Genomic DNA, 71,280 nt, shown 5'->3' on the forward strand with positions numbered 1-71,280 from the left:
CTACGTTTGTCTCTTTAGGGTAAATACCCAGTAGTGCAATTGCTGGGTCATAGGGTAACTCTCTTTTTGAGGAACCTCTGTTCTCCAGAGTGGTTGCACCAGCTTGCATTTCTACCAACAATGTAGGAGGGTTCCCCTTTCTCTGCATCCTCGCCAGCATCTGTCATTTCCTGACTTGTTAATTTTAGCCATTCTGACTGGTGTGAGGTGGTATCTCATTGTGGTTTTGATTTGTATTTCCCTGATGCCAAGTGACTTGGAGCACTTTTTCATGTGTCTGTTGGCCATCTGGATGTCTTCTTTGCAGAAATGTCTGTTCAAGGACAATGAATCCTTCAGGAATCTATTGCTACATGACAAACTACTCCAAAACGTAGTGGCTTAAAATGTATTATCTGTCACAGCTCTGTGGGTTGATTGGGCTTTGCTGGGTGTCAGTTCCCACTGGGGGTCTTCCTTGCAGTTGTAGTCAGATGGCAGTTGGGATTGGAGTCATTTGAAGTCTCAAATGGGCTGGGTACTCAATGTAGTTTCTTCTTTTATGTATCTGGTGCATGAGTTGAGCTGGCTAGAATAGTTGGAGTTTGGTCATCAATGCTCTCTCTTTATGTGACTTCTCCAATATGTCTAGGTTGGGTCTCCTCATAGCATGGAGGGATTAGGATAGTTGGACTTCTTATATGGAAGCTGGCTTTCTCCTATAAGTGGGAAGGAGGAAACTGCTCATCTTGTTTAAGACTAGACTTGGATCTAGTCTAGAGTCACGTCTGTAATAACCTGTTGATCAAAGCTGTTATAGACCAGCCTAGAATCTAAGATGTGGAGGATTAGGCTCCATCAGTCAAAAGGAGAATGGCTGGCTTATTCAAAGAGGAAAGGGATTGATGGTGGCCATTTTGTAGAGTAGCTAAGGGTTTGAGACATAAAAAGCTTAGTGAGTTAGTGGATCAGAAAGACAGCCAGTACTGCTAAAGTGTAGAGAGGAGTCACTCAAAATGAGGCAGGAATGAGAGGAAGAGCAGGATTCTTATAGCTAAACTATGTTGAAGAATTTAGATTAAAAAAAAAAGATTTTATCTGTCTATCTATCTATCTATCTATCTGAGAGAGAGCAGGGGAGACAGTGAGCAGGGACAAGGAGCAGAGGGAGAGGGAGAAGCAGGCTCCACACTGAGCAGGGAGTCTGACATGGGGGTTGACCCCAGAACATTGAATCATGACCTGTCCTGAAGGCCGACACTTAACCAACTGAACCACCCAGGCACCCCAGAATTTAGATTTTTTTAAAAAAGCTTCACAATAGTCTTAATATCCTGCTTTCTAAGGGATGATGATTTTAAGGAGTTTCTTTTTTTTTCCCCTCTTTCCAATCCATCTCTATTCTTTACCATTAGGTTTTCCAAAAGCCAACTACTGGGTCATATCCTCCACAGATCCCAAACTTTCAGGGAGTCCTTAGTACCTCTTGAAACAGGCACTAGTTTTCCAACCTGGCTTTTAGGGTCCTCTGCCAAGTTGGGCACTTACACGTTTTTCTCACATTTTTGCCCATCCTGTCATATGGGACCCCTTCTTTCTTCTGAGAGGTGAATTTTGTCTCCTTGCCTCCAAGCCTGGTCGCATCAGTCACTCTGCCCATGATACCCTCCCATGACCCCATCTCCATCTCCTACCTTTCCTTTAAAAATAACCCCCAATATCACTTCCACAAACTGAGTGGGACCTCTTGCCCGTGGAAACCTCCTAGTTCTTGCTGTTTGGAAGGTGTAGTTCCAACTGTATGTGTCTAGCCCTCATTTTCATGAGTGCATCCCCATTGACTGCAGGTCTCTGTCTATATGACTTCCTTGCTTCTTCTGCCCCGTAGCCCTGTGCCTTGAGCATAGCAGTGATCCAGCTGATGCCTGCTGAACAAACAGTGGTTTCTCTGGGACACCAACCTCCTATTGTCTCTTCCTTTCCCATAGCAAATTTCAGCATTCATCTCCCGGCAACCTCTGGTCCATGGCCCCAAGGTTCCTGGCAGGCCTTTCCCGCAGGACCCTGGAACTGCTGTTTCCCAGACAGCCCAGCCTGCACTGATCAATGCTGGCTCCCAAGGAGATGGAGAACTTCTGATTCTGCAGCCCCCCTGGCTCCTCTCTTCCAGCTGCCTTGCACTTGTTTTCCTTGGCAGGAGGAAACCTTCAGTCACCACTTCATCTTCCATTTATAGGCATATGTGCATCTTTGTAGTTCTTTTCACAAAATGACAGTGTTCTCTGCTTAAAAAGAAAGAGAGAAAAAGAGTTAAGGGTTGTGAAAAGCAAAGAGGCCATCTGATATAAAGCCTACAGGGCTTTCTGCAATATTTCTGTCCATATTGGAGAACAGAGGACACTCTTGTGCCTCTACTGCTCTCTTGTCTATCTCAGCCTGTACCATTAGTTCCTCGGATATTGTTGGCAGGATATCATGGGTGAAAGGAAGACCAGGGCATGGGCAGTGGATATGGCAAAAACTAGTCAATGGAACAAGAAAATGGGCATGGCTTCCTGGCTTGAGTTTATGTCTACAGGTCCTTGAGTCCTTCTGACACCAAAGTGCCACCTGGCCAAGAGTCAAGCTCTGTGGGTTCCCAGTTTGTCAATCAGACAGTCTAAACCTGAATGTGAAAAGAAGAAATGATAACAAAAACATTTATATAGTGCTTCTTCTAGGCCAGCCACTGATTTAGGCAGTTTTAAAGTAGTAACTCCGGTAAACCTCTCAACAAACCTATAAAGTAGTGCTACTATTATTTCCATTTTACAGATGAGGGAACCAAGACAGAGAGAAGTAAAGACACCTAACCTAAAGTTCTATCAATGATGAGTGGCACAGCTGGGATATGATCCAGGAAGGCTGGTTCCAGACTGCATCTAACCATTCACAATGCTGCTTTTAGAGCTCATCAAATGAGGATGTTTAAATAACCTAACAGAATTGCTTAGTCCTTATGTACCCAAATACACTGGAAACAAGTGTGTCCAAGGGTTATGGGCAAGAACTTGGACAGGTCTGGATCAGTTCTCAGCACAGGTAATTCAATTTGGTCTAAATAGTGACTTTCGCACAGATTTATGATTCTCATGCTAGTGTTTTGCACCTATTTGGAAGGGTAGATTAGCAAAGGGATTTCTTGATGTATCCAAAAACAACCTGTTTCTTTTGGCTCAAACTCATGGCCTGGAAATTCATTAAATAACCAATTGATTCATTTCTTCTTTCCTTCATTTATTCATCAAACTTTGATATGTCGTGTGTTTAAGACACCATAGGGGCATAAGAAACATGAGTGGAAAAGAGAAATGGAATGAAACAGATGTAGTCTCTACCTTCAAGCTTTGGGTTTGTGTGCACATGTGGACACTTACACTTACATGTGGACACCTAAGAAGCCAACTGTATCTGTCTACAGTCTTTTGGGTCATTTGGTACTCTATAAAGTGCTAAATGTGGCATATTTCTCTGGTTCCCTGGAGTCATAGACTACCTAACTTCAAGACATATTATAAAACTACAATAATCAACAGTTGCATTGGTGAAAGTATAGAAAAATAGATCAATGGAACAAAATAGAGAGCCCAGAAATAGATCCACACAGGTATAGATGACTGATTTTTTACAATGGAGCAAAAGCAGTACTGGAGAGCAAAGTTTTTTTTCCAACAAATTGTGCTGGAACAACTGGAATCCACATGGAAAAAAATGAATCTAGACACAGACCTTACACTTTTCATAAAAATTTACTCAAAATAGATCATAGACCTAAATGTAAAACTCAAAACTATAAAACTCCTGTAAGATAGCATAGGAAAAAACTTACATGATCTTGGGTATGGTGATGACTTTTTAGGTATAACACCAAAGACATGGTCCATTAAAAATAATAATTATTAATAATTATAATAATAATCTGGATTACAATCTGATTTCATTAAAATTAAAAACTTCTACTCTATAAAAAACAATGAAGACAAGACATAGACTTGGAGAAAATATTTGCAAAGGGTACATCTGGTTAAAGACTATTACCCAAAATATGCAAAGAACACTTAAAGCTCAACAATAGGAAAAGAGACAACTTGATTAAAAAATGGGTCAACAACCTTAACAGACACCTTGCCAAAGAAGATACACAGATGGCAAGTAAACATATGAAAAGGTGCTCTACATCACATGTTATCAGGTAAATGCAAAAACAGTGGTGTAATACCACTCCACCCTATTACAATGGCCCAAATCCAGAACACTGACAACACCAAGTGCTGATGAGGACGTGGAGCAACAGGAACTTCCATTCATTGCTGGGGGGAATGCAAAATGCTACAGTCACTTTGGAAGTGACTACAGTCACTTTTGGAAGTTTCTTACAAAACTAAACCTACTTTACCATATGATCCAGCAAACATGCTTCTTGGTATTTTATTTAAAGAAGCTGAAAACTTAGGTTTATAAAAAACTTGCACATTTGTAGCAGCTTTATTTATAATTGCCACATGTTGAATGAAACCAAGATGACCTTCAGTAGGTGAATAGGTAAATAAATTGTGATTCATTCAAACAATGGAATATTATTCAGTGCTAAAAAAAATGAGCTATTAACAGACACCTAGTTGGCTCAGTCAGGTAAGTGTCTGACTCTTGATTTTGGCTCAAGTCATGACTTCAGGGTCATGAGATGGAGCCTTATGTCAGGCTCCACATGAGGGTGGAGGCTGCTTGAGATTCTGTCTCTACCTCTCACTCTGCCCATCACCCTAGTCTCTCTCCCTCTCTTTAGAAAGAAAGAAAGAACGAGAGAGAGAAAGAGAAAAAGAGAGAAAGAGAGAGATAAAGCAAGCAAGCAGGCAAGCAAGCTATTAAGCCATATGAAGATATGGAGGAACCTGAAATGTATGTTACAAAGTCAAAAGAGCCAACCTGAAAAGACTCTACAAATGTTATTCCAACCTGAAATGTATGTTACAAAGTCAAAAGAGCCAACCTGAAAAGACTCTACAAATGTTATTCCAATTATTTCCTTTCTGGAAAAGGCAAGATTATGGAGACAGTAAAGAGATCAGTGGTTTCCAGTGTTTGGGGGATGGGGAAAGAGATTAATAGGCAGAACATAAAATTCAGTGAACATATTCTGTATTTGTCCAAACCCACAGGATGTACAACACCAAGAGAGAATTGTAATATAAGCTGTGGACTTGGGCTGTTACAATGTGTCAATGTAGGTTTATCAAGTGTAACAAATGTACCACCCTGGTGGGGGATATTGGTAAAGGGGGAGAGCATGCAAGTGGAAGCAGAGGGTATATGAGAAATTTCTATATCTTCTTCTTAATTTTGCTGTTAACCTTAAAGTGTTATAAAAAAAAAAAAAAAAAAAAAAACAAAGCCTTGAAACCAACCAACCAACCAACTAATCCACCCACTCTGGGGGTTTGAACTTGAAAAAAAAAAACACTTTTTATCTATAACAGATACTAATTGGTTATCTTCCTAGCATCCATTTTCCCTTCCTCTTTCACTAATCCTCCAATTTTATTTGGGAATTCAAGTGGTTCAGAGGAAGTTATTTCTGCTATTGGCTCAGTGGGAGCTTAGTCAAATAGGCTATCCTACTTGCTGCCAATAATGATCTTTTTTTTTTTTTTTTAAAGATTTATTTATTTTTGAGAGACAGAGAGAATGGAAGGGGAGCAGAGGGAGAGGGAGAGAGAGAGACTCTCAAGCAGACTCCCCACTGAGCATGGAGCTCAATGCAGGGCTTGATCTCACAACCCTGAGATCATGACCTGAGCTGAAATCAAGAGTTGGATGCTTAACTGACTGGGCCACTCCAGCACCCCAGTAATGATTATTTCTGAAGTGACATGTGTCTTCCAGTAGTCAAGTCTGAGTGAGTTTCAGGACTTTTGTTGTGAGTGCTGGGACAAAGATTCTTCTGCATTTCTTCTAGATGTGAATGAGGAAGCTCATGACTTTGGGAGCTCCTGGCAGCCATCTTATGAACAGTAGGGGAGCCAGTGTTAAGATGAAGTTGAGTGAAGTCAGAGAGGTAGAAGGAGAATAGGTTCTAAGTGAAACTACTGAAACCAGTATACCTGTCATCTTTTTAGTTAGATGAGCAAATAAGTTCCCTTTAAAGTTTAAGCTATTTGAGTCAGGTTTTCTTTTACATGAAGTCAAAAAAGACAGCAGGTAGATGCATTGGTTCTTCTGCACACACTGTTCTAAACATGAGCAAACAACTTAACCTCTTTAATTACTTTCATGGATGCACGTGGCGTAAAAAAGAATTAAGGTGTGTTTTTAAAAAGTTAGTTCTTTTTCTGTATCTCATTTCTTCTTCTAGAGAACACAAATGCCACCACTATGGCTGCCAGGACCTGTTGGTTATTATATTGAGCTGCAGGGACAAGCGTTCTCAAAAGAATAGGATGGAAGGCAGTAAAAGTAGAGATTATGTATTTCATTTCACTAGCAGCTTTTCTTTCCATGCTTACTAACTTTAGGAAAGCACACACTCTCTCCCTCATACTTTTTTTTGGAGATTGAGAGCCCTCTAAGGTTTGTGGGGTGGAGTTTAAAGCAGAAGGTGTGAGGAGAAGGGTTGTAGAGTATAGGTAGGAGGTAAGACTTTATTTTTATTCTATTTTTTAAGATGTTATTTATTATTTATTTTACAGAGAGAGAGAGAGAGAAAGAGAGAGAGAGTGAGAGTGCATGAGTGCACAAGCAGGGGGAAGGGCAGGCAGAAGGACTGGAGAAGCTTGATCCTAGGGCTCCACCCAGGACCCTGTGATCATAACCTGAGCTAAAGGCTGACACTTAACTGACTGAGGCACCCAGGCACCCCAAGGAAAGACTTTAATACAAATGCCAGGGATTTCTTCCTGTTTCATAAAAAGATAAACTGAGGCTTACATTTGGATCCTGTTTCTGTAATAATCCAGTAGCATGGCAGAGGTTGAGCTCCAGAGTCTGGACTCCCCAACCAGCCTTCTTCTTCCAGATGACCTCTTTGCCTCCTCTTAAGTTTTGTGCATTGCTTCCCCTGGAACCAAATCAGTTGTTCTAAAGAAAGCACTATGTCAGCATTCTAGGCAGAAGGGCCTGGTCCCCTGAGATGCCATTTTCTTAACTCACTGTGCTGGACTCATTCGGGGTCCAGGTGTTTTTAAAGTCAGGTGACAGGCTTTTAGGGCCTCTGGGAGTTGCCTTATAAGGAACACAGAAGCAGATTATCATAAAAGTTGAAAGGAGACTGAGGGCTGAGGCATGGCAGCCTGCAGCAATTAGTAAGAGTCTAAAAAGTGGGAGCAATTAATAAGTGGTGTGTGGCAGCATTGTACCCTCTTGCTTCAGCTCTTGGAATTCAGTAAAGGTCTTGGCTACTTTATAGGGGCTGGGCTTTTTTGCCCTAGTACAAGCCCTTGCCTTTCACTGCAGAATTGAAAAGAGCAGGGATAATAGAGCCCTTAGGAAGAACTGGGGGCTGGAAGAGGGTTGGGCATGACTGGAGTGTAGAGTGGTTGCGGTGGGGGGCATAGGAAGAGATTTGGGAGATTGTGGCAGGAATAGTCACAGATGTATAAAGTTTGGGAGTTGAAAAGCATTTTTTTTGGATCATCTCTCCTACATTCCTCATTTCATGGGAGAGGAATCTAATTGATTTCCAGAGAGGAAAAAGTACTTGCCCAAGTACTTCCAGAGAGGAAAAAGTACTGAGAGAGTTAAGACAAAAACCCAGGGCTTTTCACTTCCAGACTGAGGGTATTATCTATTGCTGTGTAAGGAATTACCCTAAAACTTAGCAACACAAGACACTTTATTTCATAATTTCTATGGATTTTAATTAGGTCCTCTGGCTCAGAATCTATCATAGGAGTGCAACCATGGTGTTAGGAAAGGCTACAACCTCATTTGAAGTCTTGCTTGGGCAGAATCTCCTTCCAAGCTCACTCAACAAGCTCACTTGTCAGGATTCTGTTTTTCATAGTTTATGAAACCAAGAACTTCAGTTCTCCATTGACTATTGGCCAGAGGCCTCCTTAAGTTCCTTGCCATACATCATTCTCTGCATGAGAGTTGCCTTCCATCAGTCTGAATAAGTAAGAAAGCAAAAGAGGCAAGCAAGACAGTAGCCAAAGTCATTTTCTAACCTAATCTTGGAAGTGACGTATATCCTTATTTTTGCTATATCTCATTCACTGAGACAAATCACTATATGCAGACCAGACTCCTGAATATCAGGAGGCAGAGATCCTCGGGCACCATCTTAGAAGCTGCCTAACATACTGAATACTTTCCACTATTATTTGCTACCTCCTTCACCAATATGGCAGAAAGGGTTGGCAAAGCAGAAATCTAGGAGGTGCGTGTTCCATTCTTCTCTGCTTTTGAGTTGGACAAAGCACCCTTCTCCTCAAGGAAGGGAGAAAAAGAGAAGCAGAAGGGGCACTTTAAGCCCAGGAAGAAGTAACCATAATAATCGTTAATATATACTTATTTTCTCCTAATATAAAATTTTTTATTGTTGGTTAGTTGTTTGGTAGCTATGAAAGAAAAAACACGGACTTGATTTAGGATCTGAAAACCTAGGTCTAATTATGCTCTATAACTCCAGACACAAGTCACTTATCCTAAAGGAAACTTATTGGCTCATCTAATCACTAGGATAACATGACAACTTCATAGAATTAATTGAATGAAATGTAATACCCTCTAAAGTCAACAAGACACTTTCAGATAGAATGACTTAACAAATATGTGTGTGTTAGAAAGTTGAATGTGAACCTACTTTCCTGAGAAAAAGGTCTAAATGTGTATAGTATCCAATACAATAGGGCAGGAAATAGAACTAAATAGCAGAATTATGAGGGAAGAGCAGCCAAAATTCTTATTTTCTGATTATATGGTGATGCATTCATTTGCTAAGACTGGCATAAAATACCACAGACTGTGTATCTTGAATAACAGGAATTTGTTTTCCTACAGTTCCAGAGACTAAGAGTCCAAGATCAAGGTGTTGGCACATTTGGTTTCTTCTGAGTCTTCTCTCCTTGGCTCACCAATGGCCACCCTCTTGCTGCCATTTTCACATGGTTGCCTTCATCCTGTGTGTCCAAATTCCCTTTTCATATAAGGTTACCAATCAGATTGGGTTAGGGCCCACCCTGTACATCTCACAGTAAATTAATCACCTATTAAAAGGCTCTAACTCCAAATACAGCCACGTTCTGAAGTAAGGGGAGGTCCGGCCTTCAACATACGAATTTTGGGAGGAATACAATTCAGCCCGTGATAGGTGGTATACCTAAAAAATTGAGAAAATGAACTAAAAACTTAAGAGAACTAATAAGAGATCAATAAGGTAGCCAGATATGAAATAAATATACAAAAATCTAGAGCTTTATTGCATATCAGGAGTGACCTATTAAAAAGTACAATTAAAAAGAGACTCCATTCATAGTTATTACACATCTTCAGTCCAGGAGTCTTTTCACATAGAGCAGCAAGGAAGGGCATCTTTGTGACTCAGGGTTTCACTTAGTCACCTGGGCATGGAAAGTACATAGCCTACAGCCAGGGTCTCATGCAAGATCTTATAAAAATATTCCAAACTTCTTGTCCTCAAACTTCTAACCCAGAGTGCACTGCTGTTGGGTGAGACATAAATGCTCCACCATCCTTCTGGGTTCCCATTTCTTTTTTAGGTTGGACACATGTCCTCACAAATCTCCCAGTCCAATTAGCTCTGCTTCAACACAGGGAATATTACACAGGGACTATTACACCACCTCCACCCCAGCCAAGAAACTTTTCTCCTGGCAACCACATTTTGAGTGCAGAAGCCAGTCTTTACTTTCCATTTATATTATTAAAACACATTTGAACAATTTACTCAGAACAAAGAGACCCTCTATCCTAAAGAACTGTTGATGTTTCCATCTTGTGCCAGATAGAAATTGCTTCCAGCTTGAAGAAGTTAAAAAAAAAAAGTTAATTAGAGAAGTAATATGTAATAAAATTCAAACAATATAGGTAAATCAAAAGTCTTCTTTGTTCACCACTTAATTTCCTTCTTCTCCCCAGAGATGATCACTGTCAACAGCTTGGTACAAAAATTAAAAATTGTACCAGATTGTGTGTATGTGTGTGTGTCTTTGTAAATATATACATATGTATATGCATATATATGTGTGAACATACACACACACCTCCTATTTTTACATATAAAAAATTCTATCCTCTTAAATTTAAAGGGGATCCTGCTATGGGTACTGTCTCACTCTTTGCTTCTTTTCCTATCTATGTCTTGGAGATCTCTCCATATCAATACAGATATGTATATGTGGATCTCTATACATATGCATATATGTCTACATGCATGGAATGTATCATGATGTATCAGATGTCATGGAATGTATCATGATGTAGAGGTCATTTGCTTTATTTTGCTAGTTCCCTAGAATACTTTAAGAGGCAAGATCCATATCAGACTTTAAAGGAGGCTCACTTTTATTAGTTAAGTCACTCTGCAAAAGAGTCTTAACTTTATTTACTTGTTTGTTTGTTGAGATCCTTAAAGGGTTTTATTTTCTAAGTACATGTTCAAATCTGTCTTTCAAATATTGGTATTAGTTACCTATACTATTAGAAATCAGATGAATCCAACTCAGAAAACAAGAAACAAGGTTCTTGGGCTTTACTCTGATTAAATGCCTTCTTCAGCTCCTAGTACAAAAGTGTTCACACATTATATTTTCAATACTTAATTGCTGAATGAATAAATATATGGATAAAGAAGTTGCTGTGGTTGATATCAAAGAGATTACTGCCTATATTCTCCTCTAGGATTCTGATGGATTTCTGTCTCACATTGAGGTCTTTTATCCATTTTGAGTTTATCTTTGTGTACAGTGTAAGAGAATGGTCGAGTTTCATTCTTCTACATATAGCTGCCCAGTTTTCCAGCACCATTTATTGAAGAGACTGTCTTTTTTCCACTGTATATTTTTCCCTGTTTTGTCAAAGATTATTTGGCCATAGAGTTGAGGGTCCATATCTGGGCTCTCTACTCTGTTCCACTGGTCTATGTGTCTGTTTTTATGCCAGTACCATGCTGTCTTGGTGATCACAGCTTTGTAGTAAAGCTTGAAATCAGGTAATGTGATGCCCTCCATTTTATTTTTGTTTTTCAACATTTCCCTAGCAATTCGGGGTCTCTTCTGATTCCATACAAATTTTAGGATTATTTGCTCCAGCTCTTTGAAGAATACCGGTGGAATTTTGATCGGAATAGCATTAAAAGTATAGATTGCTCTAGGTAGTATAGACATTTTAACAATGTTTATTCTTCCGATCCAAGAGCATGGAATGGTCGTCCATCTTTTTGTGTCTTCTTCAATTTCTTTCATGAGTGTTCTGTAGTTCGTTGAGTATAGATTCTTTACCTCTTTGGTTAGGTTTATTCCCAGGTATCTTATGATTCTTGGTGCTATAGTAAATGGAATTGATTCTCTAATTTCCCTTTCTGTATTTTCATTATTAGTGTATAAGAAAGCCACTGATTTCTGTACATTGACTTTGTATCCTGCCACGTTGCTGAATTGCTGTATGAGTTCTAGTAGTTTGGGGTTGGAGTCTTTTGGGTTTTCTATATAAAGAATCATGTTATCTGCAAAGAGAGAGAGTTTGACTTTTTCATTACCAATTTGGATACCTTTTATTTCTCTTTGTTGTCTGATTGCTGTTGCTAGGACTTCTAATACTATCTTGAACAAGAGTGGTGAGAGTGGGCATCCTTGTTGTGTTCCTGATCTCAACGGTAAGGATGCAAGCTTTTGTCTCCAAAGCAAAGGAAACAAAAACGAAGGTGAACTTTTGGGACTTCATCAAAATCAAAAGCTTCTGCACAGCAAAGGAAACAGTCAAGAAAACAAAGAGGCAACCCACAGAATGGGAGAAGATATTTGCAAATTACAGTACAGACAAAAGGTTGATATCCAGGATCTATAAAGAACCCCTCAAACTCAACACACACAAAACAGACAATCATATTAAAAATTGGGCAGAAGATATGGACAGACACTTCTCCAATGAAGACATACAGATGGCTATCAGACACATGAAAAAATGTTCATCATCACTAGCCATCAGGGAGATTCAAATTAAAACCACATTGAGATATCACCTTACACCAGTTAGAATGGCCAAAATTAACAAGACAGGAAACAACATGTGTTTGAGGGGATGTGGAGAAAGGGGAACCCTTTTACACTGTTGGTGGGAATGCAAGTTGGTGCAGCCTCTTTGGAGAACAGTGTGGAGATTCCTCAAGAAATTAAAAATAGAGCTTCCCTATGACCCTGCAATTGCACTCCTGGGTATTTACCCCAAAGATACAGATGTCGTGAAAAGAAGGGCCATCTGTACCCCAATGTTTATAGCAGCAATGGCCATGGTCACCAAACTGTGGAAAGAACCAAGATGCCCTTAACAGACGAATGGATAAGGAAGATGTGGTCCATATACACTATGGAGTATTATGCCTCCATCAGAAAGGACGAATACCCAACTTTTGTAGCAACACGGATGGGACTGGAAAAGATTATGCTGAGTGAAATAAGTCAAGCAGAGAGAGTCAATTATCATATGGTTTCACTTATTTGTGGAGCATAACAAATAGCATGGAGGACAAGGGGAGATGGAGAAGAGAAGGGAGTTGAGGGAAGTTGGAAGGGGAGGTGAGCCATGAGAGACTATGGACTCTGAAAAACAATCTGAGGGTTTTGAAGGGGCGGGGGGTGGGAGGTTGGGGGAACCAGGTGGTGGTACTAGAGAGGGCACGGATTGCATGGAGCACTGGGTGTGGTGCAAAAACAATGAATACTGTTACGCTGAAAAGAAATTAAGAAAATGAAAAAAAAATTAAAAAAAAAGATTTCTCTAGAATGGATGTCTACGGGTAGAATTTCTGGGTCTAAGAGTTTGGCCATTTGCATTTTTAAGGGATGGACTTTTAACCTTATTTATTTATTTGTTTTTGGTTTCTACTTCTACCTTTCAGAGTTTAAAAAAATCTTAGGGACTGAGTTTATGCCTGGACACTCCAGATGCAGCCCTGTGGCTCCTCTCACAGTGTATGGGTGCCTACATGACTTGGTTGCATTGTTTCATTGGTCACAATAGTCTTCTTCAGACTTGACCTTAGAACCAGGACCTGGCTCCTCACTCTTACTCTAAATTGAAAGCTTTCCTTGACAGGAATTAGCCTCATGATCCTGCTCTCAGTTTTCTGGTTAAATCTCAAAATCTCAGTGTATGATCCGTATCCCGGAGGATGATTTATAGGGACACTGCTTGGTACAACCTAATGCAATCATAATAAAAATGTCAGGCTTATGTTTCACTGTCTGACTGATTCTGCCACCTCTCTTAGTCCTGAGTCTGGAGGATGCTAGGTGGTTGTCTTTCTAGTGGTGCTCTAGGTACAAACCTTCCCAAATTCGGGTCCAAACCTTTCTCCTAGCAGCCACTTGGCTAGTGAAGTCTGGTTGCTTACTCTTAGTTCCACTAGCAGAATCTTCTGCATTCCTGTCTTCCCCAGACCCACACTCTAGAGCAACTCCCTCATGTTTGCTCTCTCTGCTCAGATTAGTATTAGTCTGAGCTTTGAAAGACACCCTTCTTCCACCCCATCTTCTAAGGCAGAATCTCTTTATTTTGCTCTGACAGCCATTGAGTTTTCTAGGTCCCACCAGCTCTCCAGTTCTCAACTCAATCCTCTTCAGATCAAATCTGTTTTCTCAAACTCTAATTTATGGTTATAAGGTGATTGCCTTTGCAATGAGAGCCCTCTTGCCTCTATGAAACATCTAACATGTAATTGAGAAGGAATGTATAGCTGATAGATTCATGGATTTAACAAATACTTTTCATGTGATTCAGGTGAAAGTAGGGGGTACTATGTGCAGTGAGAAAGAAACAGGGGTGCCCAGGTGGCTCAGTCAGTTGAACATTCAACTCTTGATTTCAGCTCAGGTCATGATCTCAGGGTCAGGGAGTCTCCTTGGAATTCTTTCTCTCCCTCTCCCTCTGCCCCTCTCCCTCCTGATGCTCTCACTCTCTCTCTCTCTCAAATAAATAAATAAAATTGAAAAAAAAAAAAAAGAAACAAATTGAAACCATGACCTCCAGCTTCAGGAAACTTCCAGTCAAGAGAATTACCAAAGAATAAAATCATGAATGTGAAAAGGGATATGCACATGTGCTGGGAGTATACAAGTAGATGTGACCCAGCCAGCAATGGGAGAAGGAATGTCCAGGAAGCCTGCCCTAAAAGCACCTGCTGCCTTCAGGTCTTTTCTCTTTTTGTCAGAACAAGGAGGTCCTGGGCTTCCAGACTGTTTCACTGCCCTTTTCCACCCCACCATGTGGCCTTGGCCCTCATGTTCTTATGGAAACATAGGAAGCTATTCTACAGTCCCTTCTAACTGAGATGTTCTTCTTTCACTGTTTCCCTCTTATGAGATGAGGCTGGCAGCATTGGCCTCATCTGTGTCTATCTATTCAACACGATTCTTCAGCAGCCATGACATGCCAGGCACTCTATGAGACTCAGGACACACAGTGACATCATGTGGCCTGCCCTCATGGCAGTGTCCAGGCCTCCACTACCAGTTTGGGGTCATGGAGCCCTCCCCTTTCTTCTTGAGCCACATGGATACATTTAGCATTTAGTTCCCAGCAAAACTGGGAACTCCTTGTGCGTACCCTGAAGGGCCCAGCATAGTAGTCTGCATCTTTCAGGTACTTAATACACTCATGGTGAATCCTTGCCTCTTCAGTGTCAATATCTTGTTCACCTTAGGGACACAGATATTGAAGGGCACGAATGGTACCTGGGACCACTCTTTCAGCCTAAGTACTGTCATAGCATAATGGCCTTTCACTCCATTGACGTTTGTGGAATGCTGGCTGCTGTCCTGGATGGATGTGGAAATGTATACAATTCTGGGTACAGAGTAGACATTCAATAAACTGCCCTTGATTTAGTGGAGACACATTGTCCCTGCCCGAGGGGCCCTGCAATAAGCAACATGGGTGAGATAGAGCTGATGCTTGTCTGTCTTCAGGGAAATTATACTCCATGAGGGCCTTGAGACCCACCAATTCCCAGGAGTTATTTTATTACTGTGTTCAGGGAGGACTGTTAGAAGGGCAAACACAGGGAGCTGGAAGTGGAAAGGTGATAGAGCCCATTCATTTCTAGCTGCTTGATTAGGAAAAAAATTCTGGGGTCTGTGTTTTAAAATAGGGGAAGAATGTTAGAGTGAGAAATGAAAGAGGTCTCCTTCTGGAAGAGAGGCTTCCCTTAGTCTCTGGCTTGATTAACTTGCGGTTTAAACTACAGAAAGTCAAGCAGACCTAGAAGATAAAGTGCCCTCTTGTCTCTAGGAGTCTTGGGGTCTTGCCCATTTGTTTTCTAGCTCTTTGGTAGAGGTGGGGTGCAGTCTGTGCTGTGGGCAGAGAGAAGGAGAACATGGTGCCAAGAAGAATTTCTGAGGGCTCTTGGACATTTTGAGAGTCTGAGTTTTAGTGAAAGAGAAGGCATGCAAAGCAGGACCTCTTTAAGACCAAAGCTTTAAAAAACAATTTTAATTAATGAAACTGTAAGCTGAGAGAAATAGGGAAAAGACATCTCTCTTTTTCCATCTTTGCTCTTTGTCTGCACCTGTCCCAGCTCACAGGGGCGCCTCTGCCAGCCCTTGCAACACCGGGGGCTGGGCATCAGGCCAGCCTTTCTTAGATGAAATCCAGGCTACGAGATCACCCCACCCACCACATTTCCCCCTGCCTGCCCACCCCTCACCCCCCGCCCTGGGCCAGAGGCCCACCCCTCTCTTGGGAGACACAAAGGGCTTCTGTGACTCAAGCTAGAGCTCACAACCCTCCTCTGTCTTTCCAGCAACAGGGTGAGGCTATGGGGTGCATTTCGAGGAGGAGACCCTGGCCTGACTTGCTATGTTGCAAATAGTATAGAAGTTTCCATTCCTCAATCCCCGGGGCCACCGCTCCAGATCTACATGCCTATTTCACGCCCGTATAGACCTTACACAGAAATGTCAGGGGTCCCTGTTTGTCTCCAGCTGAAGTGGAGGGGAGGGTGGTCTGGACGAGGAAGGGTATTTATAGAGACACTGGGGATGGTGCAGGTTGTTTTGTATGTGGATCTTCTGGTGATCCCAGAAGGAGTTGTTCTTAACCCAATTTTACTTAGCAAGCGACAAAATCAGAGAAGTTGCATAACTTGTTCACGATCCTCTGACCGTTCTGTGGTTGTAGAAAGACTTGAGTCTAGAACTGGCTGATGCCAAAGCCTTTGTTTTTTCCTGTTAGTGATCGTTGCTTAGGGTGTGAATTGAACAGCCCGATTTTTACCAGGTCAAGAGATGAGAAATTTCTGTGTCTACTCCTCCCTATCTCCCACCCCCAAGTATCCTAGTCTACTCCCATCAAAATGCCCCTAGGCCTTGGATTGACGGGGTCTCGCGGCAGGGGTCAGAGACTGGGGCTGTGTGGGAGGCCTCATAGAGCAGAGGGCTAGTTCTGTCTCTGTAACTGTCTGGGCCATCGTAAGTGTGTCTTTTCCCACCTGCAGGACTCAGTTCCTCCCCCTGTGAGAGAAAGATGGTTGATTGGACAGATTACTTGATCTTCCTGGGTCTGTTTCTTACCTCTAAAACAGAGGTCAAGGGATACTGCCTGCTTCACAAGGTTGTAGTAAGGCTGAAGCTAATATGTCTAAATTTTTTAAGAGAGCATAAAAGTATTGCTATTATTATTAATAATAATATATTTATTAATATATTATTATGCAAAGCTTTCCAAAATTCTTAATTTAAAACAAACATACAGAAAACAACATACTGAGAATTTAAGCTGAGTGCCCCCACTCTGAATTTTTCCTTTCGAATTTTCACCTTTGTGTGTGTGTGCATGCATGCGTGTGTGAGCGTGTGTGTGTGTGTGTGTGTGTGTGTGTGTGTTTGTTAAAGAGTTGGGAAAGGTGAAGGTAGACAATGTTCATTTCTCTGTAGTGCTTGCTTGGAACAGGCCCTGGCTTAGCAGGGCTCTGATCTAAATAAAAGAGCAAAAAATATGGGGGAATGAGGAATGACAGATGTGAAAATCCAGGGGACCGAGGCTAGCTCTGTCCAATAAAATATAAAGCCAGTCATATTTATGACTTTCAATTTTCTAGGAGCCACGTTTTAGAAGAAAAAAAAAAAAAAAGCAAAACCAATCTGTGAAATCAATCTTAGTTCTCTTTTTAAGTTGAAGATGTCCAAAATATTATTTCAATATGCAATCCATGTAAAAAGTATAGGGATATTTTACATTCTTTTGTTCATGGTAAAATGAACACTGGTGTGTGTTACAGCCAGTGCATCTCTCAGTTTGAATTAGGTACATTTGCAATGCTCAGGATCTACATGTATTCGTGGCTCCTAGACTGTGGACTGCATAGACCCAAGCCTTCAGGAGCTTCTATCTGCTAAATCAGCCAGAACATGTCTTGGTGGGGCACCTGGGTGGCTCAGTGGGTTAAGCCTCTGCTTTCAGCTCAGGTTATGATCTCAGGGTCCTGGGATTGAGTCCGGAATCGGGCTCTCTGCTCAGCGGGAAACCTGTTTACTCCCTCCCCCGCTTCTCTGCTTGCCTCTCTGCCTACTTATGATCTCTCTCTCTCAAATAAATAAAATCTTAAAAAAAAAAAAAAAAGAACATGTCTTGCTGCCTGGATATCTGGGGTGGAAAGACGGAAATCATTCTTCTTAGGAGTCAGGCAAGGGAAGAAGGGCTTCCTTTGTTCCCCCAGTTTGCACCCTGTGTTCTTGACTCTCACAGTGAGCACAGTCTCCCTCCCGACCCTTCCTTGCAATCCATGACCCCCAGGCACGGTTACTTTTGCTGCGGCGCAAATATCCCCCTAGCAGCAGCCCTGTCCATGGCTCTGTGATTCTGTCCTCACTCTCCTATTTGCTGCTAACTCTTTTGACCTTATGAAAATGTTCTATGTGGAGGGAAAAATGAAGTTGAGACTAAAACCCACTCCTGGTTCTGGCCGTAAAAGGGAAATGTAATCTATAGGTTTTAAGCCAATTCTGTGTGTTAAGATGGAATTCCATAGGGGCTGAACAGGCTAGAAGTGATCACAGACGGCAGGATTCTAGAGGTGGCTGTTGTGTGCTCCGATGCTCTTTTCCCCATGTGGCGGGTGCCCTGGGATTGCATTGTAGGGAAGTCATTGCCTGCACTCCGCGGAGGGCATCCCTGCACCCACCTGCCTGGCACATATCTTCCCTTCTTCAGTGACCGCCCTTCGGTTTGCCTTTCAGGACCAAACCTGCCCTGCTGCACAACCCACACTTGACCATCCTTTTCTGTCTCCTGGGCCCCTGACTTTTGCAGGGGAGTGATGTCAGAATGGAAAACAATCACAGTCACTGCAGGGTGAAGCTGTTTAAGTTTCTTCAGCTTGCTGCCTGGCTCCCCTCATGAGGCCCAGTTGTCCACTGGGACCTTCGATTCTCTGAGTAATTCCACATTCTTCCAGGAGATTCCATTTCCCCCTCTGGTTCTGTTACTCTTAACCAAATGCAAATGGATGCCCACTCTGAGCCGCAGGAGGGCTGTGGTCTGGCCTGGGCTCTGCAGCCGAGGAGGGCAAATAAATAGAGAAGGACAAGAAGGGGGATTAATCATTAATCGTCAAACCAGAAATTGTTTTTCTGGCCTCCCGCGGTGGCAAGGGTGGGAGGGGGCTCACTGTTTCCAGAGCTTTTTCTCATCCCCTCTCTCACTTCCTTCTCATGAGATCCCTGGGAAGTGCAATCCCCACATTGCTGGAGCCTGCCCATGGCTCCAAGGTGGCCAGAGAAAGCCCTTCATCCAGACTCTACCACGCTGCCACCGCTTTTTGTCCCTGGGAGAGAAGTCGGGGAGATGGCCACCCCTGGGTGACATTTCTTTAATCGTGTCTTTTAGACTCTTAGGACTTTTTGTTGTTTTAAGAGTTGAAAGGGACTCTCAGAGAGAGCCCCAGAGAGAGGTCCTGACCGCCAGGCAAGTCGGGGTGAGGTGAGCCGGAACCCGCTCTTTGAGCTCGCAGTGGGATGGTCTGAGTCTCCTCGCTGCTTCCAGTGTGGGCCCTGGACCAGATACATGAGTGCCACCTGGGAGCTTCTTAGAAAAGCAGCCTCTCTGCCCCGCCCCCGCCCTGACCTACCAAATGAGTTACAGAATCCTAATCTGCATTTTATCTGATTCCAGGTGTTTCTATGCATGTGAAAGTTTCAGAAGCTTTGTGTATACCTGGTGTGATATTGTCCTTCTGTGTTCCTGAAGGAAACAGTAAGCCAATACATCAAGGTCTGGTTTCTAGTCCTGTGAGGAGCTCTCTCTTCTCGAAAGCTTCCATTTTGAGTCACTTCTGAGGAGGATCCCTGCGAATTGTGAAATTCAATCTCTTTGTCTTTTCAATAAAAGCCACCTGTGTATTAGGCCTGAGGACTTTTATAGTTAATTAATTACAGAGATACTTGCCTGTTGCAAATGGAAATACTTAAATGATCCTAATCAGTGAGTTTATTAATCTATCCTTGGTCCTTTTGACTGACATCCATGCTCAGATTTTATTTTTCACAGCATATTAGGTTAAGAAGTGGATTCATTGATTTGTTTCCCGAGAAACAATGGTTGTTTGTGTGTCCTGATGTGATCCCTCGCTCGTGGACAGCTTGGCCCTTGTTCCCAGGAGTTTACGGTCTGTTTGGAGTTTATGGTTTACAGTTCTGGTTGGAGAGACAAGATTGTGCTCAACTCCTACATTTCATGGGTGAGCCAAACTAGGCACAGAGTTGTGGGAGACTGAGGCGCTCCAGGTCCCAGTGGGAGCCTGGAGCTCTCTGAAGAGCAAGTGGGTTCCCTCAAGGAAGTCTGTTCACAGGTACAGGGCACGGCCTCTGCTGGTGAGGCACCCTGAGGCTAAGGTGCGTCCTGAGTCAGGGTCAGACAGGCACAAGGATACTGAAAAGCACAGTCCGACTTACTCAGGAGTAAGTCCAACTTACTCGGGACTATAAGTCACAGCAGTTTATATTCTAACAAGTCCCTGTGAGGTAGACATTGTGACTGATGTTTTATAGATTTCAGGACGATGAGGCTAACGGAAGTTGAAAAATTCAGTGAAGATCCCATGCCTGGTGGAACCAGGGTCCATGTGCGTTGCCTTCCTCTGTTGCCTGCCCAGAGGTGGGTCGTTCATCCTTCTGCCCGAGTCAGGCTGGGCTGCAGTCCAGCAGCCCAGATAAAAGGGCCCCAGCTTCAGAAGAGGAGGTGTGCCAGGCTTGGCCTGAAGCAGACCTAATCGATCGATCAAGGTCACAAAGCTCTGATGGGACCCAGACGCCGGTCCTTCTTCCCTGGTGAAATGCTGCATGGAGACAACTGTTACCTGTCCCAATTCTGGGACACTGAGCTAAATGGCGAGAATGGCTGGCTGCAGGGCTCAACGGAGGGCGAGCTCTTCCGGTTGGGCTGATGGAAGAGGGAGAATGGCTGAGGGGTGGTCCAGAAGCGAGAAGAGACTCTCTAGAAGGGAAGTAGCCTGCTTTCCTGCTCATTAGCCTGGTGAGGTGACCAAGGCCTTTCTCCCGGGAGTTGGCAATTAAGACCCTGCTCAGTTGGGTTCTTGCCCCAAGGATGTGCCTGGCCAGCGAGGGCTTGGAGTACAGAGCCAGGCTGCTGCTCTCCTCTGGTCTTCAAGACCAGAACCTCTGGGTGACCCTGACAGCCGAGCCCCAGGCAGTGTCTGACTTGCTCTGACTCCCACCCCCCTGCCGACCGGGGCACACAGAGTCCTCTCCCAGCTACCGGGGCACACAGAGTCCTCTCCCAGCTACCGATTTCTGGCCTTCGCCCCTCCAGCACAGCCCTGAGCATTTCTGCAGAGCTTCCTGTTGGCCTGAGGCTGCACAGTCACACAGGTCCCACCCGGGGTCATCTAGCAAGGCCCTGAGCAAGAGGTGGGGGTCAGCTGCATTCTTCCCGCCACTCCTCTGGGACAACTCCCTTTGCACCCTGAGGCTGGTAGAGCTGAGGCCCTGTATCCAAGTTCAGCTCACAAGAAGGTCAAGGTGACCCAGAAGGGCTTATGGCCAAGATCCTTAACATTTTTTTTACTTTCCACAAAGGCCAAGTCAGTGATGACTTCAGGACGTGGCGTTCCAGAAACAACTGAGGACCACAAGTCTCTCTTGGTTGGGGCAATGTAGCAAAAGCCCTTAGAGGGTGAGATCTCTGAGTGTCACGTGGTCAGAAGACCCCTGTGCTGGTTAGCCTCAGTGGGCCTGCCTGGTAGGTGCTGAGTTTGCAAGGAACTGTCAAGAGGGAGACAGAATGAATGTTCCTGGAGGGCAGGGACTAAATCAACACTAGTGTTGGAAAATCTCCAGCATGTGAGCCTGGAAAATGTTCTTGCTGCAAAACAGAGTTTTCCGGGCGGCTGCTAGTCCTTCCACAACCTGACTGAAGTCACCAGGCAAGGGTCTGGCTGCTCTGACTAGCCGGAGGCTGTTCACCAATTAGATTGTTTCAATGCTGAGAGAATTACAAATACAACATGAATTACAAATACAAAATGAAATACAACATTATATTTGGACATTCTGTCTGGGGAGAGCACTGTCTTGCAAATGATGGGCAGATGGGCTTTTGAAGCAGAGGGTCAGGGAGCCCTGAGGACCTTGGTCTGGGTCCTCTCTCCAGTGACTTTGGTCTGTGACAACAAATAAAACCAAAGGGTTTCCTTCCAACTTGTGTTAGCTACCATTCCTGATGTCCCGAGAGGCTGGCCCTTGGGCTCTGTATCACCTGAGATCCCTGCCCGGCTGGCTTCCAGTTGAGTTTGGCCAGGGGAGAGAAATGTTGGGGTTTTTCCACTCTGCTCCCACTCTGGCAGGAGCTGCGGCCTTCCCCAGCCCTTCCATAGAGGTCCATCTGCTTCCCCATGTTCCTTCATCACACACACAATTTGGGCTCTCCTGGGGCTCCTGTGACACTGCTTTGTTTTTTGCTCCTTCAGAGCCACTGCTGCTCAGCTCAAGGCGTCTTGCCTCTGTGAGCAGTGTCTTCAGGAAAGGCTCTCCTTCGAGCCCTCTGCAGGGCCTGCACTCCTGCGGGATCCTGACAGAGGCCAACCTCCTGGTTATAACAAGCATATTCCACACTGTCTGTTATTGCTGTTCTTGCTGGGTCCTGAGTCTTGACTTCTCCCTATGAGAGCAAGAATGTGGAGCAGTGGGCAGGTGCAGGGGTGAGCTCTGTGGGGGTGGGGTAGGGCCACTGGAAGGCTCTGATTCGCTGTGGCAGCTGGGAAGGGTGAGCTCTGTGGGGGTGGGGTGGGGCCACTGGAAGGCTCTGATTCACTGTGGCAGCTGGGAGTGGCAGGGCTGGGAGCTGGACACTGCGCAGGGACAAAAGGTAGGGAAAGGAGCCTGGAGAAGAAAGGAAGGGTATGTGACCCAGCAAGCAGTCTCTCCAGCAGACATTAGCTTCCAGGTCTGCCTGAGTGGGTGGGGATAGAAGGCCTTCGATCTCATGTAGTCCCATTGATGGTGCCTTGTTCCCCTCCTTTTTGAGCACAGTCCTGCCCTGCACTGCCCTTCCTCATGAAAATTGATCTCTCTTCAACATCTGGCACCCAAACGCCAGCTTACTGTGTGCTCAGAACCCAATTAAATCCTATTTCTATTCCGACCAGCAAAAGCTTGACATGTTGCAAGGATCTCTCAGGCTTTCTTTACATGGAGACAAAGGGCACAAGAGACAGTCATTTTGGATCAGGGAAGGCAGGGCTTGGTACACACCCAGAGGTTTAGGAAAGAAAAGACAGGAGGAGGTAAAACTGTGGGAGATGAGGGAATGGAAACTGGAGGGAAATACGAATTAAAAGTGTCTGTGTGCCTAATGGAAAAAGACAGGAAAAAATCTTTATTCTGTGTCCTGCATTTTTCCTGCAGTCTTTGTTCTCTTCGCCATCAACTCTTAGTTGTTGGTGGGGGGTGAAAACTTCATGCCCAACCTCATGCTCCTTTCATAGCCTCTTATAGCCTTTCCTGGTTGCTTCCCCTGTCAGGATCCCAAGTGGGTGGCTTGGTTTAAGTGAGATCTTGTTTCCGTTCCATCCTGAGCTACCCTGGTCCCTCAAGCAAAATACCCCCTGATGGGGTAGCTGCTGAGAAGAGGTGTTGGACCCCTGGCTCCCTGGCCAGAGATACAAACCAGGTAGAGCAAGGTAGAGTGTTGTAGAGTGTGAGGGTTAAACATTCTAAGGATATATCCTTAATTGCAGAGACACCTAAGGTTCATAAGTTTCATTTATGACATCAGATTCTCACCAGCTGGATTGCCCGGCCAGTATCCCTGCTGACACAAGGTAAGAGTCTCCCTAACGATCTTCTAGTCCTGGTCATACATAATCAGATAAATTAGCATGGAGACTTCTGTAACCATCCCTGGGATTGGTCTTTTAGCTTTAGTTTAGCCCGTGGTTCAGGGTTCCCTTGTTATTAACCCCTTAGATTTTATGGCTCCTAACGGCATTTCTTCCAGGTCTCTTCTCTCTGGTCCTTTTCCATAGTGAGGAGGGAGAAGAGGGAGATTGCACATGGAGACCAAGACCGGAGTTTGGTGATGGTGGCCAGCCTGTGCTGGCCACACAAATTACTCGATATTTTCCAAGATCGTGTTAAAGAATTGACAGGTATGAAGCCATTTAACATGATTCTTTCCCAAGTCTGCCCAAGCCCATTTTCCAGCCAAAAGATGAAAAGGAGACATTCGGTTCTCAAAATTTTATTGAGATGTTGAGGAGAAACAGCCAACATATACATTCCTCATTTCGTCACGATTGGCATTTTACCCACACGATAGGCTCTTCTCTGGCTGTCATCCTCTCATTGCTGCCTGGTGCTGTATGAAGTCCACCAGGACAGAGCCCATGGGTGGCATCACAAGTGGGAGCGGTAAGTGCGATTGGCTGTAGGGGAAGGACATGGTTGCAAGAGGGACACAGGTTAGAACATCCCCATTCTCCTCTTCCTGCCCCAGTGAGAACTGAATTGGAAATGAAATTCTCAGGCTGAGATTCTGGGTCCAAGAGAAGCCAACTCCAAGAGGGAGGGCCCCTGGGGTGAGTCCCCTATGTTGCCTGCTTGTCCCTACTCACCATCATCGCCCCGTTTCCTACTCTTCAAGCTTCCTTTCCGGTATTTTCTTTTGCTGCCACCTCTCTTCACTCCCTTGTGAGGAGCTCGGTTCTTGCCCCTCCTCATGCCATGGCTCTTTAATTTGCGGCTGGTCGACATTGTAATTTCTGCCAAAATGAGGGGCTTTGCAGGGCCCGGAGGCCAGGAGTCTGGGTATTTAAGGCCTTAGCCATTGTGACTGTGAAGGGGTGTGGCTTAGCAGATGGGTGGGGCTCCACTGTGATGTCAGTGACCCTTGTTACACTTGGGTCATATATGAGAAATAAGGTGGCCCCCTAATGCAACTCAAGGCTACCTTTTTATGTTAAATGAGGATTTCCAGACAGGCGTTATTGAGCAATTCAATTTCAGTTCTGTGCTAGGCATCTGGGGAGTACAAGATACCATAAGAATAGGTATCTCCTGCCTCTAGGAAATTTAATGTCTTCGTTGAGTGTGGGTATGTGTGTGTGTTTCAATCTCTTATAGCACTGGGAGATCACAAATGTATTTCTGTAAGGATGTGACTCTATGAAACCCAATCCAGTATGAGCAAAATAAAATATTCCTTCTCTTTCCTCTAACTATGACACTATGGGGTGAGTAATTTTCTGGGGCTGTCCTGTGCATCAGAGGATGTTTGAAAGCATCCCTGACTTCTACCAGTAGATGCCAGTAGCTGTGACAACCAAAAATGTTTCCGAACCTTGACTTGGGGGAGGGGTACAATCACCCTCTATTGAGAACTGTTGGCTTTACCATTTAAAAAAATTCGGTCATCAAATATTTACTGATCACCTAATATACGCAATGCACTTAGGTGTTAGAAAAATAGTTATGGATAAAACCAGACATAGACCTGTTTTCCTGGTGGCTTTCAGCCTCATCAGGAGAAAGCCATCAGAAATCTGCACATATCAGTAAATAATCACTTCCCAACAGGGTTCAGGGTAATTACATCTTGACATGGTACAGGATGAGGTTGGAGAGAGAAGCAGAGACCAGACTAAGCTCACGTGCATTGGGAAACCATGGAAAAATGTTTATGAGAGTAATGTGACAAGATTATGTGGAAGGTAGATTGATGGGGATGTAGAGTAAATAGAGGGAGATTTTAGCACTTATAGTAGTGGTTCAGGAGAGAGAAATATTTGATAAAGGCTCAGGCCTGGGCCAGAAATGGTGTTGATCAAGATGTAGAGATGTGGACAGGAGATACAGACTTGGTGATGGATGGACTGGCTTTGGTTGGTGACAGCAGAAGGTGCAGAAGGCGTGGCTTTTTTTGTGTAATACAGCTATCTGGATGCTGGTGCTACTCCCTGGGATAAAGTCTAGGCATGGGGACAGGGATCATAATGCATTTTGGTTTAAAACATTTCAGGTTTGAGCTGCCTTTGAGATTTCCAAATAGAGATATTGTATGATTGCTGGGTTCATGGGTGTGGAGCTCCAAGTAGAAATGTGAGCTGGAGATACCCACCCTCTCCAACTTCCCCAGCAATGGATTCAATAGCTAAGCTTTTCTTCTTCCTCCTTCATACCTTATATTCAGTCCTTTGAAAAACATTTCAGTGGAACTGGGTCATTACTTCCTCTTTCTGTCCCTCTTTCTCTCTCCCCTGCCATCATCCTCATTCAAGAACCAAGCACCTTTCATGCATCACATTTTAGCAAAAGTTGGTTGACTTTTCTAGAGAAGAGAACTAGTTCAAGTTCCACTCTCGGCATTTCTGATGTCTATAGGTAAAAGGACAAGTCATGTTTTGAAACCCAGATTCCTTGAAAAGCCACCATAATGGACATTTTCCATTATCCTCTTTCCAGGTGGGTTCTGTTGGAGACTTTGATGCCCTCAAACAGGGAGGACCTCTAGAAATAGGCTGTGGGTTTGCCTTTCTGTATCTTGGGACTTTCTTGTATACTCCAGTCTTGTTTCTCCTATAAGCAAGATCCATGAAAGCAGAAGTTTGCTGCTTTGTGTTCTTGAGGCCTTGAACAATCCTTCCACAGAGCAGGAGCCCAATAAGGGCCCAATAAGGGTTGAATAAATAACAAATCCTTCAATTTTTCTGACTATCTAAATTCTCCCCATTTTGTCCCACCTCTCCAGGGAAGGCTTCCTTGACTTTTCAAATTCTCATTGTTCTTTGTAATTTGTCCAGTGTTCATGGTCCTTAATAGTGTTCTCAAAGTCAACCAAACCTAAGTGTGTGACACCCTGTTCTATGCCCATATTGCTGTGTAGTAGCATGAGTCTGATCTCAAGAGGAGGCATTGTGTCTTGGTTCTTGTCCTGACTGTGCCGTAAGTATCACTTCTTTGGACTTCAATCTCTTTATTTTGTAAATAAACTTGTTGGGTTAGGTGATCTCTGACATTATCTGACTTTTGTGGTAAGTACCGTGTAGTTAGGGGTTGTATTTTTTATTTCTACTGCATTTTCCATGGGTACTGACACAGTCCACGGTAGGTGGTCAATACGCATTTGTTAATTCTCACTTCTTAGGTATTATGAGGATAGATGGTAAGACACAGAATGACTCTATATACCACATAGGAGTATTTCTAGACAGGGAAGGGTCAAAAAGACACTGTCTCCATCATAGGCCCCCTTGCTCCTGTGCCTGTTGACTAAAGCATTTGCAGAGGAACTAGCCTCATTAGTTGGAAAGACATATTCTGGATGGTCCTGGAGCCTGGATAACATTTCTCTCCCCACTGCCCCGAGTCCATTCCATCCCCAAAGACCCACTCTGTCCAGGGGAAGTTGAGATCACAGGGAATAAGGCAGCCAGAGTTGAGAACTGATGAACAAACAAGAAGAGTTCCCTTTCGCCTAGGGTTAAGGAATGCGGTTTCAGACACCCATGCTGAGAAAGTCCAGCAGCAGAGAGCCCAGTGTGGGGGAAGGCACTTGCAGGTCAGTTGGGGCTAGGGCTATGGGTGTTTGGGTTGGCTTCTGGCTCAGGCCTCCTGGACTGAGGACAAAGTAGGGTTGAGCATTGGGCACTGCTGCCCGTCTCTGTTTCTCTTTCCATTTCTGCCCCAGTGTTGCTTGAGCCAAAGGCAATTTAGATAGAGCACAATGAATTCACTCCTGACCTTTAGTGGACCTGGAGCCAATTTTTTTTTTTTTTTTGAAAACTGTTTGTGAATCCAGTCTGCTGGATGTCTTCTTATCTCTAATTCTGTTCTTTTTCTTTCCTCCTTCTGAGGAGGAAACTGAGGCACAGAGTGTTTACATGAGCTTCTTCAAATAATCCAGCACAGGAATAACAGAGATGCCCCCCCAAACCAATTTCCTCCATGCTTTGGCTTCCCTGGTGGGTCTTAGCTTTATTTCTCTTGATGCAAGGAAATGGGTATTTTCTGATATTGCTAAGGGGACATGGAGAGAGAACTGAAGTCCTTGTCTTTTTAGAAGGGGAGCTATCAGCCCTCTCTGTCTTGGAGCAGAGTGTTATCTTGCTTGAAAACAGGTGGATAAACAGAATAGTAGTCTTTATCTCCCAGAAGGATGACCAAAGTGGTGTTGTGGGGAAGAGTTTGGAAGCCAGCACTCCCAATGGCCCCTCTCTTAGGTTAGGAAGGGGCAGAGGATTTGGGCGTCACTGTTTTAGAAGTCAGATCTCTAGTGGGGTCCCATCTCACCTCTTCAATTCAAACTCACTCTATTAATTTTCCTGGTTAGTCCAATAGATGTCTTCTTCAGGGCTGGATCTCCCCAGCAGGCCAGGAATTGGGGTTTATTAAGAAGGAAAATGGAAAAGTTGCTGACAGTCCTTACACATGTTGATGACTCAGTCTGAATCCCTTTCTGAAACCCAAGTCTCTCCAGATGTTGACCTCAGCTGAGAAGTGGGAACCTTCTACCTTGTTCACATGCATGCTCTGCCTTCTTTGCTCTTGTTCTTGCTGTTGCTGCTGCTGTTTGGGCAGGTGAGGGGGGCTCAGGGGAAGGCTATGGGATGAGAAAGCTGCTGGGAGAGGGGTCTCAACAGGGGCAGCAGTCTCTGAGCTCAGGACTCATCTGACGTCTCCAGTAGGGAATGAAGAGAAACCAGAGCCCAAAGCCAAGGAAGGAGGGACCTCGACTCCATTTGCCTCTTTCCATCCAGTCCGGGAAATAAGGAAGGATCTTGTTTCTGAGGATGTCTGGGTTCTGCCTCAAAATTTGTTGAGATTCTTTCCTCATTTGTCCTCCAGGCTCCTTTCCCATCCTTGTTGACTGCTTTCCTAAACTGTTTTTCCATAAACATTTTCTGTTTTCCAGGAAGAGAGAGTTTGGGCTGCTAAAAGACAGGAGATACATCACAAGACTAGTGGCCCTGCTAGGTTCCTCAGGAGTCACCTCAACACCCTCCTTTTGGAGGTCAAGAGGCTTGTCTAAGGGCTGCACCCTGGCAGTGCAAAAGACATGGCTCGGCCCGGAATTGCTGATTCCTATGCCAGAGACTACCCACTGCTCTTTACTGCCTTCACTCTCCATCTTCTGCCTTCTCTGTGTTACATGTGCTGCTAGGGTCACGGTGAAGGAGTCTAATACTGAAGGAAGACAGAGTACTGGGTGGGGGGCATAGTGAGTTCTTAAACGTAGGGTGGGACTTTGGAGGTCTTCTGTACAAATTTGAAATTCTAACTTGGAGAGAATTCAAAGTTTTATTTTTGTTGTTATTTTTGGACTTACAAGAAGTTATTTGAATATGTCTATTCCTTTTGTAACTATTAACAATAAGACCACATTATGTAATAGTACACAAAGTAAATCCAAATGTTATGCTTCTGAAGCTTCCAAATAAAGTTTCCACATTAACTACTCCCCTGACCCCACTGACCGTATGACCTGTCTATACCATAGTGAAGGAGAAGCTCTTCCTTGCTGGAATGTACTGGGGGTATAGTTCCCTGAAGCCTTAAGGCAAAAACAGGGTTGTGGCCTGAAAATAGAAAGGGGGTATTACCGTATGAAACTATCACACATATTCCATTATTTGGCTTCATGTGGTCTTTAGGAACAAATGTGTTTTATCCATCCACAAACTGGAGTAAAGAACTTTGAGTTGGTAGGGTTGCTAGAAAACAGTTTCATAATAAATAGGTCTGGGGATGAAGGGTAACTTGGCCAAAGTCACAAATTATAGGCAAACTTAGATCTCAAGCCCAGATCTCTCCATCTTCAGGCCAGGTTTCTTGCCAATCTGCCATCAGGCACTATTGTTAAGATTTATGACCTTTCCTCTCTTTCTTCCTTTCTGTGCTTTCTCTCTCTGGTTTTCCCTTCTCCCTTCATGTTCTGGGAGCCACATGCCAGGAACCTTTGCCCTCTTGAAATCATCCCACCCACCAACCACCATCATGTCACTGAGTTTGAGGATGGCTGCCCTGTGAAAGGAAGAGGAGTTGTCATCAAAAATATCCAAGGACCACAGTGACAGACTGTTGCCACAGTCCAGGGTCAATGCCTTTATACTTTCATTGTAAGGCATTGTGACCAATATGTTGGTAGGGTACATTGGCCAGAGGAAATTCTCAGTATTTCTGGATTATTTCTAATACATTTGCCTATTATGACTCTACTGACCAAAGTTAGGTGAAGGGAGAACATCATAATCCAATGATATCTCTTTGGTCCGTTAAGAAGAAGCTCCACTTCCTACTCTTAGTGGTGAGCAATGAGGGTGAAAGAGAGAAGAAATGTTGGTAGAACAATTTTACTTTGCCTTTCAAGGATCTCAAAAATTAAAACTGACAAAGAAAGTTTGTCTGACCGTATTGTTGCCTATTTGGTTTCTGCATTATTCTCTTGAGCAGAATTCTCATATTTTAAAAAGTAGGTTTAGCTGTATTTATACTAAAGAAGGGGGACAAAGTAAATCTTTCATAAATCCTGCAATTCTGTGGTCCAAAACACAAAGATCTAGTGACACTTTGCCCTTCACACACCCTATGCTGGGACAGCAGGTATGACTGCCTAGTGAAATCTTCAAACCAAAGCCTTCGCTTTCAATAATGACCCTCTTCCCCCACCGATGCCCCCTCCCACCAAAAGACGCAGATTTTCTGAGTGTTGCAGTGATCAGATTTTATTGATCAAGAATTCTCAATGATGGGCAGTTTCATTTTTGTTCTGGGAGGAAATGTGGAGGGTAATGCCACAGAGGGGCTCTTGAGTTCTGGTAAGTACTGGTAATCACCACGTGGGAATATTTGTATACCCTATAGAGCATTGTCCTGCAGTAGTTCTGGACAGTTTTTCCATGCTGTAAGGAAGCAAAGACAAAATAGAAGTTATAAAGTTTCCTGGTTAGGGTGAGAGCGTCTCAGAAGGTTCTTCAAATGGGCAGACAAGGCCACCTTGGCATTGTCCAGATTTTTCCTTATGGTTTTGTTATCCTTTTAGCTATGGTTTGGCCTGGCTTACTTGAAACTCCCTGCAATGCCTGTTCCTCATAAGCTATGTCTCCCTGGAATAAGCTACATTATTTGTGGGACCCAGGGCAAGATGATTATACTGGCCTCTTGTTAGAAGATATGCTCTGGATCATGATAACAGAGCATAAACCAAGCCTCAAGTCCCCTAAGTACAGGGCTGTTTCTCTTCTAATGTAAACATCTAGATTGAGACATTGCTATCTAATTCATCTTTATAATCCAGGAGAGCTGGTTAAGATCTTATTCATAATTGGGGCTTGATGAATACTTGTAAATGGCTTGCTTCTCAATGAGGGCATGCCAGGTACCTGAGAATGAATGAAGCCTCTTCAGTAATGCCTTCATCAACACCTCCTCTCTCCCCTCCTCTTACACATTCCTCAAATGCTCCCTTTACTCCTCCTATACTCCCCCAGGACCACATAGTCAAGAACTTACCAGTTGCTTTCCTCTTCCTCCCCCATGTTCTCCTTGGTGGTACATTTTTCTAAGCTCCTGAAGTAAGTCCTCTGAGTCCTAAGGGATGGGCAACATTGCTGTATTGGTCATGGTAGGTTGGCTGACTGGGTGGCTGCCCTCAGTCATGGTAGATGTTATAATCCCAACATGGGTTTTCTGGTTATTTACCAGAAAATGGTTTTCTGAGCCTTGAGATGGGGCAGGGGGAGCATCTGAAACTAGGCCACTGTGGCCTGGGACTTCCCCACTCTGGGATGTCACAAAGTCTGTATGAGATCAGTGACCAAACTACAGGAGAAAGGCTGAGCAGTAGGACCTCAGATGATTTCCTTCAACATTTAGTCAGACTGATTTTTCTGGATCCAAGCCTCTTGACCTACTAAACTTGGATGTATTATTTCATTTCTCTGATCTTAAAAATCTTCTTTTAGTTAAAGCCAGAAGGATAGGGACTCAATGGCAATCCTATTATTTTACTAATGAGGAAACTAAATGCCCAGTTGGAAATTACTTCCTTATAGGCTTCAGGAAATTGCTCAAAGACACATAAATACTAAATGACAGAGGAGGGAATTAAATCTGCATCTACTTAATTTTAGTGCTTTTGTACAGTGTCGTCTCATGTATTGGCTGCCATGGCAGAGGCAGGAAGTTTAATCACCTAGGGGGTCATGTATACTTAATGTTCACCAAGAAGAGAAATATGGACAAAAGGCTTGAATATTAAAACCCAGAGGACACTGGCCCAAGTCAGTGATGGGGATGGAGAAGAAGGGGTAGATTATAAAATGCTGAGGTGCCTGAGGAGAGGAAGGGAAAGAGCTATGAAGGGAAAGTTTGAATCCTAGACTTCTGTCCTGAGTGAATAAGCACCACAACCTCCAGCAGATACTAGAGCAGCACCTACATTTGGACAGAAAATACTGGTTTTGGTTTTACACAGATGGAGATGTTTACTGGACAGACCTAATATCCACTACTATGTGCTCAGTAGACAAATGAGATATAGGCATCTAGGCTGATGAGGTAGAGCTGAGCATTGGCAAAATAGAGTTTTGTATAGTTGAACCTACAGGAGGTGAAGAGGTGGTCTAGGGACAAAATTATGGGATTTGTCATCCATATTTAGGCATTTCAGGGATGGCAGCTGAGGAAGGAGACAGCAAAATAAAACTCAGGAAAGAGTGAGTTTGCAAAGTAACATGAAAGCGCCGGATGTGGGGTGCCCATAGCACTCGCTGGAGTGCCAGGCGCTGTTAGACACTGGAGGAACCTCATCTCATTTTTCAGTCCTACCTTATTTGACTTTATAGAGCATGTGACATTTAGGGTCCTGCAGAGACAGAGTAGGGGGTGTGGTCAAGAGGGTAGTGGGTAGAGGAGAGACAGGAGGTGAGGTAGTGGAGAGTAGTTTTTTTTTTTTTTTTAATTTCTTTTCAGCATAACAGAATTCATTGTTTTTGCACCACACCCAGTGCTCCATGCAGTACGTGCCCTCCTTAATACCCACCACTAGGCTCCCCCAACCTCCCACCTCCCCACCCCTTCAAAACCCTCAGATTGTTTTTCAGAGTGCATAGTTAGAGGTTGTTTTTGAGCAGAAGAAGGTAAGCCTTCTATTTAACCACTATTCTCTGACATAGAAAGTTCTTGGAGACTCACTTTACCCATATTTCCTTCACCCCTACCTGACCTTAATTTCCTCCTTTAAAGATAGATAAATCTGCAGTTTGGGATGTACACCCAGTCCTGACCAGTCCTTATTATTTCACATTTGTATCTTCCTTCAGGCACCTTACACTCTGGGAGTACAGAGCCAAGATAATAGTTTGTGCTTGGAACAGTGCCAGGAATGTGGTAAGTAATCTGGAGATATTAACCTATTTATGTAATCCTTACATCAACTCTGTGAGGTTGATATTATTATTGCGGTGTTCTAGGACCAGCGGTGTTGGATAATTTGTCCAAGACCCTGCAGCTAATAAATGGAGGAACTGAGATGTTCTTGTGTGAGAAGCTAGATTGATTTTTCATGTAGGACATATTTTACAATTTTTAAAAAACATTAATGCACAAAGATAGGCACTTAAGAAATTGTCAATAAATCCTTGCCAACTGAGAGGTGGATTACTATTATTTTTTTTCAACACAAAGTTCTTGAATAAAGATATCTTGTTCACAAAGTATAGACTTATTCACGCACTTGATGTATGTGAGATAGGGGGAATCCATGCTGGTATGTACCTAGGTTGGTGAGTTCTCAGGCATGTTTTAGTCATAATTTCAGATCTCACAAACATGGCTCTATTACTTCTTTTCTGTCCATTCCCCACTCTGACCCATGCCACTATGAAGGCATAGGAAAGAGCACAGAAACACACATGCCCAGAGACAACCGCAGATCCTCAATACAAATTTGGATGAATAAATCAGTAGTTCTATCAAACCATCTCAGGACATAATATCATGATCATGATCAATCCTTTTAGTTTAAAGATCTGAATTCTTTGGATGTGGAAACAGCGGGATTGTTAGTAACTTTTGGTGAAAGAGGACATAGAATAAATTAAACTCGACTTCACAAATGTGTATATAGGTTGTTTAAATACAACTCTATGTCCCTCTTTTTCTTCTCTCTCTTTCTCTCTTTCCAGTCTTTGTTACATTCCCTGGGACTAAAACCTTAGTCTTATGTTAAAAGAAAAAGAGTATTGTAGAACTTCTTGCCTCCTAGATGTGAAAGAGGCAGAAAATTAGAGGGACTGTGGGAGGTGCTTGAATTATCACCTCCCTTGTCCCCACATGAGATGGATCCTCTTGGAGGGAGAACCATTGTTCAGGAAGTGTGCTTGAAAACCAAGCTTTGAAGGAAAAGAGAAGAAGACTTATGTCTTGGGGGTCTCCCTACCAGTTTTTGCCTTCTGGCACCACCCAACAACCATCCAGGTGTGCTCCTGCAGTCTTCCGTCTCCTTTCTTGTCCGTGCTGAGTCATCCTTCGTGATACCGATGTTTTCATGCGCTGGGGTGGCAGCCCTTGACCAATCCCTGTTACTTCGGGATTAAATGATTATTGAAGCTACTTGAATCTCTATTTTCATGCCACCTGTTTTCCAAATAAACTTCCTAAAGCAAAACTAATCATGTCACTCTTGTTCAAAACATTTGGGAAACTCTTTACTGCCTTTGAAGTTTTCATATTGGCCCTCTCAACCTCAACCTTGCTTTCTAGCCATGTCTTCTGTTCTCACCCTCAGGGAACCTCTGCTGTTTCAGCTAAGTTGGGTTATTTGAAATGTAGAAATGTACAGGTGTTGATGGGAAATTCAGTGTCTTACTTCAACTGTTAAATTTTAGCACCTTTACTTATTAAATACTTATATGTCATTCAAGACTCAAAATAAGGTCCCAAATTCTATAATTACTTCTTCAATGAACTCTTCACCTTTTGGATACATTTTATATCATTTACCAGATTCTGTCTAGAATTTTTTTGTATGCATATCTTCTCTTCCCAGATATTGCACTTCTTGAGATTGAAGGTATATCTCTGTGAGGTTCTGGGGGACGGGGCAGGGGTAGTACATAACCAGGATAAGTTGGACTAGAGTTTTGAACTCCACATTGTTGTGGATTGGAGTTGCAAAGGGTTACAGGGGAACTTTTGGGAGTGGAAGATATATTTATTATCTTGATTTGTGTAGATATATTTATGGGTGTTCAAATCCTTGCTAAAAAAGTTCTTTCTAGAAATAAGATAATGGGACCAGGAATGCATACTTAAATGTGCCAGCCAGTAAAGGCTTTGAAGATACTGGGTCTGAAAGGCCAGAACAATTTTACTTTGTTCATATCTTTTAGGGTTGTTCGTATGGGCTATACTGATGGGCAGTCAGCTGATTCTAGCAGTCCTAATAGGTACTTTCTTGATTTTATCCAATTGTCTCACTACTTGCCAACCACCCAACCAAGTTCTTTGTTGACTTTCAGCCATTGTGACAAGGCATCACCAATCATCAGGTCCTTTTACCAGGAGCTCCCATGTCATGGCCACTTGTCTCTGTATATAAAGGGAGTGATGGGGGTGCTGCTTTGGACAAATGGACCTGGGGTGGGGGAAAGGGGCAGCAGACAGAGGCTGCCTTGGCAAGGATATCTCTGCTGTTGGCCAGAAATTGGAAATGTAAGAAGATGGTGAAGTACCACAGATGTAAGTGTTCAGTATGCTGTGTCAAGGATTCACTACAGAGAAAAAAATCAAAGAAGTTATGCCAGAAAAAGAACAAGAAGACAAGGTATTGATGACATTTTCTGATTATAAAAGGGGACTCTCAAACCTGAGGAATTGTCATCCTAGCTTGCAGGCATTCCAAAATGTCATGCTTTTGGCAAAGCAAAGTTCTCCATTTGCCTTCTGGAGACTATCTTCAATTCTTTCCTGGCCTCCCTGCTCCCTGCAAAACCCCAGCTCTACCCTACTTTCCAGCAGTCCTGCCAAAAACAGACTTTCTGCATTCATTACTTGCCTCCTTTATGCTAGAGCCTCCCTTGAATCTTCCTATTCAGTAGAGAGGTTGACAGAACCCCTGGACCCATCTTTTTAAAGGTGAGCTGCTCAAACTCCCTGGTCTTATGTCTCATGAAATCTGAGAAACTGAGCTTAGAAGCTCCCTATATTTAAAAACAAAACAAAACAAAACAAACCAAACACATGGGTTTCCTGAATATAAATCTTAAGTTTTTTTTCATTCTTGTTTCCTTAGTCAGCAGCTTAAGGCAATGCCCTGGTTGAAGACACTGCTTGACATCTTGTTTTTCCATGTCGTGTTTTCTCCCATGGCCAGGAAAAAGAAAAGCCTCTCCTGGTGCAGGCCCAAGGCCACCATGATCATCGTTGATTTTACATCTCCACCCCAGGGTGTCTAAGTAAAATCTCTCTCCTTTCACTGAAGAATGTGTTTTGTGTGTTTTTGCTCAGCTGAAAGGTAACCTGTGGAAACCTAGTGTACCCCTGCCTTTTTTTCATGTTAACAGAAGTGGGGTATATAGGTAAAGGGATAATCAAGTGAGTCTGAGGAAAATACAGTTCCTATTTAAGAGGCTCATTAATGAAATGTATGGTTGGGTTTGGGCTTGATAGGTTGAGATGCTTTCTGGATATAAAAAGAACTTAACTTGGTTTGATAGACTGGTAGACGTTTTAGAGCTGGCTGGGCTGGGGTACAACAACCAGAAAACCCATAGCCAGATCATTAGTTTATACTTCTAGCTTCATTTGTTGGTAATTAGTAATGAAGATGCCCATTTTTCTAGAAAAAAGTTCAGGTCAACATGGAGCCCCGGAATTGTAAACACGAAGAAGGGCCTAGAATGGCCTATGTGTATTTGGAATTATTTATTTATTTATTTATTTAAAAAGTTTTATTTATTTATTTGAAAGAGAGAGATACCACAGGTAGGCAGAGAGGCAGGCAGAGAGGGGGTGGGGAAGCAGGCTCCCTGCCACATCATCTCTGACTCCCCACACATCACCCTTAAGTTGCACAATCTTTAAAAATCATGTGCCAGCCAGACCAAAACTGATCTATAAACTTGAGGCCTCAACCCATTTCTGCTATCTTCTTCGCAGTTTGAAAGATGCAGGAACTATTGTTCAGCGGACTTAGGTAGGTTCCTGGGTTTTGTCGTATTGTCTAGATATTGATGAGCTTTTTGTTCCTGATGGAACATGGGTTTCTCTGATGGTCAGTTTGCTCTTTGTGGGCACGTTTGGTCTTAGCATGGGGTGGGGAGAGATTGTCCCTGGGCCCAGGAAAAGTGGCTCCTGCAATAATGTTATAGCAGTAGATATAATATGTGGTATCATTAGATAGAACATGCAGTAACATATTAGTTACAGCATTAAATAGAAGTATACCTTACAATGGTACCCCACAGTAACAGGTTAGTTATAATGTTATAACTAAGTCTATTTTGTTGTGGTGCCCTGTAGTAATATGTCATTGCTCTGTCTTAGGGTGGTACCCTGTCATAATGCTCTACTAGATCTTGTAAGTCATGTGTTGGCATACACTGGTGTAGTCTTGGAGAGAAGGCAAAAACAAAGGAGGCCAGCAGCATTTCCTGATTCATCCTGGTGCCAGTTATCTATACCACACTCACCATTTTTGCCAGATTTACACAGAATGTAACGTTGTTCACAAACATATATTATTGAAGAGCTTATAGTCTAGAGTCAAAGTAGCAGCACAAGGAGACCTGCCTACCAGGTGCCCCAAGATTGAAATTAAGGGCAAGACCTTTGAATCTTAGTGTCTAAGGTATTAAATATATATTGATGATTAAGTCCTGTATGAAGTAAAAAATTCATGACCCTATTTACACCTCACAATCACTTTCATGAGTTATGTCAGGTGATAGAGTTACTTGAGGGGGGAACCTTGAAAGTAAAGGGCCAGATAGTACACATTGTAGTTTTTGTAGGCAAAAGCAGCCACAGTAAATGAGTGCCCATATGGCCATGTTCCAACAAGATCTTATCTGGAGTTTGTGCTATTATTTCACTTATCTTGTTCACAATGATCTCAATTTTACAGCTGAAACACACTGAATAAACATACTGAATGACTACCTTGAAAAATCACTGAAAGGCGGAGGTAATGGAGTATTCTCCCTACTCTCACAGTCCCCTGGACTAAAGCCCCCCAGGGTCTCATCCAGGCTCTGCCTGGGCCAGGAACTTCTTTCTTTGGGTCTTGCTTAAGTGTTAAACTTTATTCCTTTTCTAAACTCTTTGTTATCATTTATCCTTTCTATTCATGGGCTGTCATCTCTTTCTGGATGTCTTCATGCAATGTGCCATTTTTCTACTTGTCTTGTTGGTAGTCTCAGGCTTCTTGTAAAAGAGAAAATTTTGAGGGTTGAGGGTAGGAGTAGGGGAGTGGGGCTAGAGCACAGAACCTACTAGTCCTAAACCAGATGTTCCTCAGGCAGGTAAGCCAGTGATAGGAAGAAGAAAGATAACTGGCTATTCCCTGGGTCAGGATATTGTGTGATGCAATGGGGTCATAATGCTACATAAAGTCACCATTATACTTATACCTAATAAGGGTAGATGTTGAAACTGTCCCCAAATCAAAGTTTGTAAGTTTATGAGTTTGAGTGCAGTCCCTTTTGCCTGTCTGTAACTCCGTTCCTAATGTCTTTCTCCATTCTTTCTGCTTTTTCAAACTTTTTAAAGTTGTCTGTTACTATGCTACCTGATGTCTGTTTTAATACATTCTCCAACTACAGTAGATTATCTCACTCCCCTGATGTATGTCTACCTTATGGTTTAGAAGCCAACGATAGTCCACAGATGTGTTTGGACCATGCAGGCCAACATGGGGTGAGCAAATTGAACTGGTTGCTACCAATGAAGTCAGTGACTTTCATGTACAATCTGGATTTTTGACTTCTTTGTTGTTCTTAAAAATTAGTCTAGCAACAGCATCCCAATTGACTAGTGCTCCAAAGTTCCTTTTAGATGGGGCATGCACTCTTCACCCTTGTCTCTGAAAATCTCTGCTTGTTTCACTTATGTTATTACTGGCCTGAACTCTGAAGACATTTACTTGGTAACTTCTATCCTAAACCTTGGGAATCTACCACTGCTGACCCTGTTGGTTCCACTTCTCTCTTGCCCACCTTTCTCAAATAGTCTAGGGGCTCAGTTTGGTGTTGTAGGCCTGGGAGTCAAGGATAAGAATCAGGGATTGAACCAGGACCTCTTGCTCCCCTTTGGCTTCCTTTTCAGACCCGAGGAACCACATGTTATTAGGGCCACTTCCTTCCTGGCCTCAGAACCCCTACTTATTCTAAAGCACAGTTTGAAATCCATGAGGAAAAAGGAGAAGAGAGCCAGCTGTCTGTCTAGGTGGGGCTCAGGTTCCATACTGGGAATGAGAGACTCGGAACAAGACCGAGTCTTCCCATTTTTGAAACTTAGGACTACATTTTGGTGGGTACAACACTGTGGTCTCTAAAACACAGGCCCCTTCCAAACAGCAGAGCATCCAGCTAATTGTGTTAGGCAGAGGAACTGCCTGAAACAGGACCTGCCTTCAGGAATCTTTTCCAGTTCCTGAATGCCTGCCCAGCAGGGCCTCTGACTTCAGCATCTTTAGCGTTTGACAGTAATAATGACAGCACTGATGATGTTGTGACAGGATAGTTCATTGAATTATTAGTTCATGTGTATCCTCTGAGCATTTCCTCTCCCTTGCTTGAGTTGGAGAGCCACATTTTCCTTTTGTTTCCTTGCTTTGGCTGAGGGACGAAGCCAAAGCTCTTTGAAGATAGATTCCTTTCTGAGTTTTAAAGATCTAAAAACCTGTGCTCAAGAAAGTATTGCATTTTGGGAGTGACTAAACTTTTTTCGGCCTCCAGTAGAGCCTGAGGTAAGGACCTGAGTACAGGTTTTGTATTATGAAATACATTCTGGAAAGCAGAAAAGGGGGAAGAGGGTGTGTGGGCCTGGGAATGGGGAGTATCGAGTGTGTTACAGAACTTTTGACTGTCCTGGGCAACTGAGTGAGAAACTACGTGAAATTTACCTTAGAATTGTCCCTCCCAATGCTGGGAGCCTGGGGCATCCATCCATTGATTTTCACCCCCTACTAGCTGAAGGCTTCCTTTGGGAAATGTTAACTGCTCCTTTCCTGGGCTGCCTACCATCTTTGGTATGTGGGATTACTTGCTCTCTCTCATTCTGTTCTCTGATCTTTAGGTCTTTAGCCAAAAAAGAGCCAGAGAATGCATCATTTTAACATGTAACATTGTGTGTATCTATCTATTTATATTTATCTACCTCTGCATTTTATATATACATATATATCATTCCTGCATTACATTCTGCAATACAGGATTGGCATAATATTCTGTTATTTGGATTTACATAAAGTTAAATTAACCAACATCCTATTTTTAGCACATTTCTAATTATTTGCTTTTGTGCAAAAATGCGTACAATCTGAGGGATTTGAAGTGCCAGGGGGGGTGGGAGGTTGGGGTACCAGGTGGTGGGTATTATAGAGGGCACGGATTGCATGGAGCACTGGGTGTGGTGAAAAAATAATGAATACTGTTATGCTGAAAATAAATAAAAAATAAATTTTAAAAAAATGTACATGATTTTTCAGTATTGTATTTTTTGTATTTTCTTAAGACACAGCTACAGAAGTGAAGTTACAGAGTCAAAGAGGATGACGTCCTTAAGATTCTTAATACATTTTTTTCCCCAAATCATTTTTCTGAGAGGTTTTATTGACCCACCCTCCCATCAGCAGTGTCAGAGAGCATTTAGGGTGAACTTTGGCAATGACCAGGAGTTGGTAACCAAAAGAATGTAAAATTTTATTGGTTAGAGAACTTTCAGTACAGTGAAGATGTCTACTTATTTAAGATATGGTAGGATATGTTAGGGGGTTATTCTACTTAAATAGAGAAGACATGGATATGTATACTTATTATACTTATTCTGCATTCCCTGACTTCTCTATTCTGAAAATGCTTTTTTTCTTTTTAATTTTTATTTATTTATTTATTTATTTATTTATTTATTTATTTATTTATTTTATTATACAGGCTGAAAAGAGCACATGTCCACCCATGGGCACACATTAAACACACAGAACAGATTCTTAGCAAAGAGCCCAAGTCTGGGAATATTTGAGTTTTCAAAGGTGCCATCTTATTTTCCGTTGATCCATATCATAAGTCAATTTCCAGATATTCTGTGTTCAAATTTCCATGACTACATAGAAAAGGAGAAACTAGATACATGTTAGGATTCTTGGAATTTCAATATATATTACCAAGCTTTTTGAGGAAAGTCTGACAAGGATAAGTCTCAGGTTATTAATCATCAGGATTGGGAAGGACTTGATTTTCTTTTGTGTCTTCTGTTTCCCATGAGTGGACTGGTAATCAAAGAAAGAAGAAAAAATAGGGTTCAAGGAAAGAGGGAAAACAAAGATCTGGATAAATTGGATTTCAGTTCAGCCCTTGGATAAGTGATCAGGGGCCACAGTTCTCCATCAGAACTCAGGTGAACAATGAACTGCAGCCATAACTATGTTTTTTTCCAGCACCTCTGTCTTCATGTTTGACCTCCTTGCCTTTCTTATCTTACAGGCTCAGTGCATATTCACATCTGTTACCAGCAAGAATGGGCTTGGGTGTCACTGGAAACAAGGAGAACAGAATCTAAGGATTCTTAAGCCCAGAGAAAGCTCTGACTTCCCCATTTTCTCTGAGACTTCACACTAGATCTTTTAAGGTTCACAACATGGATAAGTGGTTACCTTCATGAAAGAACTTGGTAAACAGCTGATTTTCAACCTTTATAGGCGCCCCACCCCCCAGTGTCAAGGCCGTTCCTCCAGAACACCAGGGGGAGCTGTTGTGTTGCCCAGTCCCAGCACCAAGATGGTTCCTAAGCCGAGGGTGGTTCTGGACATATGTATATGCAAACCATCAAGACCCAAGTACCTAGGATGTACCAGTCATAGGGATAGAATATTTGAAACTGGTCAGTCCTAGAGTTTCCAGAACTATGGTGGCCAATATCCATGGAGGGAAATGTAGTTTCTGTAAGCTGCTGCCTCCCCAGACTTCCCCCTTTCACTCTAATCCCCTGCTGTAAGTGTTTTGATTCTTGATGAGGTCTGCAGATAAAATAAGTGAAAAATGAATCCATCCTGAAGTATTAAAAGGAGAGCATCTCAGAAGGAAAAGATGAAGAGAAAACATCACTACCACCATATGGCTTATATTCCATGCCTGCCACTTCTGAAAATGTCTGATTAATAGATATTTTCCAAGGACCTTAGACCTGGGGCTGAGACAGTAGGTGCTCAATAAATACTTGCTGAATGGAGGAATGACTCCAGTTTCGGGGCTGGTCTTGCCACTCTCTGACCACTTGATCCCTCTGGGTACTAGTGGATGGGAGGAGAAAGTGAGATTCCACTACCTACTCAGTGGACTCCGCCTTATTTGGGATGTTCCATAGTTTCCATATTCAAGGACCTGGTTAGTTAAGCTTCTTAAGTAGGGGGTCTTTATTGTCTCCCAGAATAAACTGACCCATACATGAAAGAGAAACAGTTCCCTTCTTGAGCACAACATCAGAATATGACCATGTTGAAACGAACAATAGCTTTCTTCTTCAGTTCTGGCTCTGCCTCTGTTAATTTCCAGTTGCCCCTGGAACTCATACACACTGCAGGTAAAGTGATTCTAATGTCTATAGGGGGATATACTGAATCCTCTCTCCAAGGCAGCCTGCAGTTCGGTGTGGCCAGCACTCCTCCCTGTTTGCTTTCTGTTGCTCTATATGCTTGCTGCTCCTGTGGGGATCCCATAGCAGTGCTGCTCCACAAGAACCATCCTTCCAGAAGCAGCTGGTGTTCCAGTTTCCAGTTTTTCCAATACTTGCAGAAATAGGCCCATTGTTCCCCCCCAGAAATGCCATCATCTGTTGGCTGACACTCCCTTCTCAGGGCTCCAGGTCCCAGAGCCACCAGACCCTTCCTCCAGCAGAGCAGCTGCCCCTTTGAGAGGGCTAAATTTTAGCCCTGGGGGTGTCTCCTTCCAGACCTTCTAGTTTTCTTCATTCTAGTACTCCCTTTTGTTCCCTCCTACTGAGAGACTTAGCTGCTTCTAATAATTGCTACCTCTTTGCTACTTAAATATTCCCCTTGGCCTTTTCTGTTCTTAGTACTAGGTTAATTATTCTTTAAATTCTCTCTGTGAAGATAATACATGTGTTTTCTGTCTGCCAAGCCTAGATCCTGACTGATAGATGTCCTATAACAGGGAAGACAGAGGTCATTCCATGAACCCATAAAATTCCAGTCATGTCAGTCTATCTAGTTGTGTGCAGGTAGAGTGGCTCCAGCAGGCCAAAGGTGGTCCCCCAAAGGAGAATGGAGGCCAGTACAAAGCACTGGGGAAGAAAGAAGCACACCAGAGTTGGAAAGCACGCGATGAACCAGTGAAGGGGATCTGAAGGGACCTGCGCAGAGCCCTGGTGGTTTTCACTATGTGGACCTCGAAAAATCCAGCTTATCAGAGGCTCAGGGGCCTCAGATGTGTGATTTGGGCAGCTAGTGTCCTGGGAGGTTGGGGAAACATTAGTCAAGTCAGGGAGGATCAGATCATCTCTTGCAGAGGTAAACATAGAGGTGGGGGACAATGCTTTCCAGGCTGGAGAACCAGTGACAAGAATGGTCAAGGCAAATCCAGGGACATGGACTCTACTTCAGGGAAGCCTCATACATGAGGCCAAGGAACTTGCTGGAGTTTGTACTTTGCTTCTGTGTATTAGCATCATGCCATAATGTCATCCTCAAAAATCATACATGACTCAGGCACGGTACCTACCACCCAGTAGGTCCTGGGAGTAAGCTGGGCTGAAACCAAAAGATGTGCTTGCTGAAGGAAGGGACCAGTCTTCCCTGTACTAGCTTTAGATGGATCTGGATGGCACCCTGTCTGCTGGCTCCTCCCTAGAAGGGACATCAGACTTGGTTTGTTTTTTTAGGTAAATCTGCAATTGACAAAAGGATGTCAGACAGGAGGAGGCTGGTGATGTATGGTCTGGGGAATAGGTCCCTTCAGATTTCCACTGCATGTTGTCTTCATCTCCTTAGCTAAACAACGGAGCCATTGGACATACCTTGTCCAAATGACTCCAGATCCTTCCCAGGCCTGTTTGGGGGCAGTGTACTTAATTTCCACATGTAACAGATTTTCCAGGATGGTCCCAAGTGCAATGCATTGGTTTGGGAGTGTGGTCACAGTGGCTTTCTATCACACTGTGGTAGAAAGGTAGAAACCTTTTTTTCAAAAAGGTTTTCAAAAAAAGGTAGAAACCTTTTTTTTTCAAAAGGCACAGGTCCTCCTCTCAAGAAGCCCGTGGTTAGAGGGTGAAGCCACCTTGCCTTATCACTCTGTGCTTTCACCTGGATGCACACAGCTACCACAAAGGTCCAGGCACCCGGAGTGGTCCCAACACCCTCCCTTGGTCTTGGTGAGTGACAGCGAAAGAAGGAAAAAGGCAAATGAAGTGTGTATGGTGGTGGTGGTGGGGTGGCTTGGAGAAATGAAGTTGTTTGGCTGCCCATGAGTCATGACGGGACCCAGCAGCCGTGCTGCCTTGGGAGGAAGCAGGCTTTGAGAACCAGCCTTACTCTGTAATTACCTTCTCCAGCGCTTCGTGATTTCCTGTCTGGCTGGAAAGAGAGCTCACCAGGGAGTCTGCAGCACCACCGTGGAGAAGTGAGCCCCCCCACCCCCACCCCCACACCGCCGTTATTGTGTTCCAACTCCCACTGGAAGTTTTGTCCTTTACTGCTTAGCTATGAAGTGTGGAACCACAGTGAGGGGGGTCAGGTGGAGGAAGAGAAGTTCCAAGGAGGGAGCAGAAGAGCACAAGGACCAGGGCTGAAGAGAGGGAGGAGGAGGAAAGAAAAGCTAGCAGAGAACAGAAGCAAAGTGGTGGGGACACTTGGAAGGAAGGAGAGAGAAAGGCATTGGGGGTGGGGGTGCATCTCTACCTCCTGGGGACAAAGGAGGCTGGGATGGGCCAGGCACTGCGGGGTGGTGGGGGGTGAGGAGGAGGTCTGAGAAGGAGAGGTTCCCCATGGGAGGCCTGGGATGCCTTCGGGGCCCCGGAATCCGTCCAGTTCCAGGCTAGGGAAAGAACATGAGCTGCCAGCCCGCCTGGCCGTACCAGGCGCAGCGTCCCTTCCCAGTGCTCACGCTCACAAGCCAGCTGTTGGCCTTTTTTTTTCCTTGCCCGCTTAGCTACCCCCACCCCGGCCCCCCTGCTTCCAGTTCTCAGAACTCACTCCCATTGGATTCCAGGAAGTGGCTGGTGCAACTCTGTAATCAAATCCCCTTGAATCCCTTTGTATACTGTGCATGCCCCTCTGCCCCGCCGCGGTGTCCTTCACGGCTGGGCCTGGGTCAGGTTACAGAGAACTCGGGATCAGCGGGCGGCGGGCCTGGGACGGTCCCGGGATCTGAGAACCTCCGGGAGCAAGTCCCGCCCACCGCCAGCAGGCAGCCCTCCCAACTGGCCCGGCCTTGCAGACCTAGCCCGCCAGTCGCACCCTCCTCCCAGATGCTGGTAGGATGCTGTGCCTCCAGCCGATTCGCTCCGGGGTGGGGGTGGGGGTGGGGGTGGGGGGGGTGGCACCAGGCCTGTGGCTGATCCTTCCCTCCCTCCTTTGGTCCTAGGTCCAGGCATAGCTCATTTCCCCCAACCTATCCTTTTCTAGGGGTTGCAGGCTCTGGAGGAAATGGTCAGAGGACGCGTTTTCACTGTCCTTAGCTGAAGTCTACCCCAGGCTGAGGCCTGGTTTCCTTTCCCTGCATCTTTGTGGTCCAGCTCCTTCCTTCTCTCTGTGGAGGTTTTTTTTGGACCACATCTTATGTGAGAGGTGGGGCAGCCAGTCAGGGGTTGGCAAGGATATTCTGTAAAGGAAAATTCAGTAAATATTTTAGGCTTTGCAGGGCCACATATGTTCCTGGTGCATACGCCTTTCGTTTCCTCTCCCCACCGCCCAGCTCTTTAAAAATTTAAAAAAAAAAAAAAAAAAAAAAAAAAAAAAAGAAAGAAAGAGAGAAAGAAAGAAAAGGAAAAAGAAATTCCTAGCTAATAGGCAATGTAGGTGATGGCCAGACTTGGCCATAGTTTGTTGACCCTTGGGTTAGATGTTCTCTCAGGCTGTTACCTGTTTAAAATGTCTTAAAAATTAATTCTGGGCCTAGATTGAGCTTTGCTGAGCCCTAATTCCACAGGGGGTCATCCTGGGAGTGTTGACAGAGTGTCACAATCTAATAAATTTGAGAAGCAGATCCCTTCCTACAAGGACTTCACAGAGCCTTTACTCTGTCAGTGGGAACCACATCTCTTCCAAACCAGACTTCAGGAGATTCCAGCACATTTATCTGTAGCACTCTGGCTTTAAGGAAAACTGCAGGTGTTCTGTGAAATACCCTTGGGGAAACAAACATTTTTCTATATGGATTGTCTCCCAGCTCTGCTTTTGACTTTGAAGAATCTACTTTTCACCTGGAGTTCGAAGCCTCTCCCCAGCAGCAAGTAGCATGAACACTGGGGGATACCCCTGTTTGCTGAGCAGCCTCTGTTGGCCAGGAAGAAGGGGCAGCAGGTGATTGGGCAGTGGGAAGAGCTTTGGGACCTTGTACTTTGGAGGTGAGGAGAGGCCCAAGAGCCTGGGATGAGGCAACAGGCTCCTTGAGAGTGGGATTTAAGGGGTTTCCTATCCCCTGCCTGGGGGGCTTGGAGAGCTCAATCATTATAGCCTATGGAACAGTGAGATTCTCCCCAGCCCCAGCATCACCCATGTGGGCACATGTGGTTAGATCACTCAGATGACACCCTCAGGGGCCATCTTGCTGTGAGGGAAAGTGCATGTTCAAGTCTCAGAGACCTGGGCTTGTTCTCAGTTCTACTAAGAATTAGTTATGCAACGCCTGGAAAATCTTTTCCTTTTGGAATCTCAGCTGTGATCACTGTCCATTTCTGCCCTGTGGGGACTGAAGCTCGAAATTATAGCCCACATTCCCTGAGTTTGCTTCCAGATTTCAATCAGGAGGTCCAGTGGGAGTAGCATTAGAGAGAGAGGAGAAAGTATGGTTTGATGAGGAAGAGCAAGTAGTCTTCTGCCCTGTGCAGATCATCTGAAAGCAAGAATGGGGATGGGATGGAGCATGTCTGGCTGTAGAAACTTTATTCCTCTGGGCAGTTTGTGGAGATTTGCAAGGTCTTGGTGTGAGTGCCAGAGATCCTGCTACCGGTCTAGAGGGTAGGACTTGGGTTGCCAGGATTCGCCTCTGTGATTCAGATCAAGGTTGGGACCAGGGCAGCAGGTGGCTTCTGGGATAGCCTGGATGACAATGGCTAGGATAGTATCTGTCAGCACCCTGGGGAAGATGACTACAGACAAGGTTCTATCATGCTTGGGTACCAAAGCGAGGAGAGGGCCCCAGGTAGAAGGTGGTGAGATGAGATGTTAAAAAGTTGATCAAATGCCTTCATCCTCAGAATGAATATTTTGCTCAAACCTTAAACCCAAGGAAGAAGAGCACAGCGAGGTAGCAAGTATGGGGAAAGCTGAAAACAACGTCTTCAGATGGGCACTTGGAGGTTTGGTTTTGAGTGGACAAGTGATCTGGAAGCTGCGTGTAGAGAAACACCACAAACCTAGAATTCTGTATCCAGCAAAATTATCCCTCAAAAGGAAAAAGGAAAATAAAGACTAGACATTTGTGGACAAATAAGGATGGAAAGAGTTTGTCACCAGGTGGCCTGCCTTGAAAGAAATGTTGAAAGTTCTTTAGAGGGAAGGAAAACTATATAGGGCAGAAATCCAGAGCTACATAAATAAAAGAAGCCAAAGAATAAATAAAAAAAAAATAATAATAATAAAGAAAAGAGTCATTAGAGCATTAGAGAAGTAAATGAAGACAAAATAAATATTTTATTTTTATTATTCTTAATTGATCTACCAGAGAGTAGTTGGTTCATAATTATAGTACCCATAATGTATTCAGTAATTATGGTTTATGAATAAGCAAAATGAGTGACAGAAATGTCATAAGGGATGAGAGGAGTAATTGGGAAAATTCTGTTATTGTTATGAGGCATCCCACCCATTTCTTACCATGTCCAGATAAAATGGAGAGAAGGAGGTTGGCCCTTGACAAACATGCAGGTGAATCAAGACTTTCCTTTCTCTTTCAGGACCCTTGAACACTCTAGTGCAGGAAGAAGCTTGCCTGAATGTGTCTTAGTCGCATTACTAATGGGGAAGGTGAGGCCCTCCACAGCTCATTTATGGCAACACCTTAGTGCTTAGATCACCACGGATTATGGGGAGCTAGGTGGCCATCCTTCCCCATTAAGGACTTTCTTAGGTGCAGGGTGTCCTGTGATCTTTGTCTCCTAAGAGTCGTGAGGGAGGTGGGTGAGGGAGACAGACCTGAGGATGTATGCCAATATTGCCAGTATCACCAACAGTATTGCCAATATGCCAGTATCAACAACAGTTCTTCAAGTGTGGTCCTTGGACAGGCAATATCAGTCACCTGGAAACTTGGACATTCAAGTTCCCAGTTGCTCCCAGCCTACTGAATGAAGATCTCCCCAGCTACCTGTGTTTAGGTTATGGCCCTCTAGGTGACTCTGATACTCCCTGGAGATGGAGAGCCACTGGCCTAGTGTGTTCAGGTGGTGCATGGAGGGAAGACCAGCATCGCTATCTTGGCTGGGAACCGCTGGAGACCCGCACAGGGGCTGCTATAGAGGAGCTTGAGAGGCTCTCTGTGTTCTTCCCCACCCTCCCCATCAACTACAGTGTTCCTTAGGTCTCCTTCCCACTGGGCACATCCCGTGGTCACCCCTCTGGGCTTGAAGCCTTATCTGCTAGTCTCAGATAAAGACTGAATTGGCATAATCAGTCTGACTCGACTGACTGGCTCCAGGGAGGTCTGCCGGTGGTGCCACTGCCAGAAATGGAGCAGCTCACGTGGCTGACCTCCCACTCAGCACACAGTGGGCCCCCTCACCACCACCATCTCTCCTCCAGGAAACACCAGGCCTAAGCTGGGCTCTCCCTCCTTCCTAAACAGCCCCCAGCAACTTCATTCCCCAGAGAGATAAGGGTGACTATCTAGGGTTTCTGTGAAAATCCCAGTGGCAAAAGCCTCTCTGTCAAGGTCAGGCTGTCTTATGGGTGACTGTTGTGGGGAAGAGAGAACAACTGGGCTGAATTTATCTCAGCCTGCCACAGAGCAAAACAATGTGTCTTTGTAGTTCTCTATTGCAAGATAACTGACATTTTGAATTATGGTTAATTCTCTGCCTTTATTGAGGAAATGGACCATCTTTGAAGACACTGCTTTGCTTATTATAATGCGTGCTTAAGTAAGTTGATAGGGCAGGTTCTCCCCAGATCGCAAAGACTGGAAATTTGTTGACTCTCCTCAGGCAATGAGTAAGTCCTTGGCCGGAGCAGGGACCCAAAGCCCCATTCCTGGTATTGTGGTAGGAACCAGGGCTAATGCCCCTGAAGGCCCTATCTGCGAGGGAGGTCGGCTCATGGACCAGATGTCTTCCCAGATGTTCCTCCCAGGCTCAGCCTGTGTGGCATGATGGCTCAACTAAAGGGATTTTTAATCCTGGGGAAAATGGTTGTCATTCAGGGCTGGCTTAACATTTGGCAAAGTCTGCTGTGAGTGAAACCAAAAAGTAGGGCCAAAAGCAAAGAGGGGTTTCCATGAGATCTTGGGTTGCAGGCCTGGGGGTGAGGTGGGGCTGTGGCTGGGAGCGAGGGGCTGGGGAGGGGATGACAGATTGCATAGAGGCTGACTGCGCTCATCAGGGCATCCTTGCCCTGCTGATCCCTCTTCCTGGGCCTGAGCATTCTGCTCTGTCCTCCTTCTTGCTTCAGAACTGGGAGGTAGATGGACCCAAGTGTGTGAGAAGGAACATCTGGTCAACTGCCAAATTCATGTCAAAGTCTGTTGAATATTATTATTACTTAATTGTTACATTACTATTTACTCACTGTTACTGAGGGAGATGAGTTTAGGAGGTGGCTGGATGTCTTGAGGGAACAGCAGCAAATCCTGGAGTCCTGGGTGTGTTGGAAATGTGTTTTTGTTTCTAGATTTTAGATCAGTCTTCTTATGAAGAGCCTCAGCAGAGCGGAAAGGTCTTCTGTGGTTGAGATAGGAAGGGGCTTGCAGCCCCATCCCCTCAGCTTCTCCACTGCTTCTCCCAGTGACTTTTAAGGCAACTTGGAGGATCCTGGGGTTCCATGGAACACTGTTTAGAACCCCCTGGGGAAGCCCAATTAATTCCACATGTTATTAGGTAAGTTGAAAGCCTGTGTCTCAGTGTGAGCACTCAGATGGCACCAACTGCTCCCTCAAGAATCTGGCCAAGAACAAGGAGTCGAGAAGCCTATTCATTTGCCAAGTGAGGCCTGCTGCTCCACAGCCCAGGGGTAGGCCTTGCTGCTAGAAGGTGAGAGCACCACCATTAGGCAGGCCCCGCCAGTGGCTGTGGATTCATTTCCAGTGGGGATGGGCAAGGGGAGGTGAGGGTTGACAGGGCAAAGAAGCAGGAGCTAAGCCAAGAAGAGCAGCTATTCTTCTGGACCAGTCTTTCCACTCCTCTGATTTTCTCTACTTGCTTATCTCCATAGCGAGACTTTGAGGTAGTATTCCCACAGCTGCTTGACAGAACATCAGATCCTTTGGATCTTTACCCTAGGACTCCCACACACTTTTTTACCCTTCCATCCATAAAACAAGTTTGGCAAACGCTGCCACGATAACCCCTGACTGGTGGCTCATAACCCCAAGAGCATATAGCCAAGGTCCTGAGAAGTCCTGCACAAAAGAGACCTCTTCTGCATTGCATAACCATGCCTTGCAATGCATTAGGAAGCGCCTGTTTAGTATCCTTAGGGATTAGCTTCTGTGTCAAACTCTGTCTTACACTGAGGTCAAGTTTGTTTACTCACAATATCCTCCATCCCTGGGGTTCTTTGCTGTGAATTGAGGCTCTCCCTTAATGAAATTTAATCTCACGAAACCAGGGACTTTAAGGTAGGACAGTACTTAGCACATAACAGACAATTAATGTTTGTCAAATGGAAGGGTCAGTGACTGGTTTGAGTGCTGGGAAAGGGAGCTGTTTTTACTATGCCTTTACCTGTGCTGTCCCTCCCCCTGGGGACACCCTCCCTAAGCTCTGCTCTCTCCCATTCCATGCTTATCACTTCTCTCTGGTCTCTGACTCACCCCGTCTATGGAGGCTTCTTGGCTACCCACCACCTGCCGCCATCCTTCCCTGGCCACACTCCCATAGGACACCTGTTCCCACTTTATCAGACTCTGCTTACTTGGCTTTCCTCTTTGGGTAAACTAAGGAGAGCAGGTTCAATCCAGGGAGCAGGCTGAAGGCTGAACTGTGATGACTGCTGAGCTGGGCTGGGATCGGTGTTCCAGACAGAGGTGATCACAGGCTCTCCTCTTAAGGGCCTGCTATCCAGTGGGGAGTCAGCTCCTAGTGGATCTCGAGAGCCAAGTGTTAAATTGCCAGGGATTTTCCAAGCTGGTTGTCAAACACAGCTCTTAACTAAATCCTGGTTGAATAGCAACCCCAGACTGGCCACAGATCTAGGAGTCTGGCAAAAATCTACTAACGAATTCTATGAGAATCAATGCATTATGTGGAATTTACAATAATGAGTATTATATGTTTTATTATTTGTCAGTTATCTGCTTGGGTCAGGGTACCCTGCCTGAATCAGGGTATAGGGCTCTGCATTGGGACTGTTCTGTGTTTAAGTACTTTATTAGGGGAGAGCAGGCAGCATGTGATCAAGGGGAAGAGAGATTTGCTTGGCTCCGTGGGATCAGAAAACTCTTCCCAGACTTGGGAAACTGAGTCTCTGAACTAGAAATTATTTTAGAGGATGAGCAGTGGGATGCTCACAGACTTGCTCACCATCACAGATGTTGCCAGTGGCAAAATAAATTCTAGCTCCCCGTGCCTTGGCCCATGTCACACTAGCATGCTGGCCTCCTTAAGTGCTCCCCTCCCTGGTCCCTGGGCTACCTTGCTCTCTTTCCTGGTTCTCATGGGCTGTGCAGATGTTCTTAGCTTCTTTAAGGGCCTTTCCGAGGAGGGGGAAGGGAGAAAAGACGGGAAGGGGTGGGCAAAATCCCCATGAGCCTCGCTCAGAGCACATCCTGAGGCACCATCTGCCACAGCTGGGCTCCTGGCTGTCCAGACACCCTTCAGTCACGCTCTGACAGATGCGTCCAAATAAATCAGCTCCCAGCAGGAAAGGGCTTAGAGAGTTCTAGGCCTAGTGAAACAAGATCTGGTCTGAAGGGACAGACAGAAGCCATGTCTGAGCCAGGAGGGGCAGGCCCCAGGCCAGACCTGGGTGCTAGAGCTCTGAAGGGAGTCTGAGAGGAAGCTAGCCCTCCCGCAGTGGGTGTCTTTCTGTGTCTTCTCCCAGGGACCTGGCTTTTCCTCTCCTCTGTCAACTGGACTTGAGTTGTAGGCTCCATGTGTGAGAGCATGCCACTGTCTGGTGCCTGCCTGGTTCCTAGTCCCACAGGGCTCTGAGTCAGCATGGCTGCCCCCCAGGACCTGCAGGGCAGGGTGAGTCAGTGGGTCAGGGTGGATGAGTTTGACAGACCTGGATAAATCTCACCTGTTGACTGGATGATCAGATTTGAAGACCATGGTTTTCCAATCACCAGAGTTGGACATCAGAAGACCCACTGTGTTTGAAGGTGTCCTGGTGGGTGTTCTGAGTTCTAAGCACTGAGACAAGCTGCAGCTTCTTTTCATGGCACAAAGAATCAAACATATTCCCTTCTCAGGAACTTTCCTTCTGGGTCTTGAGGTACAAGGGTGCTTTGGACCTCCTGTAGCGACGTATCCCAGTATCTGTATCCCATGTCCCCATGTCATGAGGGCAGAGTGTAGGGTTCTTCCTGTGGTCTCATGCAAACCTCTTCAGCTGTAACTCTATCACATTCCTTCTTATTGTGGACCAAAGAGACCTTGAGCCTGGGGTGGCTTGTTCTTGCTCATGTGAGTTTTATTTCTCATATTTGGAGGAAAACATCAGCTTTATTTCCTCTTTGTCTGGAGTCTGCCACTTATGTTGGTGGGAGTGACAGCAGAGGAGATGTGGGTCATTCAGGCTCATGGGACATCTAAGGTGGGGCAGCCAAGCCTTGGATTGAAAGGCAGGGCCCAGGGTCCAGGAGTCCAGGAGTCTAGAGACATGGCTAGAGCCCCGCTGGAGAGCCTCGTTGGGAGTACTCATTCAGCGGCAGAGCCAGCTCTCCGTCTGCCCTCTCACCGATGTATGGAATCCAGGCCACCACTCTCTAGCCAGGAGCTACATGAAACAAACCTGTCTTGTTACTCACACCCTAGCCAGCCTGCTGGGAGGTGATTGCCGCCAGAGGGAGGCCAGAAGCCAGCAGGTGAATGGTGCCCCCAACGGAGGCTTACCTCACCCAGCTGGCATCAGGGCTGACTCAGAGGACAGGGTCTTGTATCACTGCTACATCCTGTGCTCCCCTTGGCAGTTACCTCTCCAAGGATAGACCAGGCCAAGCTCTGCCGCACTTACATAACGAGGCCTGATTAACACCTGGTATGTGCGTGCTGGCAAAGGCCAAAAATAAATGCTATTGACTGATAAGGATTTGAAATGCAGTTTGTGGGGGTGGAAAACGGGTAGGTCGGGTGGCAGCAGGTATTGCTAATGCCAGGGAGGGGCAAGAACTATGCTAAGGCCATCTGAGGCCTTTTCTTCCCTGATCCAGTGTGCCCCTCCTGACATCTTCCTCCCATCTTTTCCCGTAAGTAATAGTAAATCCACCACCTGATTCGCGCATGTTCCCATATGGTTCCCACATAATGTCCCACAGAAGGATGTGCTGAAAAGAACCATCTGAGAGGGTGAGAGGTGGCTGGGTGGGGATTGTTACTGACATTTTATACCCTAGGAATCTAAGGCACAGGGGTTTAATGATGGGCCCAGCATATAAAAGGCAGATCTGGTTCTAGAATAGGGTTTTCTGATTCCAAATTCGGAGCATCCTCTGTAGTGTTTTCTCGCTCCACTTCTCTGACTCATGCCCCATGCTTCATAAAACATCCACTGCTTGGATGAATACCTAGGAGGTCTAATAAACCGATCTCTGACGAGGCCTTATTAGATACAAGGAATGTGCATGGAAAGAGGACACCTTCGAGTGGGTTACATAGTGGGTTTTAATATAGAGTTGCCAGATTTATATGGATGTGAGATTCAATTTGAATTTCAGATAAACAATTAATGGTTTTTTTTAGATTAAATATTGTGTATGACATATCTTATACTAAAAATCCAAAACCCAGATGGAACTCGGTGCTCTGTATTTTATCTGACAACCCTATTTTATTGGTCCCTAAGCCATGAGAACACGATTTTCTTTGCTACGAAGACCAGCTCTATATTAGGATACTCTAACTTGTTAGCTAAGGAAGAAGTCTTAGAAAAAAGGTTGAGAGCTGACTTTCTGGGTAGATTTGAAGTTAATTCTGTGGAACTAACTAGGGGATAAGTGGAGGGGGGTTTGAACAATAAACCCCAGGATCTGCCAAGTTTACATAACCACCATATTGCCTTCCATTGGTGTTTATTTCCTCACAGCTCTTGGATCATCTGTTCTGCTTTTGTTTCATTTTATTTCATTTTCCATTTTCTTTTCTGCCTTTGTGTTTCAATTTATTTAATTTCCATTGAGCTATCTTCTGGTTCACTGATTCTTTCCTTAACTGTGTCTAGACTGTGTTAAGTCTGTGAATGGGTTCACCATTGGCTTTTAGAATTAAGAACTGGCTCTCCAGAAATGGACTGAGGCTCTGGCAGGGAGGGACTGGCCATAAGACAGAAGAACCTTTAGTTGTGGAGGATACAAAGTCATGGAAAGGAAGACTGGGGGAGGGGAAGTCAAGGCTACAAGAGGGTTGAGTCTTCTCTATCCTAAGCATTTAATCTACTGTGTCTTCAAAACAAAGGGACTTTCCCTGTGATGCCAAGACAAATCCAACATGTAGGCAAAGTCTTGAGCCCAAGGAGATGTAAGTGGGAAATGATGAGCATTAGAAAGAGAATCATTGTGAGCAGATTTTTACCCTGAGACAAGAGTCAAACAGGAGGAAGCTCTAGAGCTTCTGGCTGGAGGCCTCTAAGGACCTGCGTTGTGATTCACCAAGCTTCCCAAACCAGCTCTGCTGTGATTGCAGGGCTGGTTTGGGAAACTTGGTGAAGCTAGAAGATGCTAGTTAGGTCCTGAAGATAACTGTTTATATTCTAAAGACCACCAGCCCTTTTTTTGGAAGCTCAGCAGATGCACTTTGCTCACATTTATGGAGAGCCCCCGTTTATTGAGGTAAAGTTCTGGTGGTAGTCATTCTGGGGACTCTAAGGTTAAACAGGACTCAGTTGTGGCTTTATGGAGCTTGTAGTTGAGAAATACCCAGAATGCTTCTCCAGGTTTGCATGAAGAGATTTTGGATTTTTGTCATTCAACTTTCAGCTTACATGTTAACTACGATGACAGGCCCTCCTTTAAAATCTCACCTAACAAACCCACTCCACCATTTCACATAGTCATAGTGCAACCATTGAGACCTAGTATGTTCTTGTTTATTAATTGGCTTATTTGCTGAATGACCATCTTTCCCTTCTGGAATAAGCTCTAGCAAGGACCTGTAGTAGTTTTCCTCCTCCTGTTCCTGGCTGTATTTCCCTTGTTTGGCAAATAATAGGTATTCAATAAAATGTATTTAATAAATAAAAGAAAGTTCTTTGGTTAATTTGGCTGCTCTACAATGAGCTGTTTGACCTAAAGAGAATCCCAGTGCTCCTTTTAACATGCTGCTGTGTTTTTGTCCAATTTCGTGTTTAACGATCTAACATGTGTCACACAAAAACAGGAGACAGAACAATCTCAAGCTATGAGCTTTTACAGGACCGTTTCTGTCTTTTTTCCATTTATTCTTATTTATTTATTTTTTTATTTACAGTGCCTAATACAGCAGGGCTAAATGGATGCTTTCCTGACTGATGAATTAAGATTTGAACTCAATTAGGTTCTGACACAGTGGCACATTCCTTTGTGAGCAGCAGTTTCTTCTCTCCTCCAGTTGTTCTGAACCCACGTTCTGTGTGGTAGACAAGTGTTTAGTTTCTGGAAACCTCAACAAACAAAGAACATACATTCACAAAATAAATATACATAGGAATGAATTTATCTGATTGAAAAAACACAACTTCCTATTGAAGCAAATAAATTTATGGCAATACTTTGTGAAGCATATGTCTTACAGGAAATCACTATGATTTTAGACACCCAAACAAGTAGTAAAATCCAGCAATGGTTGTCAGTTCTGGTAAGTTTCCCTCTTGAGCGCCTGGCTGAGCTGCGGGAGAAAGCTGAATCATTTGCGGCTTTAGGGTCAAAGGTCCTGTGTCTACAGGTGCTAAGGTCACAACAGAATTTGACCTCAGATCCTTCTAAGCTAAATAGACCTGACTTTGTCCAGAAGTAACAAAACAAAGGAGTGTGTCTGGGGCGGGGAGCAGGAGAGAAGGACTGTGTGTGTTTGTGTGTGTGTGTGTGTGTGTGTGTGTGAGAGAGAGAGAGAGAGAGAGAGACAGAGAAACACAGAGAGATAATTGATTAATTCATTCAGTGATTACTTCTACCACATTTATTAACCTCTTCCAAGGGCCAGACACATTTCTAAGTCTTGTGGGACCTGGCAAGGGGAATCAGATAAGGCCTCTGACCCTGCATGGTGGTGTTCACTGGGAAGGGATGCCGGTGTTGGGTTGGTCTGGGGGACATAAACATTGGGTTATATGTTAGTGTTGAGAAGCCAGTAGGACATCGAGTTGGAGGCATCCAGACATCAGTTTACCAGCTATAAACAAGGCTTTTCCTCTGGGCTCTAGAGTCACGAATCCAACTGCCTAGTGGTGTTGCCTCCTGGAGAGTTTACTTTCGGTGCATCTGAAGCTGATTGGCAGCCTCCACATACTCCTTCTCCATTGTCCCCATTCTGTGTGAATGGCACTGCTATTGGCCTAGGCCTGGAGCCCCAGGGCCTCTCCCTCATTTTCCATTTTGTATTCACCCAACCCCAAGTTTGCTGCATCTCCAGAATGTGTCTTGAATCTTCACATTCTTTCCTCTGTGTGTCTAGGCCCCTGTCTGGATTTCTGCCACTTCCCCTGACCTCCAACAGCAGTGTCTCCTCTCACTGGGCTACCACCTACCCCCACTTCACCTCCTTCCCCACTCTCTCCCTATGGCACAGCCGCCAGAGTGGCCTTTCAAAATGCCCATCCAGGGCCACCTGGGTCGCTCAGTCAGTTAAACATCTGTCTGCGGCTCAGGTTATGATCCCAGAGTCCTGAGATCGAGCCCCACATCTGCTTCCCTGCTCAGAAGAGAGTCTGCTTCTCTCTCTCCCTCTGCCTCCCCACTCACCTTGTGCATATACTCTCTCTCTCTCAAATAAATAAATGAAATATTTTTTAAAAAATGTCCATTCAGGGCGCCTGTGTGGCTCAGTGGGTTAAGCCTCTGCCTTCGACTCAGGTCATGATCTCAGGGTCCTGGGATCGAGTCCCACATCGGGCTCTCTGCTCAGTGAGAGTCTGCTTCCTCCTCTCTCTCTCTCTCTGCCTGCCTCTCTGCCTGCTTGTGATCTCTCTCTCTCTGTCAAAGAAATAAATAAAATCTTAAAAAAAAAATGTCCATCCAATTACTCCAGTGTCGCCTTATGCCCCAGAGAATGTGTTTCAGGGGCTCCCCCTTACCCTCAGAAATTGACACAATTTCTAAGACAGTTTCCAAGGCACCCCAGATGTCACCATGCCAGCCAGGCCTCTTATTTGCTTCTCCATTTTCTCTATTTTGACCACATGGACCTTCTTCAGCCCTGTACTTGCCCTTTTTCTTTTTCTGAAGGACTTTTGCATATGTTACCTGTAATAGGAAGAATAATGACTCCCCAAGGATGTCTGTATCTTAGTCCCCAGAACCTGTGAATATGTTACATTACATGACAAAGGGGAGGTAAGGTTGCAGATGGAATTAAGATTATTCATGAGCTGAACTTAACACAGGGAGATCATCCTGGATTATCTGGATGGGCCCAGTAGAATGATAAAGGTCCTGCAACGTGGAAGAAGGATCTGTACTTGAGGAACTACAGAACACTCACGAAGGAAATTGAAGACGACACAAAAAGATGGAAGACCATTCCATGCTCTTGGATCAGAAGAATAAACATTGTTAAAATGTCTATACTTCCTAGAGCAATCTATACTTTTAATGCCATTCCGATCAAAATTCCACCAGTATTCTTCAAAGAGCTGGAGCAAATAATCCAGAAATTTGTATGGAATCAGAAGAGACCCCGAATTGCTAAGGAAATGTTGAAAAACAAAAATAAAACTGGGGGCATCACGTTACCTGATTTCAAGCTTTATTACAAAGCTGTGGTCACCAAGACAGCATGGTACTGGCATAAAAACAGACACATAGACCAGTGGAACAGAGTAGAGAGCCCAGATATGGACCCTCAACTCTATGGTCAATTAATCTTCGACAAAACAGGAAAAAATATACAGTGGAAAAAAGACAGTCTCTTCAATAAATGGTGCTGGGAAAACTGGACAGCTATTTGTAGAAGAATGAAACTCGACCATTCTCTTACACCGTACACAAAGATAAACTCGAAATGGATAAAAGACCTCAATGTGAGACAAGAATCCATCAGAATCCTGGAGGAGAACATAGGCAGTAATCTCTTCGATATCAGCCACAGCAACTTCTTTCAAGATATGTCTCCAAAGGCAAAGGAAACAAAAATGAAAATAAACTTTTGGGACTTCTTCAAAATCAAAAGCTTCTGCACAGCAAAGGAAACAGTCAAGAAAACAAAGAGGCAACCCACGGAATGGGAGAAGATATTTGCAAATGACAATACAGACAAAAGGTTGATATCCAGGATCTATAATGAACTTCTCAAACTCAACACACACGTAACAGGCAATCATATAAAAAAATGGGCAGAAGATATGAACAGAGACTTCTCCAATCAAGACATACAAATGGCTATCAGACACATAAAAAAATGTTCATCATCACTAGCCCTCAGGGAGATTCAAATTAAAACCACATTGAGATATCACCTTACACTAGTTAGAATGAGAAATAGAAATGAAGATTGGAGTGACTGGATCCGAGAAGGACTCAACTCATCATTGCAGCTTTGAAGATAGAAGGGAGCCACAAGTCAGAGACTGTAGGAAGCTTCTAGAAGCTAGGACAGACAAGGAGCTTTCAGAAAGAAATGCAACTCTGCCGACACTTTGGTTTGAGCTCAGTAAGGCCTATGTCACTCTTCTAACCTATGGAAGTGTATGACAATATATGTGTGCTATTTTGAGCCACTTGAGTTTTTGGTGATTTATTACAGCAGCTATAGGAAACTAATTCACATACTGTCCCTGTGCTTGAAATTCCCTTCTTTTCCTTTGTTGTCTAGTTATCTCTTCAGATTTTAGCCTAACTGCCATTTCCCCAAGATCTGTACCCGCCTCCACCCCCACTAGGTTATAGCCCCCTTTTATAATCGACACTCATAGCTTTGTTTTTATTGTTTTAAAAAATGATTTGCTATAATTTCAGTTGTGTGTGCTTATACAAGATGCAGCATAGTGTGCTGGTTAAAATTGTAGATGGTCCCTGGAGCCCAGTGGTCTGGGTTTGAATCCTGCCTCCACTTGTTATCTGTGTGACCCTGTGCAAGTCTCTCTACCTTTCTATGTATGCTGTGGCTAACTCGCTGATCGAACAGGAAAAATAGTATCTGTCTTATAGGACTATTATAAGAACTAAGTCAGTTCGTAAGTGCTTAGAGCAGTGTCTGCCCCATAGTGAGACACTTTGAGTGTAGTTGACCTTTTTTATTTTTTTATTTTTTTTATTTGACACAGAGAGAGGCAGCGAGAGAGGGAACAGAAGCAGGGGGATTGGGAGAGGGAGATGCATGCCTCCTGCTGAGCAGGGAGCCTGATGCAGGGCTGGATCCCAGGACTCCGGGATCATGACCTGAGCCAAGGGCAGATGCTTAATGACTAAGCCACCCCGGGGTCCCTGTGGTTGACCCTTGAACAACATGGGGGTTGAGGTGTCAACCTCCTGCATAGTCAAAAATCCACATATAAATTCTGACTCCCCCAAAACTGAGCAACTAATAGCCTACTGTTGACTGAAAGCCTTACTGATAACAAGACTATTAACACATATTTTGTATATTATATTAATCGTGTATTGTGCTCTTCCAACAATGCAAGTTAGGGAAAAGAAAAGAAAATTATATTAAGAAAAACATAAGGAAAAGAAAATACATTTATAGTACTGCCCATTTATTTATTGAAAAAATCTGCATATGTGTGGACCTTAATAGTTCAAACCCACATTGGGCAAGAGACAACTGTATATACTCTTCGACGTCAATCCCTCCTTGTGACCTGTATTCCCTTTGAAGATGGGGCCCAAGCCTCTTCTGCTTGCCCTTTTATGTGGCACCTTCACAGAGCCTGGCATATTATAGTATGTCAAGGGGCTCGCAATTTATCTAGAATGAATGAAAACCTTAATGAAAGGGTGAATTCAGAATCAAAGTTTGGGAGAGGGTGAGTCTGAAAATACATATCAGAAAGGACTCTTTTCCTAAATGGACTATGTTATGGCAGGATTTCTCCACGTGGGCATTATTGACATTCTGAGCTGGATCATTCTTTGGTGTGTGGGCTGCCCTGTGTGTTGAAGGCTCTTTAACAGTGTCCGTAGTATCAGCTCACTAGATGCTAATAGCATGCCTCCCCAACCCATGCTACTAGTGATAAGTAAAAAACGTATCCAGACATTGACGCACGTCCCCTGTGAAAACGCCCACTCTAAGGGGTGCAACCACCACACCAGGTCGCAAATGCAAGGGGTGAGTGCAGTGCCTTCCTTGGCCATCTTGGCCTCTGACAGGACTCCCTCTGGCACCGACTGCCCAGCACCCCCAGCCCCTTATCTGCAGCTGCTCAGCAGCTCAAGGTCTCCAAAGGCAAAAGTGGGACCGCCCTTCTCCGAACCACAACCTCATTTGCGGAAAACAGGAAGACTTTATCTCAGAGCAGATAGTTCTCAGAAAACAGATTTTCCTGCTAATCTAAATGCCCGATAGATTGGAGTAAATGGGATAAAAAATTTTGGCTAAACAGCTGACCTTCACCTTTGGCTCCCTTCGTTATCAGCTTGAAAATGAAAGGAGTGCAGGACCCACTCTTCTCCTCGCCCTGAAAAGTGGCTCTCTTTAAATTCTGTTTATGTGGGGTGCTTGGGTGGCTCAGAGGGTTAGGCCTCTGCCTTCAGCTCGGGGTCTCAGGGTCCTGGGATCAAGCCCCGCATCGGGCTCTCTACTCAGCAGGGAGCCTGCTTCACCCCCCCACCCCCCGCCTGCCTCTCTCTGCCCACTTGTGATCTCTCTCGTGTGTCAAATTAGTAAACAAAATCTTTAAAAAATAAAAATTCTGTTTATGCTCAGGAAGGGGTCGCTTGAGTAAATCCTGGCGGGTAAATATGACTTTCTTGTACTGAGGTCAGTGGCTCAAGAAAGTGGTGAGAATCTCCTGCCCAGAGAGTTTTATGGAAGGACTGCAGAGTTGTCCCAATGGCCCAGACCTGATAGGGCTAGGAGACCTAGAGGACGCAGTAACTCCAGGCATCCCTCAGTCTAAGGAATATGCATGTGTACGGACGTGAGCTCCCACCAGACAGGGCAACAACCACCCAACCTTAGGGACTAAGGGCCCACATTCCTCTCCATATAATCCTGATGATATGACCTCTAGGCCCTCACTCAATTAAAAAACAAAACAAAACAAAAAAACCCAAAAAACTAAAACTGAAAACAGGACATTTAAGTGTGAAGCAAGAGAATTCTGACCTCTCCTTTAAAAGGGGTCCTGAGGAGGGCAAGGAACCAAGAGCAAAGCCAAGGTGCTCCAAAGAATATCAGGAAAAACCTGTCTTTCCACTTTCCCAGGCAGCGGGAAGAATGGGGGAAGATAAGCCGAACTTGCCCAGGCAGTTTGGAAGAAAAGAAGCCCCTAAGAAGGGCTGAGTTTATTTTTCCAGTGGAGACGGGGCCCACTTAGCGCTGTAGGTCCTGTGCCCCCAACAGAGGTCCAGTGACAGGCCATTGTCCTTGTAGACTGCATTTAGTATTGTCCCCTAGGCTCCAGGGCAACTTAGCCTTGCAAGAGCTAATCCCATCCACGACGACTGATCTGGCCTTTACTTGTTCTTTCATGGGACAAACCCCAGTTCTGGTCTATTAATGCAGTTTCCTTGTCCTTGCAAACTGGTACATTGTAGGGCACAAGGCTTCCATGCAAGCCATAGGACTGGTGCCAAGAAGAAGATGAAATGAAAGAGCTGGGTGCAGAGAGAGGGGGGCCCTGAGAGGAAGGTGGATATAATATCAAAAGGTAGGACTGAGCTGACAAAGGTGGTTATAAAGACCAGGGGATGCTTTGAGTGGAGAAGGGGGAACATGCCCTGGTGGAGGAACCCAGGTGCAACAGTACTTGGAGAACCTGGAGTCCAACAGGCACCTTCACAGATGAGAGGTCAAGGAGGGAGGGGCCAAACATCTAGGTCAGGACCAAGACGATGTCACAGAAGCCAATTATTTTACTGCAGCTGCCATGTGCTGTCCTCTCCAGCTGCCTGGATGTTCCACCCATTTCACGAGGCCCGAGTGAGATATTCAAGATATTCAAGATAGACAGGGAGTAAAGTATAGTAATTTTAGCTTTTACTATTTGGGGATCATAACTGATTAGTAAATGTTGAAAAGAAATTATAGAATTATTTGCAATCAATAACTCACACATGATCCTTCCACAGTTTTCTTTTCAAAGAGAACCATCTGTCTAAAACAATAAAGATACATTGATCTCTATAAATGTATTATATTAATAAGATCTTGAAGTTAGACAGATTTGGCTTGTGGAAAGGGGGCTTGGATTAATCTGTGTGAAGAATTTTCTGTATGTAACCTGCTGGGTCTAAGACTCACTAATTCAGAATCTGCATGGTAATAAGGTTCCCAGGTGATTCCTATGTCCATTACAATTTCAGAAGTGCTTCTGCTCTAGATTTGTAGCTTCCAAACATTTTGGATTACTCACTTCCATCTGTAAAAAATTGTTTGAGTACATACCTTTAATATGTGTATGTATATACACGCTTTGCTATCAATATTTGATATCAGTAAAGCTTCTTCTAGACCACATGTGGTTGGGTTTGTATTTCAATCCATTCTGACAGTCTCTGTCTTTTAAGTGGTAGATTTAGACCACTTGCATTTAAAGGGATTATTGATACAGGTGGATTCATATTTACCTTATTATAAATATTTCCCATTCATTATCCTTGTGTGATATTCCTTTTTTATCTCCTACTTTTTTCTGCCTTCTCCAGTTTTAACTGAGCATTTTATATGGTTCTATTTTCTCTCTTGTCTTTGCATATCAACTATACTTTTTAAAGACTTTTTTGGGTAGTTGTTGCTCTAGAATTTGTGATATACATTTATAACTAATGCAAATCCATTTTCAAATGACACTAAACCATTTCATGGTTATTGTTAAGTATTTTATAATAACAGAATATTCCCAATTCTTCCTCCCAACCCTCATAACATTCCTGTCACTCATTTTGCTTATTCACAAGGCGTAATTACCGAATACATTGTGGGTACTATAAATTTGGACAAACTACTCTTTGGTAGATAAATTAAGAATAATAAAAATAAAATATTTACTTTGCTTTCATTACTCCTTCTCTAATGCTGTAATGCTTTTCTTTATTATTATTTAAAAAATATTTTTTGTTTCTTTTCTTTATATTGCTCTGAGTTTCTGACCTATATAATTTTCTTTCTTTCTGAAGAACTTTCAACATTTCTTGCAAGACAGAGCACCTGCCAACAAACTCCATCCATTCGCATTTGTCTAAGAATATCTAGTTGTTACTTCCTCTTCCTTTTGAAGCATAATCTTGCTGGATACAGATTTCTAGGTTGGTGGTGTTTTCTTCCAATGCATAAAATATGTGTTCTTGCTTGCATGGTTTCTTCTATGTCATTCTTATTCTTGTTGCTCTGTTGATAAGATCTTGGCTTGTTTGCTTGCTTGTTTTTCTCTCTGGCTTCTTTCCAGATTTTTGCTCTCCACAATTTGAATATCATGCACCCACATGTTCTTTTTTTTGTTTTTTGGTATTTTTCCTGCTTGATGACATCAGGAGCAATGTTCTATTCCTGGGTTTCTGATCTCCTTAAGCTGTGATCTCTCTAGAGTTGAGGCTGCAGTCTGCCCTGTGGTCTCAATTCTCTGATGGATCTAGGAAGAGTTGTTGATTTTTAATTCATTCTGGTTTTTCTTGTTGTCAGGATGGGGATGACAACATCCAAGCTCTTTACATGTCAGACCAGAAACTTGAAGTCCAAAGCTTCTTTTCTTTTTTGTTTTTTAACTTAAAAATACATTTTGATAGAAGTTTTAAGTTTTTTTTCTCGTATCCCCATAGATTGTCTAACACACAGCCCTGTGGGAACACAGCACACTTTGTAGATTACTGCTCCTGGCCAGGCATCCTTTCCTTGACTGTACCCTAGAATATTCTGGAAATTAAAAGCAAAGGCAATAACAAAAACAAAAATAGATGACTATGTCCCACCTTAGACCAATTAAACCAGGATCTCTGGGAAGGCATTATATAAATCAAAATCTCCCTAGGTGATTCTGATGTATAGATATTTAAGACACAGGTGAGGTTTAGTGGGGTCTGGAGCCAATGGCTAAGAAAGAATTCTCCAGATGTCTTCAGTGCAAAATGGTAGTTTTATTAAAGCACAGGGACAGGACCATGGGCAGAAAGAAGTGCTGCTTCCTGCTGCTGTCCCTGGATCTTAAGGAGCGACTGATTATACATACTTTGGGGCTGGGGGATGTAAAGAGAAGTTCCAAAAGGATTTTCATATGTTAAAGAAAACTCACAAGAGACCTTGCCATTATCGAACCAAGGCTGTTTCTTCCTCTAGCAAGGCATTAACATTGAGACAGTTGGAAGCTTCCTGGAGGAACATTATACTCTGCCTGCCTCAAGTACTTGTCAATGGGCTGCAGGGTATAAGGATATTTATTTTCTTCTGCCTTTGTTTTCCACATCAATTCTACCATGCAGCCAAGGACAAGAACCTCTGTTCTTCTAAACTGAATGTTTAGACTATCCACTAGAGGCAAATTTCCACTTTTTAGCGTTCTATTATTGGGTTACCTATAATGCCACAGGTAATTGTCAAGGCAGAGCAGAACCATTGATTCCTTCTCTGGTCTAGGCTTGTGCTTTTTGTGACTGCATCTCTTCTAGCCACAACCCAAGGGAGGTAGCGTGGTAAACAAATTAATTCTAAGATGGTGCCCATGATTGCTGTCCTCAGGTGTGCATACGTATATAATTTCCTCTCCTAAAATATGGATGAAACCTATAAGTTACTTCTAACCAGTAGAACATAGCAGATGTAGGGGCACCTGGGTGGCTCAGTTGGCTGAACATCTGTCTTTAGCTCAGGTCGTGATCCTAGGGTCCTGGGATCCAGTCCCACATCAGGCTCCCTGCTCCATGGCAGGTGGGCCAGGTGTGTGTGTGTGTGTGTGTGTGTGTGTGTTGCTTCTCCGTCTCCCTCTGACTGCTGCTTCCCTTATTTGTTCTCTCTCTCTCTTTCTGTCAAATAGATAAGTAAAATCTTTAAAAAAAGAACATAGCAGATATAATTAAGGTCCTATTCAGTAGATTTTGAGTTAATCAAAAGGAAGATTATCTTAGGTGGGCATGACTTAATCAGGCAAAATCTTTAAAAGAGGGACTGGATCCTACCTAAAATGAGAGGTGCTCTTTGCTGGTTCAATAAGTTTCTATAGTCAAGCCCTTGGATAAGAACACAGCCCAGATGATAGCTTGCTTACAGCTTGTGAGACCCAGAACAGAGGATCTGGTAAAGCTGTGCTCTGTTAGCTCACAGAAACCAGAAGATAGTAAATTTGTATTGTTTTAAGCTGCCCAGTTTGTGGTCATTCATTACATAACAATAGAAAACCAAGACAGGTAGTTGAGTGTAACAGAGAATAAGCATTGTAGTTAGATACACTTGGGCCCAGCTCTAGCTCTGCTATTAGCTGTGTGACTTCTAATGAACTGTGTAGGGTCGCTGAGCTTTGGATTTCTCTGTGTAGAGCTGGAAAAAAAAAAATCTTGCCTTCACTGGTAGGAAGGGGATCCTGAAGAATCCAGATATATGCATAAAAGCTCACTACTGTTAGACTCAGTATAGTAAGTTCTCAAGAGCTGCGAGCTGTCATGTTGAGGTCAGCATAGTTGCTAGTGCAGAATGAGTAAGACTAGTGGTGTTTTGAAGGTGCCTTGATCTGAAAATTTCCATTCTGCCTATCTGCTTTCCAAAGGGAAGGAACAGCTTTGCTTTACTTCCTTAGAAGTGAGATGATTTCATACAAAGAAAGTGCTCCTGAAGTGGCAGTTTTGATAACCTTCTGCCAACAAAATTCTACATTTCAGCAGCTTTATGGGGGGTTGGAAGGGGGTGCTTTCTGACCGGCCAATTTGAATCTCTCTTGCTTACAGTAGACACTCACCCATTCACATTTGTTTTCCAATATAAATAGAAAGTCCTTATCACTTTTCAGATTCCAAACTGACAGAGGTTTGGGTTTTAACCATTAGAATAATAACTGCCATGCACTTTATAGCTCACAAGGCACTTTCCATAAATATCCATTTAATTTCCATAAATATTTCATTTAATCCTCACTACAGTGCCCTGAATTAAGCAGTATTTTCTTAATTTTATAAGCGAAGGAGTGAAAGCTCAGAGAGTATAGAGAACTTACCCTAAGTTCCAAAGCTGCGGAAGGCCAGAAAGGAAAATTGCTTTCAGATCTGAAACTCTGGTATGCTGTGTTTTCAACAGTACCACACTACTTGTTTTTTTTTTTTTTTTTTTTTTTTTTTTTTGTGAACGAATTTCCTTTCTTTTCTCCCTGAGATAACCAGCCCATTTGGTTCTGTGCTTCTGAGCGGCGTAACACCAGCAGCACTCCTATGTCTTACAAACTGAAGAGCTAGTTAAAACTATTACCAGTCCAATACACCAGCCACCTGGACACCATGTTGCTTGGATCACATCTTACTTCAGATCTGGGCATGTGTGAGCCACCAGCATGAGGCCTTCAACACCCCTTAATTGTTCAGGTTTGTTCCTGATCAGTTGTACTCTTGACGTATCTTAGTGGTGGGTGCGTATGTGTGTCTGAATGAACGTGCATGTGTGTACTTGTCTCCCTTAAGAGGAAGGCAAGTTCTCTGAAGAAGGAAGCAAACACACAAAAACAGAGCAACAAAATTTACCAATTTACGATGAAGGAGCTTAGGTTTTTTAAATTTTTAACTTTTTTTTTTGTTTTTCAAGTTTTTTAACTTTTTTAAGTGTTTGAATGAAAATAAATCAAATGTGGGCTCTGAGGTTTCATGACAATCCACAGAGAATTGGGTAATAAATAAATATATCCTCAGAAAGAAAACAAGGCGCCCTGTCCTATCTTCCTGGGACAGTATATCCATTTAATTTCCATTTCTTTCCCTGACTTGCTAGAACTTTTCAGGAGTTTGCTCCCCTGCTGTTTTAATGACAGGCTTGACAATCATTTTGCTTTGCTGCTGATAATGAGCGTGCTAAAAGGCTCATTTTCTGCATCTGCTCTCCACACAAATGGCCAATGTGATCTTACTACTGGGGATGTGAGCTCAGTCTCTGGAAGCACAGAGGACCTAGGCAGGCCTGGCAAACTGGAATGTTTGAGCGCTTCCGTTAGCTTTTACTGAACTGGCTTAGAAGAGCCAAAGGGCTCTTTCTCAATTTTCCTTAACACATGGAATTTCAAAGGCTTAGTTCTGCCCTTCCTCCACCCACCACCACCCTTCCTCCTAACACTCATTACACAGGGATTTGAAGAGCAGATTTAAAGCTTTGCCCTCAATGGGCATAACGTTTCTGTAATGACAGAAAAGTAAGTTCTAGAGACCTGTCGTACAACATCGTGCTCATAGTTAATAGTACTGTGTTGTAAGCTAGAAAAATCTGTGAAGAGGGTGGATATCATGATGGGTGTTCTCACCTCAATAGGATAAGACAAGATAAGATCAAAAATAAAATAAAACAATAAAATAAAATAAAATAAAATAAAATCAGGTAAACTCTTTCAGCTTCTCTGTTCTATGATTTCAGTGCAAAATCCTCAACATTTCTCTAACAATTTCATCCCTTTATCTTTTTCTTACAAAAAGTAAACACTTTTCCTGATTATCCCCAACAGAGAAGCTCACAACTCATGACCACTAGAACTCAAGACCTCATGAATGAGGAAAACATAGATCCTAAAAAGATCCATGTACCATTTATTCAAATACTGCATTAAGGGGAACTGGAAGTTTAGAAATAATTAGATGTTTTGACCAGTTATAAAGAAAATTCAGCATATGGTAAAATAGTATAATTTCCTTATGCTTTTTTAAAATATAGATTTCTATACCTCTATAACTATTTTAAGTAAACTTGTGGTTGGAAAATACTGTATTACACAATTCAGTATTGTTATTGGCAAAAATATAATATTTGAGATGTCTAAAGATTCAAAATGAAAACAAAAAAAAAAACAAAAAACAAACAAACCACTGTGACACTTTGAACAGAGATGAAACAAGTGAGCCCACGGTTGACCTCATCCTGACATTTGTAGATCTCACTGGTAACGAATAGAGAGGAGAACACAGTGCAGGGCAGAATGCTGTGCTGGGTGATTCAGGCTCCGCCCGTTGAACTGCTCGGGTCAGAACCTTGGAACATCTCTGGTGTCAGGTGACTCATTTGTAGAATGAGTAGAATTTGTAGAATTTGTACTCCCGGCCCCTTCCTACTTGTTTCTGTCTCTGTCTCTCTCTTGCCACACCCGAGAGGTAGCATCATTAAACACCAGGATGGGGCCTGGCTGAAGAGGCCGGGAATTGTCTTTACAGTCTTTTTCACCTGCCTCCGGCTGCTTGACTGTGCTCAGGCCCCGGGGCCCCGGCTTCCTGTGTCCAGAGTTGGAGCAGGGAGCTAGGCCTGCTCTCTGGAACCGACTCACGCACCCCCTCGTGTCAGCACTGCTTTGGCTGAGGGCCGCTGGAGCAGCTGCCGTTCGGGCGGGCTCTGCTCATGCCCTAAGCTGACACCTGACAACTTCTATTAGGCTGAGGTCCTCCATGGGAAGCCAGTGAGCCCTACCAGCCATCTCCCTTCTGTTTCCCCATCTGCTGGCTCCCAGGGAGGCGGTGGCAGGGCTTCGGTAAAGAGTGCCTCTGAAGAGAGGACCGGGCTGAGAACTGGAGTGCTCATGCTCTCCTCTCTGTCACTGCGGCCTGGCCGGGGTGGGAAACTGTCCCCTAGGAGAGGTTAGGGTGACTCAGGCTCGCCTGGCCCTTGCCCAGGGTGTCCCGTCTGCCTCCCATCCTCCCCGCCAGGAGTCTCACACGGAAATCGTCTTGTTGCCTAGGGTTAAACATGACCAGGTGTTTCATGGAAGGCAGTGCCAGAGGGCTCTTGGCATGTCCTTTGCACTTGTTTGAATGCTGTGGCTTTTAATATTTGTTCTGATTCTGATGTGTGTGTGTGTGCGTGCACGTGTGTGCTGCAAGCCTCCTCCCAGGGTCTCCCAGTATGTTCCAGCACACCAGACAGAAAGAGCAACAGTGCATGTGGGGTGGTACCCGGGCAGGCTGGGTGAGGGCAGGCGGGGGTCCTGACCGGGCCAGGCCATGTGTTCTGCTGGTTAGTGCATTGGGCTGGCAAGGTGGAAGGCTGCTGTGCTGGGACCCCCTTTCTCACCAGAGGCCCCAAGGACTCCCAGACGCTACAGCTTGAAGGGAGGGGTCTGAGAGGTGGCGTGTTGCAAGTCTCTCATTTTCTGAAGATGAAAATGAGGCCCAGAGAGAGGCACTGGCCTGTGACAGGCACATATAGTTGGTAGTGGGAGCTGAACTTTCAGATTTAAGGCTCTGTGGATACGGGTCTTTACCTATTTGTTATAGTCTTGGTGTCCAGGTAGTGTCTACTGCAGGAATGAGTACACCAGCTCAGGCCTTCTGAATCTGGGGTCTGTGCTTTCAGGATTCTTTGTCCTCCACCAAAAAAGACCTGAAAATTTCTTACAGTCATGCTGAATTTATGTCTCTGTTTCTCCTGGCTTGTCCTTATTCCCCAAATGTACCAGTTTAGACAATAAATCATACAGTCTTTTTGTTCAGAATCTTCTTTTTGTTAGAATCTTCTCATCTCTCTAGAATGCCTCTTCTTCAAACATAATAAACATTCCTGGATCAGAGATGCCATGGGAGCTGTGAGGTCAGAGCTTCATGGAAACTCACATCTAGCTTCCACACTGATGTCAGTAGGGCCACATCTGATGGCACCTTCGAGCTTGTGCAGTCCAGATGCCCCACTGGGGAGACAGTAGCTTCACAGCCAAGGGTGCAGATGCCTGGCCCTCCCCCTTCCTTTTGGTTCCCAAATCTCACACTAGGTTTGAGTAGTGACCATGGACACACAGAGAACCTGGAATCCCATTTCCCAGTAGGAAACTTCTTCTTTGTCCCCCTTGTCACTTTGCCTGGCAAGAAAAATTGGGGGCTCCTTGGAAGAAAAGGCATGGGTCATACTGGAGTGTGGCTGACTTCCCAGTAGAAAGCCGTTCTCTAAATGGCACTATCCCAGAAAGAGCAGTGGTGAAGGGGTCCCCATCTTTTAAGCCCTTGGACTGATCTGAAGCCTGATCTTGAGAGAATATGCTTTCCCTGGGGGAACTTGTTCTTAAAGACATCTGAAGAGTAAGCCACAGCTTTGTCTTTCCACATAGGGAGAAGCTGCCTCCAGCCTCACTTATGGGGAGCTGTGTAACACTGCTGGCTTCATGCATGGCCTTTGGGAGAATCAGACCGCCTGAGTCCAAATCCTGGATCAATCACTCTAGGCTGTCAATTTCAGCAAGTTTCTTTTCTCTTCTCCAGACTCTTAGTCTTTTCATTTGTGAAGGGGAGAGGGGATAAAAACAGCAATCCTCGAAGGGCTATTTTGGGGATTAAATGAGGGTAATCCCTACTACAAGAGGAATACAGTACCTATAGTGATC

General features: G+C 44.1%; 1 protein-coding gene and 3 long non-coding RNA genes across 5 annotated transcripts; 2 read left to right on the forward strand and 2 right to left on the reverse strand.

Moving 5' to 3' along the window:
* Positions 1 to 23,489: 23,489 nt before the first annotated feature.
* Positions 23,490 to 33,087, forward strand: LOC116597620. Its single transcript, XR_004288696.1, has 4 exons — positions 23,490 to 23,524; positions 23,729 to 23,851; positions 24,199 to 24,280; positions 33,020 to 33,087. It is a non-coding gene; the product is annotated as an uncharacterized LOC116597620 (long non-coding RNA).
* On the reverse strand, positions 23,928 to 24,499 carry TNP1 (transition protein 1). Its single transcript, XM_032355597.1, has 2 exons — positions 24,317 to 24,499; positions 23,928 to 24,127 (listed from the first exon to the last, which is right to left on the reverse strand). The coding sequence occupies exons 1-2, from the start codon at positions 24,453 to 24,455 to the stop codon at positions 24,099 to 24,101; spliced, it is 168 nt and encodes a 55-aa protein (XP_032211488.1). The 5' UTR covers positions 24,456 to 24,499; the 3' UTR covers positions 23,928 to 24,098.
* On the reverse strand, positions 30,406 to 31,477 carry LOC116597619. The gene is made up of 2 exons (XR_004288695.1): positions 31,209 to 31,477; positions 30,406 to 30,598 (listed from the first exon to the last, which is right to left on the reverse strand). It is a non-coding gene; the product is annotated as an uncharacterized LOC116597619 (long non-coding RNA).
* A 2,164-nt stretch (positions 33,088 to 35,251) lies between the features above and the next one.
* Positions 35,252 to 43,773, forward strand: LOC116597618. 2 transcript variants are annotated; one of them, XR_004288694.1, is made up of 4 exons: positions 35,252 to 35,523; positions 35,992 to 36,213; positions 41,402 to 41,588; positions 43,155 to 43,772. It is a non-coding gene; the product is annotated as an uncharacterized LOC116597618 (long non-coding RNA). The 2 variants fall into 2 exon arrangements; XR_004288693.1 differs by having other exon boundaries at positions 35,255 to 35,523; positions 36,073 to 36,213; positions 43,155 to 43,773.
* Positions 43,774 to 71,280: the final 27,507 nt, after the last annotated feature.

This window comes from Mustela erminea, chromosome 8 (genome assembly GCF_009829155.1).
Source record: "Mustela erminea isolate mMusErm1 chromosome 8, mMusErm1.Pri, whole genome shotgun sequence".
Classification (NCBI taxonomy): Eukaryota; Metazoa; Chordata; class Mammalia; order Carnivora; family Mustelidae; genus Mustela; species Mustela erminea.

Bases quoted from the DNA above. Each gene is read 5' to 3' on its own strand.
- TNP1 (XM_032355597.1), bottom strand. From the start codon at position 24,455: ATGTCGACCAGCCGCAAATTAAAGAGCCATGGCATGAGGAGGGGCAAG. The intron at 24,128-24,316 runs GTGAGTAGGGAC...CTTCCCCTACAG, and splicing joins TAGGAAACGGGGCGATGATG to CCAATCGCACTTACCGCTCC.